The sequence below is a fragment of the Borostomias antarcticus genome, assembly GCF_949987555.1.
Source record: "Borostomias antarcticus genome assembly, chromosome: 7".
NCBI lineage: Eukaryota > Metazoa > Chordata > Actinopteri > Stomiiformes > Stomiidae > Borostomias > Borostomias antarcticus.
Window position 1 is genome coordinate 25,083,992 of NC_140240.1, and position 72,089 is coordinate 25,156,080.

At 45.3% G+C, this 72,089-nt stretch overlaps 4 protein-coding genes across 6 annotated transcripts in view; 3 read left to right on the forward strand and 1 right to left on the reverse strand.

The window, feature by feature from the left end:
- The window catches only part of LOC311311554 (SWI/SNF-related matrix-associated actin-dependent regulator of chromatin subfamily E member 1-like), an 11,478-nt gene extending 1,269 nt beyond the window's left edge, over positions 1–10,209 (forward strand). For both annotated transcript variants that reach the window (XM_084441302.1, XM_084441303.1), the window contains exons 4-11: positions 591–695; positions 1,982–2,062; positions 2,438–2,569; positions 2,886–3,057; positions 4,598–4,770; positions 7,333–7,434; positions 8,565–8,847; positions 8,993–10,209. In XM_084441302.1, coding sequence (XP_084297428.1) covers positions 591–695; positions 1,982–2,062; positions 2,438–2,569; positions 2,886–3,057; positions 4,598–4,770; positions 7,333–7,434; positions 8,565–8,847; positions 8,993–9,213 — 1,269 coding nt within the window. In that variant the 3' untranslated portion in view covers positions 9,214–10,209. The remainder of the gene's footprint in view (positions 1–590; positions 696–1,981; positions 2,063–2,437; positions 2,570–2,885; positions 3,058–4,597; positions 4,771–7,332; positions 7,435–8,564; positions 8,848–8,992) is intronic.
- A 5,776-nt stretch (positions 10,210–15,985) lies between these two features.
- Positions 15,986–17,134, forward strand: ccr7 (chemokine (C-C motif) receptor 7; the record flags this gene model as incomplete). The annotated part of the gene is made up of 1 exon (XM_084441398.1): positions 15,986–17,134. The coding sequence occupies one exon, from the start codon at positions 15,986–15,988 to the stop codon at positions 17,132–17,134; it is 1,149 nt and encodes a 382-aa protein (XP_084297524.1).
- A 4,076-nt stretch (positions 17,135–21,210) lies between these two features.
- Positions 21,211–30,143, forward strand: LOC311311649 (tensin-4-like; the record flags this gene model as incomplete). Its single annotated transcript, XM_084441399.1, has 11 exons — positions 21,211–21,466; positions 24,010–24,379; positions 24,624–24,952; positions 25,094–25,189; positions 25,309–25,440; positions 26,431–26,527; positions 27,232–27,305; positions 27,475–27,528; positions 29,341–29,509; positions 29,655–29,723; positions 30,011–30,143. 11 exons carry the CDS (start codon positions 21,211–21,213, stop codon positions 30,141–30,143), a joined length of 1,779 nt encoding a protein of 592 aa, XP_084297525.1.
- A 1,082-nt stretch (positions 30,144–31,225) lies between these two features.
- krt222 (keratin 222) lies at positions 31,226–54,421 on the reverse strand. 2 transcript variants are annotated; one of them, XM_084441298.1, is made up of 11 exons: positions 54,332–54,421; positions 53,937–54,148; positions 53,428–53,632; positions 48,750–48,832; positions 44,587–44,740; positions 42,907–43,173; positions 41,001–41,126; positions 40,409–40,629; positions 34,668–34,981; positions 34,186–34,288; positions 31,226–32,747 (listed from the first exon to the last, which is right to left on the reverse strand). In XM_084441298.1, the coding sequence occupies exons 3-11, from the start codon at positions 53,623–53,625 to the stop codon at positions 32,534–32,536; spliced, it is 1,680 nt and encodes a 559-aa protein (XP_084297424.1). In that variant the 5' UTR covers positions 53,626–53,632; positions 53,937–54,148; positions 54,332–54,421; the 3' UTR covers positions 31,226–32,533. The 2 variants fall into 2 exon arrangements, with proteins under 2 accessions (XP_084297424.1, XP_084297425.1); XM_084441299.1 differs by having other exon boundaries at positions 34,668–34,903; positions 53,937–54,357.
- Between the last annotated feature and the right edge of the window lie 17,668 nt (positions 54,422–72,089).

Here is a 72,089-nt window from a genome sequence, read left to right on the forward strand (position 1 = left end):
TGACTGGGAATATTGATGTCCCATAATATGAATATTGACCAATATAATGATGACCATTTCATGGAACTATCCACCATTATGATAAGCGTGTTATTATCTCAAGTGGATTTGTATAACACTGATAATAAGCCTTTTGCTTCAAAGGTTTTTAGAACATTTTTACATTTTAGGTCAGCCACTTCCCTGAATGGAAGTAATTGTGACTGAGCTGACCCCAGCCCTGCTGTGTGTATAACCGGGCTTTTGAAAGTGGAGTCGCTTTGGCCACATAGTCTGATTTATCTTCAACAGGTTGATGATCAATGCTGTAGATTCTACATGCTTTCCAAGGATAGAAATGTTCTCCTACAATGCATGGGCCCTTTTTCTTTTTATCTAAACAGCAACTTCTTCCTATCGCCCTTCCTGAAGGTGTCACTACAAGACACCACAGCTGCCAAAAAGACAACTGTACTTGCTTTAGCATGATGGCTAGTCTCTTTTTGTGTTGCTCTGTCAGCCTGTCTCCCCTTTTCATTAATTTTGATCTATTACCCTCCTTCTTTTGTGTAATTTCTCATTCGTCTTTCTGTCTCATTTGTCTCCATCAGCAAATGCCCACCACCCCAGGCTTTGTGGGCTACAACCCATACAGTCATCTGGCCTACAACAACTACAGACTGGGAGGGAACTCGGGCAGCAACAGTCGGGTAACGGTAGGAATGATCACATATAGAAAATGTCAAGACACTCCATTGGGTGAAGTAAAATAAATAAACAAATAAGGAAAAGAAGTGTTAATGTCTTTAGTACTTTAAACTCTACCGAAATAGGAGCCAATCCTGATCTAATTAGCTCAGCAACAGCTTGGGCCAAAAAACATAACAGCTAGCAGCACCAGAAAAAATCAGATCCTTGGGCTTTGTTCAGAGAGACAGACCGGGTCTCGCCTACTTTTTACAGTGTTTACGGAACAGGTGTCGTAGAACCGGCAAGACCGCGTGATTAGTCGAACCCATTCCATGACCCAGAGTTTCTGAGATGTGTGCCATTCCAACTAGGGCTAGGTTTAAAAAATCGATTCGTCGATTCTGAATCAAATGATTCAGAATCAATTCATGAATCCCAAAATCGATCTTTTATTTAATGAATAAATGAAGGAATGAATAGTTCATTAATTCATTCAATGATTCATTCATTTTTGGAAATCAGTATCGATACCCAGCCGTAGTATTGATGTGTTGCATAACTTGGCAGTCATGTAATTAAGGTTACAGCAAAAAAAAAAAACGGTTTTAGTAACACCAACCGAATCGATATTGAATCGAATCGTGATAATCGATTCTGAACCTTGGAATCGAATCGAATGAAATGGAATCGAATCGATTCTTGAAATTCGACTCGATACCCAGCCCTAATTCCAACCCTCCCCCCCCCCACACACACACTCTGAACAGAAAAACAAAAAAAACATTGGCAGTGCTGACAGCCAATGCTAAGTAACCCATGCCATCAGCGTTGCCATGGCATCACGTTAGCCCCACAGCTTGGCATGGCTCTGGCTCTTCCGCAGAGTTATTCAGGCGCCGCATGCGTGCCGCGGCTGGCGCCCGCGCTGTGATAATGCCATTATGTCATGCGGTGTGCAGGTCCCCGAGCTTCAGGGGAGAGTTTTGTAGTGGTATTCAAGTCATCTCTGTTTGACTCCTGTGTGCCGGTTGGCTTCAAACTGTCTTTAAATAAAGCAGTTTGATTGGGACTGGTAATGATGGCCTTTGATGCGTCTATGTAAGATTTTCTCAGTTCTCAAATCTTTGTTCTCTTTCAAAGCCCCTTAGTTGAAGGGTGGATATCTATGATGATTCATTCTTCTTCTATATTACTAATATTTTATATAGTTTGGTGTGAAATTGTATTAGTCTTTCTTAAGGACTGGTTGCAGCCAGAGACCATTCTTAGTGTCTGACATGCTTCTTCTTTTTTTTTTTTTTTTACTTCCCAGAATTCTTCTGGAATAAACATTCCAAAGCCACCCAAGCCACCAGACAAGCCTCTGATGCCATACATGCGATATAGCAGGAAGGTAAGTGTATACAGTACGCCTACTGCCATATGCCCCTGCATAGTCATCATTGTAAGGCAGATTAAAACGCTTTACTGTACCCTTGAAATATTCAGCCTGTAAGGTATGGCTTACTTTGGTAAGGTTCAAGGCATGGCACTCTTAGAGAGGTAAGTGTCAAAACTAGCTTAGCTTAGTCAGCATCGACACAAAGTGTACTGTGGGTGACTCAGCCGAGTTTGGGATTTCTTTAATACGGAGATGGAGCTTTTTTTTAACCACACGGCCTCCTCTGGTTTGTGACTTCTCTGCTAAGAGAATATTATACCCACTTATAGCCCCTCCAACCCAACCCAACCCACACCCAACGCCTCCCTGTCTGGTTTTCATCACCAGGTCTGGGATCAAGTAAAAGCCTCCAATCCCGAGCTGAAGCTATGGGAAATTGGGAAGATAATCGGTGGGATGTGGAGGGACCTCACTGATGAGGAGAAACAGGATTACTTGAATGAATACGAAGCAGAGAAGGTTGGTTATTTACTTAAGGAGGGGTGTGTCTACTGTCTACGAGGGTTGGTCACGGGTGACCAGTAGACGGTGTCTCCAACAGTTGTGGGTCCCTCCGGTCATCATTGCATTTCAAAGCTTTGTTTATACTCGTAAAGCACTGAGGTTCCCCTCATGTACGGTGTTGACGAGTTCACACAGAGACACAAATATCAACATCAATTCCTTCCTGTATATAAGAGTAATGTCTCTCCCCACTTTTGAATAGTCCAGTAGCACTGGGGAGACAGCCCGGGTCTCCCCCCCCCCCTCGTCATCGACGTCTCTCCCTCTGTAGATTGAGTACAATGAGAGCATGAAGGCCTATCACAACTCCCCAGCCTACCTGGCGTACGTCAACGCCAAGAACCGCGCCGAGGCGGCCCTGGAGGAGGAGAGCAGGCAGCGGCAGTCCCGGCTGGACAAGGGCGAGCCGTACATGAGCATCCAGCCGGCGGAGGACCCAGACGGTAGGCCCCCCCCCCCCTCCGCCAACACCGACATGCCCGGGATCTGACCTCTGACCTCACGGTCTGGGCTGCAGCCTGCGGGGCCTAGGCTAGAGGCCTGGGCTTCATACGCGGGCCATCCCGACACCGGCCACGCTGGTGTTAAAATCACTACTCACCAAGACGAGCCCTCCCGCGTTAGCAAGTGCCCTTGGTAACACTGCAATTACCGTAATTGCAGTAGCACGGCCACACATCACTTTGGTCACCCCACCCATGTTTCACACACTGCAGACAAACACCATCCCAAATTTCTCGTCTTTCACCGCATGACATCGTCATGTTTCGGTTATGTCTTAATAGCACCCCCGGGACGCCACCCCCTCATGTAGCCCAGGCAACGGTCTAAGACTACACTATGATTTGAGTCCACAATGGAGAGGAAGAAAAAGAAAAGAAGAAGAAAAAAAAACGCCCTGTATTCAAGCTTGTCTGTTGTATTCCCGACATTCAGGAATAATAACACAGAACAACCACACACACACACACGCACACATTCGATGCGTGCATCGACACGGTACTTTCAGGTTACACCCACCCTGAGGAAATGATCCTTGTCTCGTGTTTAGCCGGCTCGCAAAGATAATGATACACAGGAAATCCACAGATAAAACCCGTCGCTAATTAGAAACACCCAGGACCATAAGAAAGTCATCGTCAGCATCCCGATGGGCAGCGTTCCTATCAGGCTGCACGTATGTTGATGACTACAAAATATTTGCCACCAGATGGTTTATAGATGCAAGACCTGACAAGAGTTGTGTTGGTTTGGAGGAGAAAACAAATCAGATGTTAGGAAACTACAAGAGAAGGGTTTGGACATAGACAATAACACATTTATATCATTTCATTCTGAGGGAAAATAACCCTTTATCCTCCACACATTGTAATGTCTTTCCCTTGTTTCTATAGAAAGAAACTCCCACTCTCAACCTCTCAACTATGAATCTCAACCGGCTGGATGTCACTTATGTCATAGCAACCCAATACAAGTGCATTAAAGTCTTTTGAAATGTTCCTGTAATAATATTATGATCGTTGTAATGTGGTGGGGGTGTAATTGCTAAAAGTGAAATGTTGTTGCTTAATGGCCTGCTGTGAATTTGATCAAGCTTGACAAGAAAGGCCATGTTGTGCAAGTATTACAGTCAAGTTCCAGTATTATAGGGACACTTCAGTGAAATGAAAGACGTGAAGATTGATGGAATAAACCAATACATCAATTGTTTTCCATACGCTGACCTAATTTTTGAATATGCCATCCATAGCTAATTATTCATCAGCAATGTCATATTTTAGTTTGTATACTTACCACAGTGTTTTTTGCTGATCCTCAAAGTATATTAGCGCTGTTGGTGCACATTTGAAATATCAAGTTTGTCAGACCGAGAATAAGGTTGGGTGCTGGCTCTTCCCTTCACTGTCAATCGGCGCTCACATCCATCCGTTCGCTCAGGCCGTTTTCCGGCAGCCTCACCGAGAGTCTCTCTCTTGTCCTCAGACTACGACGACGGCTTCTCCACCAAGCACTCGGCCGCGGCTCGCTTCCAGCGCAACCACCGGCTGATCAGCGAGATCCTGAGCGAGAGCGTCGTCCCCGATGTGCGCTCCGTGGTCACCACCGCCCGCATGCAGGTCCTCAAGCGGCAGGTCCAGTCTCTGATGGTGCACCAGGTACAGTAGATAGAAGACAGTCTCAGTCTCTGATGGTGCCCCAGGTACAGTAGATAGAAGACAGTCTCAGTCTCTGATGGTGCACTAGGTACAGTAGATAGAAGACAGTCTCAGTCTCTGATGGTGCCCCAGGTACAGTAGATAGAAGACAGTCTCAGTCTCTGATGGTGCACTAGGTATGGTAGTAGTAGTAGTAGAAACTTTATTAAAGACAGCTCGGAGGTCCATATAAAAAAACAAGACAAAAAAACAACAACAACAAAAACAAACAGACAAAACAGACATAAATTAATCAATCAATATGTACATATAGGCTAAAACGCCAATGGTTCCACAGTCTGGATGCGAACCTGACCGCACTCAGTGCAGGGTTAGTCAGGGCTACAATAATAAAATTTTTAGAATCAGACAGTCTACACATACATCTGTACATTAGGTTCCGTAACACAGCAGCACAGGTGGGTACACAGACACTGACAAACATTTGGCTTGCGCTGCTACTGCGCGGTACCCTAAGCAGTAGCCTCATGAAGTCATTATAGGCCACAGTTAGTTTCCGTGTACTACACTTCCTGTAGCGGCGCCATAGGTGGGCAGTGTACATAGGAGTGCAATAAGATCTAAACAGTGTGGTCTTCACAGCTACTGAGCACATACTGAATTTATGAAGTAACATGTTTGCTTGTGCATACAGCATTCGACATTGTCTGCTAATATCCTTATCATAAGATGATTACTTGATATATAATGCCCCAGATATTTTATCTCATCACACACTTTTAGGACAGAGCCAGAGAGTAAGAAGTCAGGAAACAATTGCTTTTTATCATCCCTACTTCTGACGATCATCAATCAATCAATCAATCAATCAATCAATCAATCAATCAATCAATCAAAGCTTTATTTATATAGCGCTTTGATTGAGCGCTTTGATTTAGACTGTCTTCTATCTACTGATCATGATATTACTTTAGCTGGCATTGTATGTAATATCAAACTCAGAGCCATATTGTGAACAGACCCTCAGCAGCTGTTGGAGCCCAGCACTATAAGGACTAAAGACCACCACATCATCAGCATACATCGGGTGGTTCACTACCGAGTTCCCCACCCAGCAACCTGTTCCACAGCCATTCAATGGTAGACAGAGGACAGACTATCTTCCATCTACCAGGCACAGTAGATAGAAGATAATCTCTGATGGTGCCCCAGGTACAGTAGATAGAAGACAGTCTCAGTCTCTGATGGTGCCCCAGGTACAGTAGATAGAAGACAGTCTGTCTCTGATGGTGCACCAGGTACAGTAGATAGAAGACAGTCTCAGTCTCTGATGGTGCACCAGGTACAGTAGATAGAAGACAGTCTCAGTCTCTGATGGTGCACCAGGTACAGTAGATAGAAGACAGTCTCAGTCTCTGATGGTGCCCCAGGTACAGTAGATAGAAGACAGTCTCAGTCTCTGATGGTGCCCCAGGTACAGTAGATAGAAGACAGTCTCAGTCTCTGATGGTGCCCCAGGTACAGTAGATAGAAGACAGTCTCAGTCTCTGATGGTGCACCAGGTACAGTAGATAGAAGACAGTCTCAGTCTCTGATGGTGCCCCAGGTACGGTAGAAGAGGATGTAATGGCATATACAGGCCTTAGAGCCCATCATCAATAAGACTCCTCCATATCATAGTTGATCAATACAAAATGTACTGTCTGTGTCATCTCAGCTGAATTGAAAATCACTGTGCACAGACAAAGAGGATTGTTTTGGGCCAACTCTTTGACCTGACGACTGCATAAGCCTTGTATCCAACTGGCCCTCATCCTGCTATGAGCTTAGCTATGAATAACAAAGTGTTCATCATGATGACACACATTCTGAGACTGATGATGTGTGTGTTGTTTTGCTGCCGTAAAGTCTGTGCGTAGAGTAAGAACTGTCCTGCTATGAGCTACTGGCGAGGCCAGCTGCACGGATAACAAAGTCGTTATCTGTGTTGATGGTCCTTCTGACCTAAATTACTACGATCGCTATGCAATGGCATCTGTATAAGAATGTCTGCATGCTCTGAAATGATTTGGGACTTGTCTGCCAGTGTTTGAAAATATCTTAGCTAAAGTTCATATTGTATTCACACTTTTTTGATTAATCTCACTCTTGCGTACACGATTTAAAAAAAAAAAATCTAGACATTTGCAGTGGTAAATATCCACAACCAGGACAGCCTCTCAATCTCTGATGTTGAACCAGGTACGGTAGACGGAGGACAGTCTCTCAGTCTCAGGCGGTATAAAGGCCTTAACTCTCTCGTCAAGTCAAGACGTCTGTCCCCATCAAGTCATGGTGATAATGGTGCCGTTGCCCAGATTTCTCATCAATCCACTGTCTGCTGTAGTCCTGTCATTGAGACACACACTACTGTATGACAGAAGCCATCCTCAAGATTAATATCCATTCAGAGCTCCAATGCTGGTGTCAGGCAGTAACTGTACTTGTTTATACTGTACTTCTGCTCTTTTGGTATGATAATGACAAGTAAATCGGAGCGGTTTCTGTGCTCTTGGCCCGCAGAGGAAGCTGGAAGCTGAGCTGCTTCAGATCGAAGACCGCCACCAGGACAAGAAGAGGAAGTTCATCGAGGCCACGGAGTCTTTCACCAATGAGCTCAAAAGGGTACGGCGTCACTTACGCCGGAGCTGGGCCTCGCCGTCCCCTCGACTTTTTAAAAAATGCAACCATTGTGCTGCGCAGCACTGACCCTTGGCTTTGTGCAAAGGGGGTCTTCTTCTGCCTCGCACAGATACGCGGCGGCTAACTCCGTCCACATGTCCTGGCCAACGCGCAGCTGTCATCACTTTGTAGATGCAATACAGTTGATCCCTTTCAAGATACAACCCCGTTTAAGGGCTTACAGTGTATCCCTTGCAGCAGAGGGCGCCGTTTTGCTTTCATGTGCGGCCAGGTTTACCTCCCGGTGCCTCGCGGTTGGCAGGGCGGCGCGGGGCTTCGGTCCAGCCAGTGGGATCCGCCATGCCAAGTTGAAAGTGGTTTCTTGGGAAATCGTAAAAAAAAAAAGAACATGCCCGATTTCTCAGAACAGGCCTTTTTTGTGTGTGGCTGTAAGCCAGCGCACAAAAGATAGCAAATGTCCGGTTGTCACTTCCTCCCTCCCTCCCTCCTTCTCTCCCTCCCTCTCTCCCTCCTTCTCTCCCTTCCTCCCTCCCTTCCTCCGTCGTGTTGTTAACCTGCAGTTCTATATTGCCACCACAAGAGGCAGTGGTCCCAGAACATCAAAACAAAAACACTATTACACCGCACATTTTCCAGATCCTCAGTGGTGTAGTGGATAGGGCGTCCGCCTCCCATGCCGAACGTCGTGGATTCAAGCCTCGGTGTGGACGATATTTTGTCACTGGATGTTATAGAAGCTATGTAAAAATGTGGTTACCTGGTGGTGCTACGTCAGTTATTGAATTTATGTGCAGTAATTGAACATTTGAAATACTCCTGTTTTGAAATTATACCTACAGTATAGGTGTCTCAGTCATTTCAGTTCAATTTTATCAGGTTGCCCATCAAGTAAAAAAAAGTTTTTATCTGGTTCTGTTTGTCCTCTGCGGTAGGATCAGTACTCAATTCGTCACACGCGTGGCAAGTGACAGCACATGTGAGCCAGCGAGCTACTTAGGGGGTCTTCACTTGATTCCCAGCGCAGCGGCAGTTAGCTCCGGACAGAACGTGAGCGCATGGACGCCTCTTTGACGCCGTTTCCTACCCGTTCTCCCTTGTGTCCCTCGGTCCAGCTGTGCTGCATGAAGGTGGAGGTGGACATGGAGAAGATCTCGGCGGAGATCGCGGCGGCGGAGGAGGCGTCCCGCCGGCGGACGGCGGAGCGGGAGAAGGAGGCGGCTGAGCGCGGCGAGCCGGAGGCCAGCGCCCGCGAGGAGGAGGAGGAGGAGGAAGAGGACGAGGAGAAGCACGTCTGCCCATTGCGCGCCGCCGCCGCCAAGGCCCGGCGGGATTCGCTCAGTGATGGCAGCAACAAGGAGGGGGAGGAGACGGAAAGTCACGCCGTCGACGCCGGAGGTGAGGCCTTTTTTATTTTTTTTCTACTCCGTTTCATTTTTTTTTTTACCTGTGAATATTGTCGTGTTGACAACAATACGCCCAAATCATTATTTCCTGTACGATATCCTCTTGCATGACATCATCCGTCCCTCTGTGGATGCAGAGAAGCCGAAGGCGTCCGGGGTGCTGGAGGCCCGCCCCCCCGGCAGCGAGGAGGGGGGGGCGTCGGAGGACAAGGAGAGCGTTCCGGAGGGGGCGATGGAGGAGGGCACCAGTGACAGTAACACAGGCTCCGAGACCACCTCGGCCCTGATGGACGACGCCCCGTCCGGCGAGCCGGCCCCCCCGGAGGGCCCCAGCAGGGGGGCGCGCGCCGCCCACTGATCTGACCTACCGACCTTTTACCCTGGCTGTCCGACCGTCGCCCTCCCCCACACACAGGCCACCGACAGCCTCCTCTGACAACACGCCACACAGTACCATAAATAACAACTGAATTCAGATGGGCTTCATTTTTGATGCGATGCTTTATAATTATTGGTTCGCTTTACGTACAGTATTGACTTCAGCTGAGAGGAAAGGGTCTAAAGAGACCCTGATTCAAATCTAAACAGCACAGCAATGATGCCATTATTGAAAACCTATGACTTGGGGCGTCTGCTAACGTGCCACAGAGCCCATGTGAATGCGTTCTTACTCCGTCAGTATTACATGTACAGTATACATATCTCCGTCAGTATTACATGTACAGTATACATATCCCTCGTCTTATTCTCTGGCACTATATCTGGCAGATTCCAGATCATCATGAATTAAGACTGGCTGTAAAAAAAAACTGTCACAAAATAAATTGTTCAATGTTATAATTAACTTTGTCCTTTGTAGCGTATGATGTCTTCGTTGCTTTCTGTGTTCATTTTTGCATGGAGTTTGTGATTCTTCAAAATGGAAGAATCGCCTTCGTAGCGAGAAGGGTTGGGGTGGATTTATTTTTGTTTACTCTTGGTATCAGTATTACGTGACAGTATTGTCTCAGGAGTTTGTAGTCACCCGTAGTAGTTTGTTTATGTTATTTATTCATATTATTATTGCGCATTGTCAGTGCTGGTCCCAGTCTAGTCTCTCCATCTGTTGTATGCCAATGCTGTACACAATATGCTCTGCCAATGTACCAAGTTTGCTAGCTCTCAATCAAATCAAAAGCAGTACACTTGGAACAATATTGCAATGTTATGTGATGATCAGTATTACAAGGTTCGGCTCAGAACAAGCTTATAAATGTGTTGGTGTGAGCACTGCTTAAAAGGTTTGCTTGAACATGAGCGGACTGCCATCTCTTTACAGCTATAAACATGCAGTCTTAATTTCCTTTTACATATTTATACCAATAAAATTTTCTACCCCAAAGCAACGTTGTTAATGTGTTTGTTCTCAATAATTGAATGGCAACACATGGCATCCATCTTGGCTCCCTCGACCCACTGCAATTTGCCTACCGAAGCGACATGGTCAAGCAGTCCACTGATGGACCGCCACAGCCTACCCTCTACACACTGCCATCTCCCACCTGGACAAAAACAACACCTAGCCTATGTGAGAATGTTGTCTGTGGACTAACAGCTCAGTGTTCAACGCCATATTATCAGCCAAGCTCGTCACGAAACTCCGGTGTCTAGGCCTGAGCAGCCTCTGCAGCTGGGTACTGGACTTCCTGTCAAGCAGAAGCATTTTAAGTACTTCCTGTACACCCACAACTGCGTGGCCACACGCACCTCCAATGTCATCATCAAACTGCATTACCATGGGTGCGTTCGAAAGTTAGGAGAAGGGTTTTGAATTCAATCCTGTAGGAGACGGGGAGCCGGTGCAAAGCTGCCAGGAATGCCCACCCCTGTCGCCATCGATGGAACACCGGTGGAACAGCTTCCGAGTTCCTCGGGTTCCACATCACAGACGACCTCAATGGACAGTACACGCAGAGGCAGTAGAGAAGAAGGCACAGCTTCCCTCCCTCCAGGACACCAGGTGGTGTGTAAGGAAAGCGAGGACAATCCAGCCACCCCGACCTCTTCACACGGATAGCATCAGGAAGACGCTACCGCAGCATCAGGGCACAGTTATATATGCCATCTGCCAATAGTGCATTAATGTACCTTATGTGTCATGTACCTGAGTTGTATGTACAGTATATATGCCATATATTTATAGTGGATTAATATACTATATGTCTATTATGTCCATATTACATCAATATGTCCATAGTGTAAGTTATATATGTATTAATACATATTAATGTGTGTATATATACTGTATATATACACACACATGTATTAATATACCATGTCAATTATGTCCAGATGTATTAATGTCAATTATGTCCATACTGTTCATATTGTCTACATACTGTACTGTATCTTGTGTATTATGTAGGCTACATTGTTTGTTGTTGTTGTTGTCTTTTTTTCTTATCTTTTGAAGGTTGACACTCCTAAGAATCTCACTCACTGGTACACTTGTATACAGTGATGTAACAATAAACAAATAAACATGATAGTTTGCGTACAGTAGATTTAGTGTAAAACAAAACACTGTTTTCGTGCAAGATTTTTTTTTTAAACACTGTCCCCTGATCTGCTAAAGGAAATGACTAACAGTTTCCTGTTTTGAACCACTGTCTAGCATGTCCTGTAGCTGGAGTGGTGTTGTGTTCACTGTTTTAATGCATCATTGTAACAGCATTTCTATTCATCTGGTGGAAGATGTGATAGATTCAACAGTCGATTAAACTACCGCTGTATTGTAGCTCAGCACTGTTCTCCTCAAACATACAGTATTATCTTAGCAGCTTGACATTTTGCTAGTGATTCCACAAGCAGGAACCACGCCAGAAACCATTTGCAGGAGATGAGATTTTTCACTGCACACTTTTCACTTTGATTGTCGATGCACACCCCGTACTCTACGATGCAGCCCGGTCGTGTGATAGCGAATGTGGTTAAAGTGTTTCTGCAATGCGTGCCGTGCAGTGAAAGCTAAAAACCCGCAACCGCACACAGGCAACAGGTGTGCAGCCGTGCACAAAACGCGAGCACCTCTGGAAAGAGGAATTGTACCTGTGAACACCTGCCCCTTTGCTGACCCGGGCAACAAGACACACCTGCCCACTACCATTGAAAATACCAAACCAAAGCTACATTAGTGAGTGTATCTTGATATGATTCAAATACAGCCTTTGCGTCAGAATCCCTATGAGACGTCCCTACATTACATCAGTCATTTAGCTGACACTTCTATCCAAAATGACTTACAATAATTGCATTTAATGTAAAAGCCAATGTACTAATAGCCTACTTGCCAGAGCTCACAAGTACATCTCCTTTCTAAAACAAGTGACTAAGAGCATAATCTAGTACTGAAGGCCAAGTGCAAGAATAGCAATCTAAAAATACAATAGGTGCTTAAGAGAGAACTGCATCACATGCAAGAGGTGCAAGAGGTAGTGCATCACATATGAAAGCAGTGCTGCAGTATCACTTTTACCATATGCACTTCAATAGATATAAATGACAACAGCTAAAATTGTTGATTTGTTGTTTGTATAAAACATAGATGTGTTTTTTTCCAGTCTTGCTGTTTCAATGTGGCGAGACCGATGAGGCGTGTCATTTTTTTTGTAAGCTCAGTATCAAAGGAAACATTTCAGTCACATGGTTCTGTGTATGTACTCCTACACCATCTATATACTCTCATAGCTGGCAGCTACATACAGCTCTCTGTACTCCTAGACCATCTCTCTACTCTCATACACTCACAGCTAAGACACTGAGAGGAGTGCTACTATCCATCAACATGACTTCTGTCAATGGTGAGTGTATGGCTGTACATTAAACAAGCACTGTTTAGAATTATTTTAATGCTTAGGAAATAAAAGGCATCTCTATGCCATTTGAAATCAATCACTGGGTAAAATAAAAATCATACAAATACTAATTTGGAAAATTTGAAAATTAATTCTAATTTTCAACTTGATAATATGGTAGAATAGGAATTTCTAAAGTAAAATTTATTAAATACTTAATCAATTAATTGTACTGAAGTTGAAGTTTTAAGAATAATCATCTCTTCAAATAATTTAGAGGCAATACAACATATAACATGAACAGAGTAGTGTGGACACAAGTGTTTTTTCAAGACAAGACAAATACATAATGTTGTTTACTGTGCATCTGGACAATACTGCTGGCTGCAGTAGTAGATGTAGTCTACTGTCCTTCCCTATAGGTAAAAATTGTCTACTCTTATATGCATGCGTATGAGACAATATCGCAGACTAACATCTTTGACAGAGCATTTAGCTGACAGCATAGACAGAACATTTAGCTGTCGATTGAGCTACTACATTAACGACAACTTGATTCTCAGCGTTTCTGTGAATTGAGCTATATCGCATTTCAAACTTCAATAACTCTCAATCCGGCAGTCATCCATGAACTGTTTGCAAGTGCTTTCATGTAGCCTTTGCCCTGGGCCTAATGCCAATGGGCCATCTCTTTCTCTAAGGCGTAACTATCACTGGTATTTGTTGATTTTCAAAGCCATTATTCGTAAACTTCCACCTTACAACTCGTCTCTGTTGGACTGGAACCTTCCAGACCCCATCTAATGATCAGCTTGTTCTCAGGGTTACTCGAGTGCATTCTGAACTTGGAAGGGTTGCTATTTTCCATGATGCTTCTTATACTTGGAATATGTTACAACACACTCTAAAGCTTGAGGTCCTTCCTTCAGTCACAGAGTCTGTTTTTAATAATAATAATTATTATTATTGTTCATTGCATTTCTTTTGTTGATTTGATTTGTGTCTCTCTATAAACTGTAAATGAGGGAAACAGTGCTTCACGTGTATACAGTAGTTAAAGGTTTGAAATGAAATAATGTCTAGTGCTCAAATTGATACCAGGTTTACTAGTCTGAGATAGGTACAGGTACAGTCCCAGTGCCACTAATGTTGTGAAGTATTAGTCACACTACTGTTCTGAGGACTGTTTTTGTAATCAAGTTGCAGGGGGAATTTTGAAAGTTATTGGTTTCAAGATCATTTTCAAGATCTGAAGTATTTTTTTTCCCTTAATAATTCCCAGTCAATCGATGCACCTCTTTTCATTGCCACCAGATGTCACAATGTGTAGTCTTATTGTGTGATACAGTGCAAACCAAACCAATGTCTGCCCTAAACTCTTCATGAAGTTCTGAAAGGATCAGATCAGCTGAAGCACAAGGGACAGGATGCCTCTGATGCTTGACTGTACAGTAACTTGTGCCAGCATGTTCATACAGAACACCTACCCCAGTATCATGCTTACAATTATCCAACAATATTGATCATAGAATTGGAGGGTATATTTATTATCATCATCATGCATCATAGAGCTCTAATCTCTGGCTGTCTGATTTCCAGCCATCCACATTGAAGTGCCAGTTCTGATGATTTGGACGTTCTACATTGAGGTAAGAAGCACAAACAGTGAATATATGGTATGAGTATCATCAGCTAAACGGTACAGTAGAACATAAACTGGAGCCCACAGCACTGGTGACCACAAAGTAGGCCTGTTTCATTCAAAAGGAAAAAGAACAACTTCCTATCAGGAAGTGGTAGTCGTGCAAAAAAAAGAAAGAGAAAGTCATACTTGAGAAAATGTAGATGGCTTACTAGAAAATTACACAACTAAAAGTTCGAGTAAACTATTAGAATACTAGGCTACTTTGACTATAAGTCTTAAAGTAACTGATATTACAATGATTGTAAGCACAATCGCCTCACAGCAAGATGGTCCTGGGTTCGGTTCCTGTTCGGTTCCAGTTCCTGATCCATTGGGAAAAGTCTAGCCTGGCTCTAGTCTCACGATACCAGACTTTGGAGATCTCTGCCTCCGAAAGTCTGAAGACATCGCCATTGAAAATCTTTACTAGAACGGCGAAAACCAACGTTATCAGTCAACCAGTCATCTCCAATAGGGTAGCTAGGACCCGCCTTTCCACAAACAAACTGTGGAGTGGAGAATCAAAACATTGAAATTAAAACATGTCACCGCCCCATTAGGAAGGACCGCTCTAAAGCCTTTTTTTTCAATTTGTCAAATAGTTTCCACCCACTTTTAGCAGTGATATCTGGTTGAATGTCCTCAGTCTCTAGTGGGGCGCAGCGTTTAGAGACTGACTCGTGAGTCTAGCCTGGCTCTAGCACCTGAATCGCACACCAACTTTAATTTTCTGAGTGTCAGGCAAGAAAAAGTACTTAATTAAGTCTCTTGGCCTGATCGGCAAAGATCATTGAATAAGTGTCGCAGAAAATCTTCTAAGGTAGACTACTCACAGTTGCACAAGGATTTCACGGACATAGGTGGTGGGTTTTGAAAGCTTGGCGCTGCTAACAAACATTTTTGATGTTTCTAAAAACTACCTCAACATTTGTTTTCTAAAGCAGTTCAGCCCGCACATGCGCACCACCCATGGCACAAACGCAGAAGACTGTCCATAGAAGTGTATCTACTGTATGCCTATCTATGGGATACGGTGCCCCTGCCTAGACTGCACAACCAATCAGGGTTCACAGTCTTCGACGTTGCTTTCATGTTGCTTTCATGTAACCTCACGTCACCAGAATCTCCTCGGGGGAGTAGTGCCTGGTTTCCATTCACCATCAGATTCAGATCCTGTCTGGAGGCAGCCTACTCAAAATTGTCATCCAAGTCGCCCTAGACCCACCTTAAACTGGTAAAATGCAACGGGATTGGCCCAGACTATTGCTTTAGAAGGGTAAAATGCAAAGCGATTGGCCCCAGACTATTTAGAGCCCGCCAATTCCAAACTGTCATCTGGCAGATCCAACCTTACCTTGACCGGATCTAACATGCAAAGCGAACGGCCTCAGACTACTTTCATGATGATTTTTTTTTCGTCAAAAAGATTTGATTTCTTAGTGAGTAACGAATGTTTTAAGGGGAAATGTCTCAAAGTAAAAAGATCAGTTTTCTATGGAAAATGTAGTGCAGTAAAAGTTAAAGTCAACAGAAATATCAATCTTAAAGTAGAGATATCCACAAAAAGCATCAAAGTATTTCTACTTTGTTACTATGCACGGTTCTGTGTTCCCATGACCTTAACCTATCCTTTACTGTCTCTATCGCAGGCCTGCTCATCTCAGACAACGAACTGGACTGCCGACAGTGAGGAGGACAGTGATGCACCCAGCACTCCACCTGATTACGGTTCCGGTTTAGTTGATTACAGCTTATATGAAACTTTGTGTGAGCAGCATGGCAACCGCTCTTTCCGTCGCTGGTTCCTTCCCACCTTCTACTCCGTCATCTGCTTCCTCGGACTGGCTGGCAACATCCTGGTGATCCTCACCTTCTTCTACTTCAAGAGGCTGAAGACCATGACCGACGTTTACCTGCTCAACCTGTCCTTCGCAGACCTGCTCTTCGCCCTGTCCCTCCCCCTCTGGGGAGCCAACTCGATGACGGAGTGGCTGCTCGGTCTGCCTGTGTGCAAGATCATGTTTACCGTCTACAAGGTCAGCTTCTACAGCGGCATGTTCCTCCTCACATCCATCAGTATGGACAGGTACTTCGCCATTGCCAAGGCGGTCTCCGCCCACCGCCACCGCTCCCATGCCGTCTTCTTCAGCAAGGTGTCCTCAGTGGCCATCTGGCTACTGGCGCTGCTCTGCTCAGTGCCAGAGATGAAGTACACCAACATCAACAACAACACCTGCAACCTCTACACAGGCGACAGTGAGCTTTACGGTGGCAACTCAAACCATCTCCGCGTGGGCATCCAGGCCAGCCAGATGGTCCTGGGCTTCGGCATACCATTCCTGGTCATGAGCTTCTGCTACTGTGCCATCCTTCAGACCCTGTACCAGGCACGGAGCTTTCAGAAGAACAAGGCCATCAAGGTCATCTTTGCTGTGGTTGCCGTCTTCCTGCTGTGCCAGCTGCCTTATAACTTTGTCATGTTGCTGTCCACTGTCGACTCGGTCCAGGGGGGCAGCAAAGTCTGCCTCCACTCAACACGCATCCTCTACGCCGCTGACGTCACCCAGTGCCTAGCCTTCCTGAGGTGCTGCCTGAACCCCTTCGTCTACGCCTTCATCGGGGTGAAGTTCCGCCACGACCTGCTGAAGCTGATGAAGGACCTCGGCTGCATGAGCCAGGGGCGCTTCTTCCAGTACAAGTACGGCCGGAGAAGGAGTTCGGGAGCCACCGACACCGAGACCACCACCACCTTCTCCCCCTGAAGTTGACAAAATGCCGCCCCCCCCCCCGCCAAATCTGCCAATCCATCATTAACCTTACTAGACATGTTTGTTGTGTGACAGTGAACAGCATTTTAGAACCGCTTTTCAATATAGACAATGACAGTTCAACTGCCGTGAATGTTTCTGGTGCTGGGTGTAATAGAAGTAGGATTATTATGGCCTACATATTAGAGTGATAACTGTAACTAAAGCAGGTGGATGCCTCCAATGATCTTGTATAAAGGATTGATTACCTTCTATATTTTACTTCCTGAATATGTGCTACTGTACCTGCTGCTAAAAGATTTTACATTGTCACATTTTTCAAGTTTACACTTGTGTGTCCTATTACTATGTGAGCTACTCTATCATTACATAATGTCTTGCTTTCAGGTTTGTGAAATAAATGGAATACAATACACTTCATACAGTACTTTATTTGGCCTCTCCCAAGATGACATAAAACTGAGCTACAAAGACACCTAAAGGATGATAATGACATCAAAGTAGAAAGAATCGGCAAAAAGTTTTATTGCAAAACAAGATAAACACAGAACTTTCACATTTGCATTTTTATTATCAGAAATGATTGCTAATACTAGGTTTTGTTGTACCTTAAAATGCAGTTGTCCACAAAATGATATATATTAAACAGTAACCAACATTTCTAAAAATAAATCTCATTTTGCAACTAAGCTCTTCGCATTCACTGAAGAAGTCACCTTCAAACAGTGAGGGTCCACTCATATTTCACAGTGTCATTATGTCTATAATTAACAATAACAATGAACATTGATAAAACACAACACCGGAATTGGAAGCAAAATGAAGAGGTTACCTCACCCTGCTGCACCTCCTCATATGAACAGGACAAAACACAACACCATTGGAAGCAAAATACACTTACTTTGTATTAAGAGTAGTTATTGGAGTAATCCTTGGAGAGGATTATCAGTCCCTGATTGGTCCGGTCACAATGTAATTGAAGTAAAATGTAATAATTTCTGGACTTGAAAGACACACAGACAGAAATAATTATAGTAGTTTATAGTAGTTTTTCAATATTTAGTTATATTTAGTGGTTATGGTAGTGCTAACAAGTATATTTGTAGTTATAATAGTAATAGCAATAGTGTTCATAGTAGTTGTATTTACAGTAGTTAGTAGTTATAGTAGTACTAGCAGTAGCTGCTACACACAGCTGTGGCAGCTAGCCCACCTCACATTTTCTCCAGGAAATGTACTTTCTAGTTTCGCTATTTGTTCATGTTTGGTATGTCACACTTTATGTGGGAAGACAGGAAATTAGGACATCAAATACATTAAGCTACTGCCAACTCCCCCAAAAAACTCATGCCTCGGGCTCTAAACTTTACTCTGCGGTGATGATGACATCATCACGCTTATCCCAAATATAGTAGCTGGAGCTGTGTAAGAGCTTGTAGGCTTGGCTTCTGATTGGCTCATTGTAGGAGGGGCGGGGATCCATCAATAAAATAAAAGCATCAGCACCGTGGACTGTCAAGACCGCAGGGATATAGACAGCCCCACACACGACAAGTTCAAGACACCAAGAGAATAAGGTAAGGTATATTTTTTTAGACTATATACAATAAGCAGAAACTAGAACATGTCTATAATTATGTTGTTGCCAAACTGGAAAGGGCCCTACGAAAACTCCATTCACGTCATATATATTTACCAAACCCTAACATCTTCAGTTGGATGACGAGTTGCATTAAGCAATTGTGCTATTACAAACTACCGTACAGTGGCTTGTTCATAATTTCTTAGAAGTACTGTAATGTCTTTACTATATTTCTTCATTTAGTCACACACATGACAAAATGCTTACAGTGAAGGGGATCTTTTTAAGGAAGCTTTTTTGATGCAAGTTTCAAATATGGATACTATCCAAAATAGATGTTGGGTTATTGGGAAGACCGTAACCATACATCTGAACAAACCACAGTAACCATAGCCCTTCACAGATGACTTACTCCAACAATCTTTAATCTAGATTTAAATCATCATTGGGTCCTTGTATTTACATTTACATTGTACTCATTCACACTTTTATCCACTTACAATAAGTACATTTGTTTACAGCAAGTGTAGCCTTTTTAAATATCTACAGTAACTATCCAAATCTAGGTCTGGGATTGCTGAGATCTGCAAAAGCCTGTTGGAGAAAACAAGGTAGTGTTATCATGGTAACTAGGGTATGTGACTCAGAGTAAGACACACCTTGTCTGTGTTCAGAAGGAGGGGGCTGAGTGATCCCCTCACACAGCACACCCTCCCTCTACCCCCTCCACTATCAGCGTCAGCAAATCCTCCACTTTCACAACTCCTGCGGCTGCGATCCAAAGAGCCTTTTTAAACAGCCCTTTCAATCCAGGGATATTGCCGCTTTATTTAGCCTCATCGTTCTGTATAAGAGGTACCGACGGAATGGGGGATTATAGGCCGACAGCAGCGGAGGTAGTTACAGGGCCGTATCGGCATCTGTGTAAAAGGGACAGCCAGCATTGTGGGACAGAGGCGTGACGTTTTGATGATATGCCAATGGGAAGAGAGCTGGGACAAACAACATGCTATTTTCTCAAAACGTAAAAAAACAAAACAAGGGGAAACCATGGCGAGACTCGATTTCAAACTGGCAGGCAGCACAAAAACAACAAAGTTAATTCTTGTTCATTTTGTAGGCCTATGTTATCAATACATGTTCGTTTTTAAGAGATGTGTCCGTGTGTCTGTTCGTAACATGAGATTTAGACCAATCAGGAGTCAGGAGGCGGATATATTTTATTGTTTAGATAGAGCCATGGGTGTATACTATTATGTATGTGCTAGTTCACTTTTGACTGCTAGTTAATGGCTAGCCGTCCATCATTTCTCAACAGTTTTGAAGCACATATTTGAAGTAATAGATAACGAGTCGAGTCATTAGTAAGTATTTCACAATTACAAAATCTCATTGAAACTCAATAAATTCATGACACATGAGAAGACCGGTCTCATAGAAGCATCATGTGGCCCAGCCTCACTCATTTATACAAGCAGATCCTTTCACAAGGAGGTGACCCTTGTATGGATAATATCAACACTAATATGAAAGCCTCTAGAGAGTTCATGCAGTTCAAAGGATTGAATGAAGTTTGATGAGTGTATGTGTGTGTGTGTGTGTGTGTGTGTGTGTGTGTGTGTGTGTATATGTGTGTGTAAAGTGAATCATTAAACGTTTGGTTGAATGTGGCAGTATTTCATTTAGATTAGAATCACATTCATTAATAGTATTAATTTCTCTATGAAAGATTACATTTTGTGACCAAAAGGTCACAGGTGAAATAGCTAACATTTAAAGGTGATATAGATAAATTTTTTATGTAGACGAATCATTTAAAAACAGAATACTTCCACAGAGCAAAAACCTCCTCGGGGTCTTTACTGGGAATTCCTAGGACGTTTTGCAATACAACGGATGCACGTGATGAGGGGTGTGCCCACCTCATGCTATATAATTCAATGCTATACTATACCTGTACCATTCTGACTTCGCTTTTCGTGACCTTTTCACTGACAACCATTGTTTGTCAAGCTCGTAAAACTTTCCACTTTTGGAAATAGTTTTGATTATTACATTTTATGAATCTGAAGAAACAAGGCTCTCATCTCTTTAATCTTTTGGAGAAAACTAACTTCCCTTACAGTGAGTAATCTTCAGTCTCGTATTGCTTAGTGTGTACTGTATTTGTGATACAGTAGGCTGTAGCAGACTTCCGCTGACCTTACCTACAAAATTGTTGATTGAGCGGTATTAGCAGTAGCAGTATGGAATGTAAACATATATCTGTAGTGTACAGTAGTAGGCATACTGACAAGAAAACATGAGCGGGCAGATTCGCACAGCTGTCATACCTGGCGCTTCTACTGTACGTCAGGGAACAGAAAGAGTCATCAATTCTGTTGATTCTAAAGTAGGCCAAGTTATCTCTCACACGCTAATCTCACTATTGTATGTGTCTCTGGTTGTCCCTGCAGACTCAAGAGCCCCCCTCCACTCCCATAACGTGATGCCTATAGTTGGAGACATGTCCCACATCGTACCCAGTCACTTCATGCGGGTGGGTCAAGCCGTCCTCCTGGACCCGGCTCAGGAGTGTCCTCCGGGGAGGAGTCCAAACCCCCCCGAGGATCCCAGCAAGGACTGTGGTGACCTGGACCTGGACATCTCCCTGGAGCACCTGAACCAGCTCATCCTGGAGCTGGACCCCACCTTCGAGCCCATCCTGGTCAGCAGGCAACTCCCGTCCAGTGGCCTCCACACAGGTAGGATCTAGGATCTAAGACCCTGTTTAGACTAGGCTTTAAAATGAGTTTTGGATGATCAGCTCACAAGTGGACAGCTCTAAATACAAGTGTAAACGACCACCAAAACGCATTGTGAGACGTTTACTCAAACCACTTGCCGAGGTGGTCTGGGATGCATTTGACTACATATCTTTAGTAGTCTAAACGCTAATGTGTTCTGATGCGTCCCCGACAAAGACGTAACAGGAAAACACGTCATCAATGCAAGATCATTTTCCCCCTTTTTCACCTTAGCCTGCTCTCTTTTGTTGCAAATGACTTTGGATCGAAACAGTTGAAATAGTCCTACTATGTACATGAGTTCTTCAAACATCTTCAGTAGCTTTGTTGCACACTTAAAAAAAAAAAAATCTGCTCAAAGTCAAACCGACTGATTATTGATTTTTTTTTACATGGAAAAGCTATGCAACACACACGTAGGCAGGACGAGTGAGTAGGACGAGTGAGTGAGACACATTTGGAGACGCATGATAGACACAGGTGTAAACGATGATGTGTCTCGCTGTCCATTTGTGATCTGATCGTCCAAAACGCATTTTTAAACTAAGTCTAAACATGGTATAAGGCCCCCAAGGGATTATCCTTATTGCCATTTCAGTTACTTTTATTAATGCATTCATCTGAAAAGCAACTTCTAGTGAGAGATGCACCGTGTGTCTTTCTTGATGTGCATCATTACTGGGCTACACTAGCACCTCGCCGGCTCCGAATACAAGCACCATATTTCATATCGGATTTCTCTTGACTATGATGAGCATGTGTTAACAGTGTAAACACTCCAAAGACAGTGAATAGTTTTGTAGTTTTCCACCAATAAGGACGCCTGTGAGACATCGGCAGCTGAGATGACAAACAAGGCAAAACTTGTACAGTACCTTAAAGTAACCCTAGCCGGGAGCTATGACCTTTAAAGTGTTATTTCACATAATTTTAATGTTACATAATAACATAACACATTATTGAACTATGGGGTTGCAGCCCAGACACACCCAGCACATTCAAGGCATACAACTGGCCACGGACGACTTCCAACAAGTAAACACAACTACGATTGTATTAGATTGGGAACAGAATCCCCACCCTAGATATGCTCCCATGAACGTTTATTCCCACCGTAGGGTGAAGTTTCGGGCACAAGCCCTCCTTCGGACATCAAAAAAAGTCTAGTGTGCGGATTCTGTTTCCAATCTACTTGTACTTCTGTCCAGCACCTAGAGCTTATCACTCTAGAATTTGAGCACTTTTTAAACCTTTTTGCAGGTTTCACTATTAGACAACCAAAAGGACATGGCCGGTGAAATAGGTATAAGCCATTTAAATAAAAGGGGGGTTAGTTACGGTCACTGTAGTCTCAAACAGATCTTGCCTCCCACGTCCACGTCAGCATGAGTCATGAGTCCACGTCAACCCAAGCTACTATTTCTCAGAATACTGTCTGACTCACACACACACACACACACACACACACACTCACTCACTCACTCACTCACTCACTCACTCACTCACTCACTCACTCACTCACTCACACTCACACTCACACTCACACTCACACTCACACACACACACACACACACACACACACACACACACCACACACACACACTGACCAACAGCACAGGAGCTTGAGAGCACAGACCAACTCTATTACTTTAGCTGTCAGCTTATACGAAATGCTTTACACGCAGCTCCAGAGGACAGGACATGTTAAAACCCCTCTCTAGGAAACTACCGTCATAAAAGCAGGAGCGCAGTGTGCGGTATTTGCCTGGTATTGTTTGAAGGGGAACAGAGCGATCAAGGTTGGGGCTCTGAGCAAGCAAGTGCCTGCACGTGGAGGAATCTCACTCCTGGTTTTCTACATTCACTCATCACTCCAGCTGTCGCCATCTGGCAGGAGACCCAAGGTCCCACTAACTGGGAAAAATGGGAGAAATCATTTGTTGCTCGACAGGCTGTGAGCACTGCTAATGCTGTAAAATGTATTTTATGTACTATTTTAGTGCTTTTTACTGTTTTATGTTACCAGAGTGCCGAAGGAGTATTTCCATTTCATCAAAATGTAATGGACAATAAAGTTTTCTTATCTTAAACACTTAACACTTTCTTATCTTAAACACTGCGGTTCTTTGTTGACACAGTACTAAAGCCAAACCCCTCTTACTAATAGTAAGCCAGTGGAATACAGTAGGTGAGGTTCCTCTTCTCTGACTCCATAGCTATGAGGAAATCCATGTGATTGCTATCTGACTGTTGATGACAGAAGGATCGCCAGAGTATCAGCATATTCCATGTAAATAGTGGTCATATAATATACTGTACCAACTCTTCAACTTACAATAATCAACGTCCGTACGGCAGGGACTGGAAAAAAACAATGACAAGAATTCTGTCACATGTTTCTCGTTGCTAGGAAGGTTTCACAACCTCCTCGTTGACATGGTCCCTACCATCACCACATCCTCGTTCACTCTCTTCCATCACACCTCACCTCTCCTCTCAAGGCGAGTCCTCCCCGGACGAGGACGTCTCCGGCTGCGCGCTGGTCTCCAGAGGGTGTCCCCCGGGAAAAGCCTCCGCCTCCCCCTGCATCTCCATCTCCCCGTCGCGCGGCGCGCCAGACCCCGCGCACTCCGGCGCCAGCTGCAGCCCCCACGGCTCGCTGGTCTTCTCGGACTTCCCCTCCTCCTCCCCCTCCTCCTCCTGGTTCTCTCGCCCCCCGCTGCCTTGCGGGAGCGTCGGCCGCCGCCGCCGCTCCCCCTCCTCCCAGCAGGCGGAGCTCTCCTGCTCCCCGGGGGTCTTGCGGACGTCCAACAGCGCCGCGTCCCTGCTGTCCACCTCTCCCGGCTCAGAGACCAGCTACATCCTGGGCAGGTAGGCCGCACGCTCCGGTGTGACCCGCCGTCTGGGTGTCCACGATTTGTTTTAGCCAGATGCCGTGCGAGTAGGCTTTCCGCTTATTTGTGTTGTGTGCGCGTGTCCAAAAACAGTTTTCAAAGCTCGCTAGGCGAGGTCAATTTCCAAATTCCGAATGTTCCTAACCCACTAGAAGCGTAAACCCTTCTTATATGACTCGCTGCTTTAGCCACGTCTCCTCTCTGCCCCTCCCCCCCCGCAGCTGCCTGTCCTTGGCGAGCGAAGATGGCGACAGCCCCGAGGCCCTGCTCTTCCACGCCTCCAGCTCGCTCGGCGACGTCTCCCTGCCGGCGGGGCCCTTCGGCGCCAGGCGCAGCCCGGACAAGCCCTCACCGACCGGGCCGTCGCCGGTCGACCGCTGCCCCGGGGTCCGCGGCCAGGGCGCCCACAGCAGCCCGGCCTCGCTGGCCGGCTCCCTGACGGACATCCCCGTGGTGCTGGTCAACGGAGTACCGCAGCCGGAGCTCCGCCCCAAGTCCCCTCCAGAGATACAGGTCATACACGCCGCCCAGAGACCATCTTCTCCACAGAGTGAGTCCTGAAAGTATTCCCTTTTTATACAGCTGTCAGTCAACAGGAGATACTGCTTTGCTATTTATTTTCCACTGCTGGGTAGTGAACCCATTTTCATTTTTGTTCTTGTATACGTCATTGTGTGTTGTTATTCTTCAGGTTTCCAAATGCAGTTCCACGGCAGTCAGCAGTCCATGAAGTTCGTCATGGACACTTCGAAATTCTGGTTCCGCCCACATATCAACCGCGCAGAGGGTAAGGATCTCATTGAGAGCCGTGTCTGGGAGTTCCCCCTCATACAGTAGCAGCTACCTGTACCTGGAACTGTGTGGATCTGCAACCGATTGTGAGCTGTCTCTATGGCGTGATCCTAGCGGAGGCCATGCTGAGAGACCAGGCGCCAGGGTCTTTCGTGGTCAGGGACAGCACGTCCTTCAGAGGCTCGTTTGGACTGGCTATGAAGGTGGACCAGGCGCCGGCCCACAGCTCCCCTACTAGCCAGCCAGGTAAATACCTTCACACTGCTAAGTGCAACACACACACACACTAGCTAACTCACCTGCCTTCGTAAACACACGGTATGCCCTGGGAATGATACCGCATGCCCTTAAAAATACTGTTTACCCTGCTAACAGCACAATCATCGGCAGCATCAACAGCAGTGCCCTGAGAGAGCCTGGTACTAGGACTTACCCAGTTCACAGAGCTGGTCCTGAGCGGGCATGTCTGTGGGCATCCTCACGTCTGTGGTGGAAAAAAAAGAGATCAGCACTTCATTATTTATGTGCGCGGGACCACTTCATTATGGTGTTATAGAACTCATTGCAGCCGAGTCATCACTGCTGCATATAAAACGGTGACAATCAATCAATCAATCAAAGATTTATTTGTATAGCGCATTTCATACCCAGAGGCAACACAATGCGCTTTACAGAGAACAAGGGAGGTGGGCATACGACCCACCCCTACATATTCCAGAGGGAAGCAAAAAAACAGTAATCACCTGGGGGCCAGAAAAGTGAGCTGTAAAAATTCTTCCCTGACCCCTCTCAACAAGGCAATCGATCAAGCTCCTGACAACCGGAAACCAGACCTCCGCCCGTGAATGCATTCCGTGGCTCTGTGCGCGCGCATGTTACTCACCGCTTAGTCTGACTCAACGGATGTATGTTTTGGGGATAAGCCTTGCCATTCGTTTATTACTGCCCAATCAGTACCGACGGAATATGTTGCCGGCCCAATCAGACTGAATCCAGACTAGGTCTGGCTTTGCGAGACTACTCTCCACCCAGCTTTTTCAAGTCACTCGAGTCGTGAGGATATTCACGATTATGACGATTATCCAGATAATGGAATTTCACCATGATGAAATGATCATTATTGAGTGTTATTGAGTCACTGAACTATTGAGTGTTTTTATCGCGATTAAAGATCAAAAATCTCATATCGCCCCATCCCTAGTTGCCCGTCTTACTCTTGCCTATTCTTTTTCCCAGGTGAGAGCGACTCAGAGCTCATTAGACACTTTCTGATCGAGTCATCAGCCAAGGGCGTGCGCATCAAAGGCTCCCGCCAGGAGTCCTACTTTGGTAAGTGGAAGCTGTACAAGCCTGTGAAATAACAGGAAATAACAGTCTGTCAAAGTCAGACAATGTCTAGCAAACGCTATAGGGTGTAAGAACAAGCACACTTCCCCATTCTAGAGAGATCCGGGGCTGTGTAAAAGCAGACACTAGTCAGCCATGTCCGGCCTCTGGGGCCTCCCGGAGCAGGCCCAGCCTCCCACGCGCCCCATCCTGTCTTATCATCCTCAAAGGTGTGAGCTCATAGGGTGTGCTCTGGCCTTCTGCACTCAGACAGTCATTACTCTAGTAGTGATTGCGGCGCTGTATTGCTTTCCTCTTGTCACAAGCTATAAAAAAGGTGTTAAAGATAAGCAGACAACTCCAAATAAATGTCTTCTAACATCCGAGGGAGGAAATAAGACGTGAGCGTAGAAAGCAATAGTATCGAAACCATGTTTTTTATGAATGACGATGATCAGTGTGGCAGAGCGCAGCAACGTACAGTACTGTAGGCTGATGAAGGTGTTATAGTGTTGTGTGTTGCCATTAAGGCCTAAACATCCTTCTTGTAATGGAATGGTATTGAGGTCCCAAATGTGTATGGCTGCAGGTCTACCGTTGAAAAGAGCACTTCTCCCTTGTGATTGTAGCCTACTGCCAGCCTGGAGGACGAGTTCATTCAACTCATCTTTGTCTAACATCCGATCTGTGGTTTTATCGTGTTGTAGGTAGTCTGTCTGCTCTGGTCTATCAACACACCATCAGTGCCTGTGCCTTACCCTGCAAACTACTGCTCCAGTCACACGGTAGGCCCCTGTGCTTGTTACCCTGCAAACTACTGCTCCAGTAACCTAGTAAGCCCCTGTGCTGGCAAAAAAAAAGTGTTGACATTTTTTTATTCAACGAAAGACACAAATGTAGACACAGACGTCTGATCCATGTCTCTGTCATTTGTGGCTTATTGAATGTCTACAGATCTGGACCAAGCAGATGAGGACACAAAGAGAGCAGAGGTCATGACCAAAACTGGTGAGTAGAATTATCTCACACTTACACACTTTTGTGGGATGGCTTTGGTAATTGCTGTAATCACATACTGTCACATCCTGTTAACTATTGAGATTAACCTATGCATTTCTCTGAGGGATTTCTCCTCTGTGTGAGGCAACATTAGGAGGCACTCAAGCCAACAGCTCGTTACTAAGGCTACAGTAGCTGATGTCACTCTGTTGCTAAACGGCTAATTTAGCTAGCAATGTGAACGTGTGTGAATATGTTTGTCTTACCTTATCAAACAGTTGAGCAATGTGTGACTTCATGCGTGACCGTGGCTTTTACATTATAGCATTTTATTTCCGACAACTTTGTTGGTAGCTACCAACTAGCTATCATACTGTTACAAAGTAGCACGTTCTTAAATGATATATTCGCGTCAAATTGAGCATTTTCACAGTGCACCTGTCGTCCCCCACCCATGATGCATGTCGTCTTGTAGGCTACAGTTGAATGTGTAGAGTGAGGCCCATCAGTGTAATAATTTATCTCATGACTGTTAACCTCTCTACCAAGTTTGGTAACTGTAGGCCTTAAGGTTTCCGAGATAAAAATATTTGAACTGGAGATTTTCCCTATTCCCATTCAAGTCAATGGGGAATTTTAATTCACAAATAAATTAATATAAATTAAACTATCAAATATATTGCTTAGCAATGAGGAAGCACACGATTCCCGATGAAGCCGGTCGATTTGAAATATGACTCGTGTGTTAGAACTGTGGGAGGAGTAGCATGGCAAACTTTTGGGGTTGCTCTAGATCCAAACCAAACAAACAAACACAAACCAAACAAACAAACCAACAAATAAAGTCGACCAAGTATTAGAGTGTGTTGCCCTTTGGGGCAACCACACTAATGAATGCACTGTAAAGTGAATACCAAGGTTAGACAAAAACATAAAATTATCTCCACAGGGTTATAAGTAGCCAAGCAAGGCCTATGTATGCATTGCTCCTCTCAGTGCTTTTTTGGCATGAAGCAGGAAACTACAGATTCCATTGCGACCAAGCCTATCATTGTCCGACAAACAAAGTCGATCAGCCCCCAATAAATGTTACTGTAAAACTTTCACATTTTACAATCAAAAACACACATTTATGTTTAAATTGTATTATTTTTTCATCTTTTGTAGGCCTACCTGAAGTTGTTCACCTTGACATGAGAATTTGCCTAAATGGATTCTCTAGAGTCTTGTGGTCATTTCGAGTCCATCCCCATCGTGTTCATGTTTCAGTCAGTCCAGCGTATGCATTAACCCTAGTCAAATTCCTAGTCTGTGTGAACCATATATATGGCAATAAACATATCTTGAGTCTGGAGACTGTTTCATATTCACCATGGTTCGTTGACGAGTCTCTGCCTCCCTCTGCTGTCTGTATAGTGTTACTGCCACCATAGGGACATGGCATGCAGCTCAATGCTGCATTCTACAGTGTAAGAACAAGCCCCAAAAGAGCTGCTAAATACCTCAAGCTCTGAAGTCTAAACAAAGTACACAGTCTCCTGAGTAGTACAGACAATACTTTTACGGAGACACCAAGCATAGTTGTTTATGTACAAAGCAGAATGCACAATAGGCTACTTGGCAATGGGAAAAATGTATTGTGGCGAGCGCCCCCCGGTGATAAGCTCGGCCCATGTGCGACAGACACACAAACGCAGGCACTAACTTACAGGGGTCAAATTAATGAGCCTGAAAGGTGTGGGACTCAATATCAGTAAGCTGTCTAGTCTAATGTTTATGTGCATTCATCAAGTCCCCTGCTCCTCCTTGTTTTCTCCCTAGCTTGCAATTACCTCTACCTGAACGCAGTTCCCACTGAGATGCTGACAGGACCGTGTGCTGTCCAGAAGGCCGTGACCTCCACCATAAGGAGGCACACTGCCGTCACAACCACTGTCGTCAACCTGAAAGTGTCATCTAACGGTGTCACCCTGACAGACATACAGAGAAAGTAAGAAACGTATTAACGCATTGTGCAGTTGTGTCTAGTAAAGCTTATTCTTGTATTTAGCTGATTTTATAATGCCGTCATTGGCATAGAAAATGCGTAGATGACCCTTGTACAGGTCTGATCAGTCGACGTGTTTTCCCCATAGGCACTTCTTCAGACGTCACTACCCTGCACACTTGTTGAGCTACAGCGGTGAAGATCCAGACAAACGACTGTGAGTTGCTTCAAACTGTATACAGTAACGTCGTCAGTGTGTGCTTTGCAATTAGCTCACCAAAGCAATCACAGTTCAGTTTATCTTGAGCTGTTGTTAAATAGCACCAATATAACTTATTATCTTTTCAGGTGGCTTCACGGTTCAAAATCAGCAAGGTAACGTATTATGCAAATGTATTATATCAATGAGTGAATTTACTAAAAATGTAAAAATTGTAATGCATCTCCATTGAATCTTTTCATGAATATTAATGAATATTAAACCTTTTATTCCGCCATCTGCAGGATGTTTGGCATCGTGGCGAAGGGCCTGGAGGCGGGGGTGGAGAACGTGTGCCACGTCTTCGCAGAATACGACGCCCTTCAACCTTGTAGCCAAGCCAACGACCTGATCCAGGACATCATAGCTAGGCCGTAGCCACGCCCAGGCCCAGGTGACGTCACCGGACTTGAGAGCATGATGGCCCGAGGTCGTCTGGAAATGGAACTTGTCAATATGAACACCTGCTGGCTGGGACCGGTTGGTCCCTGATGTGATATGAAAGTGTTCAGTGCACGTGGACTGTATGGCTGTACTGGCCGTGCAAGGTCATGATGATGATATTCAAGGCCTTTGACAATCCCAACAATATGCTGCCATGGCAACCCGCCATTAACTAACACTAAAATGTCTTGCCATTGTCCTTTTATAATTAATTTATGATGACATCATGATATTTTCAGAGATAAGTGTATAATACAAGTTATTAAGTCTTTCCGTGGGGTCAATGAGTAACTTGTCGTGTGATTGCATTTAATTTGGTGTGTTGCATCTCATGCAAAAAAACAAGAGGTTAATCAGAAATATGAGGTTGAAAACCACAGTACAGTAGGTTCATAAGATATTGTCATGTTCTGTACATGTTGCGTTTATAGACCTCTGGGCTCAGACATTTGATTGTAGAGACTATGTCAATCCAAGAATGTTTTTTTTCTGTATCATATCTCTTTTCAAATATTTGGTATGTTGTTGTGTATAATGTATGTGTTAATATATGTTCCATCTTAAGCACCTATTATATTTTTATTTTGCTACTCTTGCACTTTGGCTTGAGCACTAGCTTATGCTCTAGGTCACTTGTTTAGAAAGGAGATGCACTTGTGAGTTCTGGTGAGTATTAGTACACTGACTTCCTACGTTAAATGCAATTATTGTAAGTCCCTTTGGATCAAAGTGTCTGCTAAATGACTAATGTAATGTTATATATTCTAATCGCTATCTATTAGCCTACATCATGTGGTCCACAATAAACATATTCATTAGTTTAATGACTGATCAGTGTTTTCAACATTGAGTGTTGAATGACTGATGTCTTCAACATTGAGTTGGCTTATCTCACACACCTGTGTTGGAAATCAACTTTTCAAACCAGTATTAGACCCACAGACTGTGAACCTGGAGGAACCAAGGAAACCTGACAGCATTTGTGGTCTTTTTATTGAAATGCATACATTGTTAGATAAAAGCGTTATGCTTCATTCTAAAGTTAAAGAGCGCCCATAAACAAAACCAAAAATAAGAGTAATCTAGTACTCAATGAAGCAGAGCAAATCAGGCATATGAAGAACTGCATAGATAATTGTTGTTGTTTTTTTTTTGTTTCTTTTTACATTTTCATTGGCATCCAACTGCAATGTTTCATTTTTTGTTCATATCTTTGATGCCAACTCAAAAACATAGCAATAAAAATAATATTTTTCATAAGGTGTCACCAGTCTTATAGACTGTACTTTTTACACACCACAATCTTAAAGTAAAGCATTCAAGACACTGCAGTGTAACTATTTACAAATACTGCCCCCTTCTGGCTAGAACACGTAATTGTCTCCTTCAGGACGTGAGTTCCGAAGCCTCACTGCAATTCCAGTCACAGTGAGCAGTTTGATGGGATATAAATTGCATTATGTTCTGTAGGCCTACATTTCTATTTCATTTGCTATATTTTTGACTATGGTTGTGTTGTACAGCAAATGGACTTAAGTTGGAGCAATGGCAAAGATACACCCTTAGTACACATTTTAGCCTTGGATAATCTCAGTGCTGAGCGCACTCAACGCTGTCCCTGCATAGCAAAACCATTAGTAGCCTATTCACACACAGCAACATTGACAAGAAGAATAACCACTCCCGGATATAGATAGTCCACAACAGAATGTTATATACAGCTCTGCCATATCTCAACCTCTCTCCATAAATATGTCGTTCTTCACTTCTCATTTAAAGTGTTAGTTGTTATTGAGTTGTGGTTATAATTAGAATTAAGATTGATAGGATCTTGTGTTAATTTCTTGCGAGGATGTGCTGACTGCAGTGTGAGTGTGATTAATTGGGACAATGAGAAATTGTGAGAACGCATGGCTGCTTACTGCGGTTTCTTCCAATAGGACTGGGATGGGTGAGATCATACCACCCAAAATGGCGCCATGAGATTGGCAAAAAGAGTGGAATCAGAACGGATGACGTCATAGTTGTCATTTTGGGGCAAGGAGCATTTCTTGGCACCGGCGGGGACTGGATCGTCATGGTGACACCAGCAGTCGAAGGGAAGCGATGCTGTTCTCACGGCGATGCCGTTTCTCACGATTAGCGCGACGCTGCCAGGACGGTCAGTGTCAATGTGGACGCCCCCAACCCATAGCGACGCCACTCGCGCCGACGACCGTTTCAATTTGCGACGTCGCCGTCGGCCAACGGCGATGCAGACGAGCGACACGTTACCACGGTCACTGCACTGTACGCCACCGCCGCCGGTCGCCACGGTGACGCGGTCACTGGGTGATGGCGGGGATGCTGCGAGACCTCTTCATGACCAGGCGCACCTCCACGTCGGGCAGGCTGTCCTGTCTGGTCTGGGCGCAGCCCTCGTCCGCCGCCGCCATGTGCAGGTCGAAGCGCAGAGAGACGGACTTCTTCCTCAGCCTGGGGTTGCCCTTGAAGAAGGAGCCTTCCCATTGCTTGATCACCTTGTCGATCTTCTCCGTCCTGTTTGGGGATTGGGGGAGAAGGGGGGGGGGGGGGGTTGTACAATTTAGCACACAGGCAGTAGAAACATGCGTGTGTGTGTGTGTGTGTGTGAGTACATGCGTGTGTGTATATATGATAGCCCCATTTGTTATGGTGGGACACAGGGTTTCATCTCCTAATCTGTCGATGACTGGCCTGACTTGAAAGCTGATGTATGGCTATTATGTACTGTAACTATTATGTATGTACTGTAACTATTATGTATGTACTGTAACTATCATGTATGTACTGTAACTATTATGTATGTACTGTAACTATTATGTATGTACTGTACTGTAACTATTATGTAACTGGAACGTAAAATGCATTCACATGCCTCACATGTCTGCAGTGCTAATTGTCATAATTATTTCGGAGTCAGGTACAAGTTCAGAACATGATAAAACGTCAACGCCGCGTCCTCGCTAAGGAGCACATGCGGCGGCCGGGGGCGTGGCTTATAACACCCGGTAAACAGAGAATTCCGCCGCCGTCTTGTCCCGCGAGGTATGACGGGTGGGCGCCACGCCTCTCCATGGAGACGCCTCCGTCGCCACATCAAACGGAGGCCGTTAGGGAAAAGAAAATTCCCATGCACCTGAGTCAGCCGGTTTCCCCCTGTGTGTGTGTGTGCTTGTGTGTGTGTGTGTGTGTGTGTGTGTGTGTGTGTGTGTGTGTGTCTTCAGATCTTGCCTCCGGGTCTAGACGTCGCCAGGGAGGGAGGGGTCCCTACGCCGCCCACGAGGGCAAGTCTATATTTGCGTAATCCGTGGTCCCAATGTATGCGTCACCCACGGGGGCGGCAAAATGACCGTCATCCACGGGCGCGGCGAGGCGGGCCGACACAACAGGCGACGCATCAGAGCACGAGGGAGCGTCTGGCCGGTCTCCGACGCGGAGGCAAAAGGCGTTAATCCGTTACTACAATACCTACTTCCGTGGCGCTGTCGCCTGTGTAATCCTTTCCCGTACGGATCTGTCGCATGCGATCATCGCGTCCAGGCTCGTCGCCTGCCGAGCTCTCGCTGGCCGGTCGTGAACGAATTAGAAAATGATCGTTTTCCACGTGTGGCGAGGGGTGGTGGCGGTGATGTTGGGGGACCGTGGCGAGGTGCTGTGGCGGTTACGTTGGGGGACCGTGGCGAGGGGTGGTGGCGGTGACTTTGGGGGACCGTGGCGAGGGGTGGTGGCGGTGACGCTGGGAGCCCGTGGCGAGGGGTGGTGGCGGTGACGCTGGGAGCCCGTGGCGAGGGGTGGTGGCGGTGACGTTGGCTGACCGTGGCGAGGGGTGGTGGCGGTGACATTAGGGGACCGTGGCGAGGGGCTGTGGCGGTGACGTTGGGGGACTGTGGCGAGGGGTGTTGGCGATGACGTTGGGGTCAACGAGGGGGCGGTGGTAAGGGCGGTCGGTACTCACTCCACGGTGCCGTGGCCCTCGGCGCTCTCCCTCACCACGTTGCCCTGGAGGATCTCCTGCGTCTTCACCGTCGAGATCCTCAGCTCGCTGTCTCTCTCAGGCTCTGCGGGGGGGGGGGGGGGAGTCCAAACGTCGGGTTCAGTATTAATGTGGTGTTTGTGCGTGTGTGTGTGTGTGCGTGTGTGTGTGCGTGACAGAAAGAGAAACAAACAAACACCCAACTCTCCCCCGAGGATCTGGTATGATCGTGTACCTGGCATCAACATTTGTGTGCATGCCAGCTGTTTTGTGTGCCAGGTGGTTTCAAGTGTTGAAAACACTTGTCACACACACACACACACACACACACACACACATGCACAAACGATCATTCAAGTACCTCAAGTACCTGAAAAAAAATATGAGCAAGTATGCATATAACGTAAACAGCTCAAGAACGTGTGTGTGTGTGTGTGCGTGCGCGCGTTTCCCGCGTCCCTCACCGGTGAGGATGACCAGGCTCTGCTGTCGGCGCAGCACGGCCGGGCTCTTCCTCACGCCGTCGTCGGCCAGGAGCGGAGGGATGACGGGCAGCGGCTCCGACTTGGGCTCGTCCGGGGTCACCGGCGGGTCGCCGGGACCGTCCTCCACCCCGTTCTCCCTGGGTTCCCCCGCGGTCCCGACGACGGGACCCCTCCAGGGCCGCAGGCCCATCGGCTGGCCGCTACGGCCCGGGTACCTGACGACACGGAGGGGAAGGCAGCTCGGTGTCAGTGGGGCCTGATGACACGTGAACGATTCGGCTTCAGTCAGAACCCTATTGGGGGGGGGGGGGGGAGGATGTTGTCACACTTTGATGCAGAGAGAAGTTTGTGTCTGCGGTTTGCTGTACACTATAGGGACATATTTAATATTTAAAACAATGCGGTATCTGTTCAAGATTCAAGATTCAAAATTCATTTATTTGTCCTGAGGGAAATTTTGTCTTGGACATACAGGCTGTTACATGCAGTGCAAAGGTGCCATAACAAGGACAAAACAACAATTTTAGACGATATAATACACAATTGCAAGTCTTCTGGGGAATTTTCCTTCGGAACACGGTGTTCCTTGCGCATGAAAGGTACTGTAAGAGCTAGCCGTATTTTCAACCCTGGGCATAATAGTGTCTGTAAGACTGTTAGATTCAATTAATTTCCCCCGGGATTAATGCGGCACGGTTCGATTAACGCCAAAGGACAGCTCAGTCAGTAGGATTGTATCTGTCTGTAATGGAATAGCCTATTCTGTAGAGTCTGCACAGCCTGGCCAGAGATGACAGAGCAGAGAGCTGTTTAGCTCCTGGCATTTCTAAATTGGTTGTTGGTGGGAAATGATATGGTCTCCTAACAATAAAGAATGTTCTTTCCTAAAACCGACAAGAGCACGGCCTTCTTCAACCTTGATCCCAGCCATAAAACAGTATTATAATGGCGCTCCATAGTAAACAGAAGCTACGGTAAATCAATACGTTTAGAACTGCAGGGAGCTAAAGTGTCGAGAAAATAACGCTGACACGTAAAATCTTTTAAAAAGGCCATGAACTGTCTGCACCGGGATGCCTCGGGAGGTGATAACTGATGTGTCAGACGAACGGGAATCTGCCTCTTTTAAAACCAGACTTGATGCTGGGGCGAGTTCAGCCCCGAAAAAAAACGTTGCAAAACGTCTATTGAAAGGAAACAATGGTGCGTTGAACTCCCTGTGTTTTACGCAAACGTTACACCTATGGCAGCCAAGAAGATACGGACGGGGTTTACATATCAGCCTGCTGATTGGGTAACACCTCAGACACACCTAGCCTGATGCGCCAGATGGTTTATTTCACAACCATCTGGGAACTCTCCGTTGGAAACTGTTTGGAAAACGGGCAGGCACTTTCAAAACTACTTGGCAGGTGACTGGATGAACCATCTGTCTATCACCGTCTGATTAAATTGTCCTCTGATTGGTCACTAACCACAACTTTCCACTTTTGAAGTGTTGCTAACGAGTCCTGCAGTAACTGTCGGTAACAAAACTGACGCATGCGATTTCGGCTATTTGGACTTTCTTCCACGTTAAGGAGTAGTAAAGGGAAAAATCATGTTTAGCCCTGTTTTAAGGTTACTTATGATCATATACAATGGTTCAGATCAAAAAGTTGACAAAACTAGCACTTTTGAGAAAGTTGATAATTGCTCTACCACCGTTTTGGTCATACAATGGATGTGGGTGGGCACCGTGAAAAATCATTCAAAAACATATTAAACTCTCGATTTCAAAGACAAGAAGCTCACCGAGGGGATAATTGGTGTCCGTTGATGTTCTGACATCAAATTTGCATCAAAGTATGAATCCTGTAGGGTTTTATTTATCATTTTATGAAATCCATTGACTTGTATTGAAGCGACCGTTGTAGATGTGTAGATCAATCCGCAGTGGGGATTCAGGAAGCGGAACTACTTACGGTAGCTATTGTTATTGTTTATGTTGCTAGGCTACCTAGTTTGCGGATGTTTACACACGTATGTGCTGCGACTAAATAGTTCTATGCTAAATATTTTAAAAAGCCTTTCCAGATGAACTAGAATCTTACTTTATGGCGAATTATATGTCACATCCATTTTGTGACCAAAACGGTGGTAGAGCAATTATCAGACTTTCTCAAAAGTGCTAGTTTTGTCAACTTTTTGATCTGAACCATTGTATATGATCATAAGTAACCTTAAAACAGGGCTAAACATGATTTTTCCCTTTACTACTCCTTTAACTCACTTCCCATAGTTGGCTAGCTACAGTTGTCTTCTTTACTTGGCTAGATGAGTTTTTCATTTAGTCCCGACTATAGGGGCTATAAGAGCAATTATCAGACATTCTCAAAAGTGCTAGTTTTGTCAACTTTTTGATCTGATCCATTGTATATGATCATAAGTAACCTTAAAACAGGGCTAAACATGATTTTTCCCTTTACTACTCCTTTAACTCACTTCCCATAGTTGGCTAGCTACAGTTGTCTTCTTTACTTGGATAGATGAGTTTTTCATTTAGTCCCGACTATATACTTCCGATGAAATATGCTCAAATGCAGCTGAATTTGAAAGGTAGGCGCTGGCTCCGCCCCTATGTCCATGTTTTATGGTGTTTTAATCCAGACTAATCACCCACTAACTTCAACCGCTCCGCCCAAAACCCGCCCACAATAGCTGTTTGTATTTCCTCTTAGAATGTTAATTAGCTAGATCGTTTTCAGATCTGGCCCAAACGGATCTCTATGGAAAGAATCAGACTGATTTGTGAGAGAAACAGAATGCGAGCTTGTGAGATCAGGTCTCATGAGGCTAGGACACACCCACCAAACAAGAGAAAACCTACCTCAAAGCCCGTTTCACACTGTTTCAAGGAAACATGTCATTCAACCCGGAAACTGTAGCAAAACGGTGCACGCCGTTTTCAGAATGAACTCACCCTTGGTTGTTTGAACGCACCTTTATGCTTAGGTTCTGTCATGTACAGTATATGATTATAACATATACAAACTAAGTAGTATTTATTTCTTTAATCTGTATTATTTTCTTTTTTTTAATACTAACAAAGTTAGTATTACTTTACCGATGATTTAGTTAGAGAACATATAGAACATTCAGATGGTTACAGAGACGTGCATTATGAAATAATAATAGTATAATAGTATAATAATCCTAACATTAAAATAGATAATATCCTACAAAGAAAACACCGGCTTTTTAGAAGCTTCCATGATTTGATACTATACTTCTGGCTGGAGGTTCTGTCGAGCTTAGTTTCTGTGTGTAAGTAAACCTTTAGCCCTGTGAATTTCCCATACTATTGCATATTGCTGTTTACTCATGATGGTTGCCAGATCCAGATATATCTGTCTCAACCTGCGATTATTTTCGGTTTAGAGTTTCTATGGGCGTAAGGCTTCCCTGAGCTGTCAGAGAAACCACAGCCATCTGTCATACTTCTCTGTTAAAAGAGACAACTTTTGACACTTTAAAGATGTTGTTTTGACAGTGAAACAATGTGGACAAAATGTGAGGTATCGTCTTTCGAAGCTCCTTTCATCCCCTAAACTGCTTTTGGATTCTCATTGTGTACACTTCCAATAATTGGATGGGAACGTGTCCTTTTTGGTTCTTCGTTGGTGATGCACTCAATGTAACTGCAGGGATGAGGAGAACTAATGATGGATTATTGTAGGTGTGGGACCTCCATGGAGGAGTTCTCAGAGTGCTCATATATTTTGAGAGTATCTGGCACACACACGCAGACACACACACACACACAAACACACACACACACACACACACACACACACACACACACACACACACAAACACATAGCATGGCACACACACGCAGACACACACACACACACACACACACACACACACACAAACACATAGCAATCTAAAAACACAAAGTTCCTCCCATACTCAAGTTCTCACAGGTCGCTTAGCATAGTAATTCACCCTGATTTCCCAGAAGTTGTCGTCCAGGTGCACTGGATGCTTTTCTCAACTGAGCATTGCAGGGATTGTTTAAATTCTAATGTGTCCTTTCAGAGCTCTCAGTAATGGAACTTGTGTTTGGTTAAGGGCAGGGTGGGAACCTTGTGAGGTAAGACACAAAGGTGATATGGTACGCTACACTTATGGAACAGACTGATTAAAATGCCAGAGGACAGGATCACAAAAAAAAGTGTTCAACTGGGATCTCACTTACTGTACAGTTATCCGTGAGCTAGAGAAATGTTTATTTTTTTATGTGTTCGGAAACAGACTGCCGTGTAATTCAATTCAAAAGCAACCTTTTGGGTGGCCAATATTGGGCTTAACTAACTAAAGTAAGCACACATGCTCTTATTAAAGAGAACTATTGTACAGTACAGCTCTCCATCATGTGTGTGCCTGAAAAAGGTCAGTTTGTGCACAACTACAGTAAGATCCAGCACCCTCCCTCTGACAGAAACGGGCTAATTCAATGGACTTCCGGAAGAAGACCGGTTGTGTTTTATTATGTGATCTTGGGCAGGGGTGTAGTGGATGGTAAACCCAAGCAAACTCACTTCACCTATTTTCTGATCAACTATGTTAATCAACGAAGGGAAACAAGGTGGGTAAACTCTGTACTCGACAGAGTTGAACCCCCTCTGTATTTACCGGCACTCCCCTAATCTTGGGTAAATTAAACGTGACATTTTGTTTTATAGCTCTCTGTCTGACGATATGAGTATTATCTGGAAAATAATGTGTGGTGCCCACCCTGAGGCCTTCTGGCTACAGGATGGGCTCAGGCTTGATGGTTATTTGAAGCTTCTAAAGGTTTTTTTGACATTGCCCAATTTCTCCTGGGGGAGGAGAAGAAAACGTAGTGTCTGCTGATGATGCATATAATTGTTAAATTATGGAAAATGATGGTTAATGTTACACCATTTTGGTTTGCTTGAACAGACATGTCACATAAGCTAGGGCTGCACGATTATGACAAAAGATAATAATTGCGATTATTTGCTTCAAAATGGTAATTGCGAGTAATAATTGCGATTAATATGTAATATATAATATTAATATACAATAACCAAAATGCTCCCAAATCACGGACGTTGATCCCTTTCTTGCGACTAACTCACTGACCTCGTTTTCGCTCATTTTTTCACTACTCACGGCTGCAGGTACTCTTGTGACACTTGTCTTGACCTACTGCTATCTGTCTTCTCAGTGAAATTGCTACGCGCAGCGCACTCAGCGGGAACGCATGTGATTGGTCAGACAGCATAAGCGCCTGTGATTCGTCCATGTAGTCCTAGCACACTCAATTCAAAGCAAAATTATTAATCACATTAATTGCGGCCTTTTGCAATTAGTTAATTGCGGAGGTCATAATCGTGATTACGATTAATTCACGAGTAAATGTGCAGCCCTACCATAAGCCCATATGGGCTGAGCACCGATTGGTGTGTGACATGGAAATAAAACCAATCAATCAATTAAGCAATCAATCAAACAATCAATCACTCGGTGGACATATGAAAGTCGTCATTGAAATGCTCTTATTTTAATTTAGCATTTAGCTATGTGCATAGTATGTGACAGATACTGTATCTTCTACAGCTAAAAGCACGTTTAATTTTGCGCTGTGTTTGCGTTGCGAGCTGTTTCTCGACCCCTCGGCCCGCATCCCCCCTCCCCTCCCCCCTCACCTGCCCTCCTCACGCTCCAGCAGGCGCCTGTAGGTGGCGATCTCACGCTCCAGTTTCATCTTGGTGTTGAGCAGCTGGCCGTGGCGCTGGCGCTGGGCGGCCAGGCCGCCGCGGACCCGATCCAGCTCGCCCTCCAGGCCCGCCACCACCTGGGTCAGGTCCTGCAGCTGGCTGGAGTACTGCCTCTGGGTCAGGTGCAGGGAGCTCTCCAGGCCTTTCTCCTGGAGGGGGGCAGGTTCATTTCAGCTCATTTCCAACCTTTATTTTCACACGAAAGGCGCTGAGGTTTCCCTCATTCACAGGGATGTCGAGCTCACAATAAAAACAGACGACAGCAGTAGGAAACTGGTGTAGGTTAAGGTGGGGAAAAGTTATGACGAGGAGAGGGGGGAGGAGACTGTACGTGTGTGTGTGTGTGTGTGTGTGCGTGCGTGTGTTTGTGTGTGTGAGTGTGTGTATATGTGTGTGTGTGTTTGTGTGTGTGTGTGTGTGTATGTGCTGTATATGTGTGTGTGTTGTGTGTGTGTGTGCGTGCGTGCATATGTGTGTGTGTGTGTGTGTGTGTGTGCTGGGGTGTGATTGGTCTGCTCACCAGGGCGTGTAGGGTCTGGATCTCCACCTCCAGGCTGTGCCACTGTTTCCGGGCCTCAGCCAGCTCTGCCCTCGCCTCCCTCAGGGCCGCCCCGCCCAGGTTCACCTGGGCCCACGCTACCTCCTCCTGGAGCACACACACACACACACATAAACATGAACACACACATACTATAACCACACGTACAGTACATAAGCGCGCACACACACACACACACATATAAACATGAACACACACACACACACATAAACATGAACACACACGTAAACACACATACAGTACTGTACATACTGTAAGCGCGCACACACACACATATATAAACATTAACACACACACACCAAACACATGAATGCACATAAACACACACACACACACACACACACACAAACAAATGTCTCCTGCAGCTCGGGGGCACACACACCCACTGGCAGAGCTCGGAAGTCAGGAGCAGACAGCGTAAAGAACACACACTGATGAACCCCCAGCCAGATTAACATCATAAATCCACATGGCACCCATGCAACAGTGAGTACAAGCAGGTTGAAACATGGCTGCTTCCACCTTATTTCAACATCATATTACATAATGTTATTTAAAGGGTGAAAAAACATAATATTCAAAAGGTGGAAAACATTTATGTTTTATATAATATTTAGATCTTAAAATAGGATGACAAAACAGAATCTATTGCAGGTGACAAAACGTGTTGGGTTCATTTTACAGAGAATCATTTTTCCACAGTAGGCCTATATACCTGATATCCATACAGTACCAGGTATTCAACCAAAACTGTACTATGTACTGTAGGCTGACTTCCCAGGACGTGCTACAGGGTTGAAAACCCACGTCTCTTTGGCGTGGAGACAAACACAGTGACTGGCTGCTCGAGTGCAGTAGCCGTCTGCAGCGCTGGGGCGAAGCCCTTCATCACGGCTGTCAAACCAAAGTCACGGTGTCGCCTCCGCCACCGACCAGATGGGCCCGCGGTCCTTTCTGTCCTCTGTCCCTGTCATTTCAACACTGTGAGTGTGTCAACTCCGTGTCCTCCACAGATACGTTTCCCTGTCTTATTCAGGTACCTGCATTTTTTTTAAAAGGATCACGGCATCATGCATCAACTTCCCCTAAAAGGTTGTATTATCTCGGAAAAACAACATGGCCACTGCACATTTTCCCAAAACACATTGCGCCGTATTTTTCCTTGGGCAGGATGGATCTGATCCAGGCAGACCGTACCCTAATCCTCAGAACACTAAGCTGTGGAGTAACAGGACTGATCTCCTTAAAAATGTTTTGAAACATGCTGTTTCTTCATTATCTATATATGCGAGGTATTAAAGGGGTTCGTGGAGAGTTCATTGCTCTGCACCAGCAACATGGGACCCATTGGTAGCTTGGATTGAAATCGAAATGTCCCCACCGTAAGTACCTTGTGGATATAGCCACTAGATTACGTAAAGGCAGATACTGCCGCGGTTGAGGCTAATAGCATTTAGATCTAAAAATCTAATTTCATGAGGATATGTACCGTAGAGACGCGTTCCAATAACCGAGTAAAAGTTTATTTTTCCACTCGCAGTGGACTGCTCATGGCATACCTGCTAGAGAGAGAGAGAGAGAGAGAGAGAGAGAGAGAGAACAGAACAGAAAACCGCCAGACAGATATAAACAACCTTGCAGTGCTCCATCCGTGCTCTCGGTTACCGTTGAGACACACTGGGATATTGAGCCGCTCTCATATCAATCCGTCCCCCGCCGTGAATCGACCCGCGGCGTCTGCGTCTCGCCGCCCCGAGGGCGTGTCTGGGGTGGCGCGGTGCCAGCGGGGGACGGAACGGACGGTTGAGAGAGGGAAAGGAGGAGAGGAGAGGAGGACAGGAGGAGAGAGAGATAGAGAGAAAGGTACCTGTGCGAGAGCTCCTCTGCTCGCCGACGCCACTCCTCTCCGTCCTCCTCCGGCGGTGGCGCCCGGGGGCGGGTCCGAGAGGGCGGCCGGGCCGGGGTGGGCGTCGGCCGGGCCGCGGCGGTCGCACTGCGCTCTGATTCGGTCGAGGAGCTGGGAGAGCTCCATCCCTGTGCCATTCTCCTCCGCCGCCTGTGCTCCCGCTGTGGACGGCGCTAGCGGAGTATCGCGGGGGCCGGACCGTTGCTGCTGCTGCAGAGCCTGGGCTGTCTGAGACCCAGCCAACCAGAGACAGAGAGAGAGAGAGAGAGAGAGAGAGGGAAGAGAGAGAGGGGGAGGGGGGGAGAGAGAGGGGGAGAGAGAGGAGAGAGAGAGGAGAGAGAGAGAGAGAGAGGGAGAGGAGAGAGAGAGGGAGAGAGAGAGGGGGGGAGAGGAGAGAGAGGAGAGAGAGGGAGAGACAGGGAGAGGAGAGAGAGAGGGGGAGAGAGAGAGGAGCGAGTGAGAGGGAGAGAGAGAGGGAGAGAGGGAGAGAGAGAGGGAGAGGAGAGAGAGAGGAGCGAGTGAGAGAGAGAGGGGGGGAGAGAAGAGAGAGAGGAGAGAGAGTGAGTGTGTATAAGAGGGAGAAAATGAGAGGGAGAGAGAGGAGGAGAGAGAATGAGCGTGTGTATGAGAGAGAGAGAGAGAGAGAGAGAGAGAGAGAGAGAGAGACAGAGAGAGACAGAGTGACAGAGATGTATGAGTGCGTATTTGTGAGAGTGACAGAGAGAGGGAGATAGCGTGCAGGTTTATCAGCGAGTGGTCATGCACACGAGGAAGAGACGAGAAAACAGATGGAGATCGGAGCAGAGAGAGAGAGAGAGAGAGAGAGAGAGAGAGAGAGAGAGAGAGAGAGAGAGAGGGAAAGTACAGGATATGAGGGCAGGCACACGCAATGCAGGGGAGGGGTAGAGTGTTACTGAGCCTGTGTGTGTGTGTGTGTGTGTGTGTGTGTGTGTGTGTGTGTGTGTGTGTGTGTGTGTGTGTGTGTGTGTGTGTGTGTGTGTGTGAGAAGGAGAGTGTAGGAGAGAGAAGCTGGATCACAGACTGTGAGGAGGGAGGATGAGGAGGGTATTAGTCAGCAGGAACAGAGAGAGAAAGAGGGGTGGAGGGAGGGATGGAGGGAGGGATGGAGGGATGAGGAGTGATGAAAGGATGCTGTGAAAGGTAACAAGGCTTGCCGTCGAGGTCAACAGGGGAGGCACCAGAAGAGACTGGTAAGCATTCTTCCTGAAAATGGGCCAATAAAGAGTAGGCGTTTCTAACGACTGCTCTCTTGCTCTCTCTCTCTCTCTCTCTCTCACTCTCTCACTCTCTCACTCTCTCTCACACACACACACACACACACACACACACACACACACACATACATACGCACACAGACACACGTACAGTACTGTATACACAGGCAAGCACACACCATAAACACCCATACACACAAATACTAGCAAACACAAACCATATGCACACACACATACAAACAAAACATAATTGTTATAAAAGTGAATCACACATGGGCTTCTTTAAACACCTCCCCATACGCACACGCACACACACACACACACACACACACACACACACACACACACACACACACACACACACACACACACACACACACACACACACACACACATATCAACCAACCTCAAATTCATGGTGCATCTCCTGTAGCTCGGTCATGGATCGGTGTAGCTCCGCCTCCATCTGCGTGTTGGTATGCTCCGCCCTCCTCTTGCTCTCACTCAGCAGCGCCACCTGCTGTTCCAGACGCCTGGTCTGCCTCTCCTCCATCTCACACCTACACACACACACACACACACACACACACACACACACACTGAGTAACACATAATGTCCAGTCAAGACAATGTGTCTCTACACACTTATACTTTAAAACAGGCGTTATGTTACTGTAGATGAGGAGAACGCAGACAGATGAGGGGAACGCAGACAGACGAGGGGAACGCAGACAGACGAGGGGAACGCAGACAGACGAGGGGAACGCAGACAGACGAGGGGAACGCAGACAGACGAGGAGAACGCAGACAGACGAGGGGAATGCAGACAGACGAGGGGAATGCAGACAGACGAGGGGAACGCAGACAGACGAGGCGAGACGGAATAGAAACAGAAATAGACCTAGCTGCTGCTGCTGCGTGTGTGTGTGTGTGTGTGTGTGTGTATGTGTGTGTACGTGTGTGTGAATGATATTGAGGATGCTGAGAATGTTGTGTTGCTGTTTGTTTGTGTGTGTGTGTGTGTGTGTGTATATGTGTTTGTGCGTACGTGTGTGTGTGTGTGTGTGCATGTGTTTGAGTGATGCTGAGGATGCTGAGAATGTTGGGTTGCTGCTTGTGTGGTTGTGTGTGTGTGTGTGTGTGTGTGTTTTTTCCCCCCGATGCCCTTCAGGGGTTAACAGACCTGTCTGTGTGTGGGAGGGAAGGAGGGGGACTGGGGGGGGGGGTGCTGTGTGTCACTCCGCATCAATACAGAGTGCAAAGTGCTGACGTGGCACAACGATGTTGTATGCAGGTTGCGGAGGATGAATGGGACCCAGCACGGCTACACAGTCACTTCTACCAGGGAGAGGAGAGCATTGCTGCTGGGGAATCAAACCATCAGACTGATGTTGAAATGTTTTTTGCCCTGTTTTTTTATTCACCTGCACTTCCAAATATTTTTTGTATTGTGAGGGAGGCAGGGGAAATATATTTACAATTTATAATGCGGTGGATGTCACATTTAGTATTTTGATTATACACTGTCATGGGATACAATGTATGTGTCTGTGTACTGTAAGTGCGTGTACACGTGTTAGCTCAGCGGGTTAAACCAAGAGATCGCTGGTTCAAAACTTCTTCTTTTATTTTTATCATATGTTTATTGTTTTTTCAGGGCATAGAATTGTCACAGTAAAATGGCAGCACTAAGTTAACAGCTGCAAAGCCCAATAACAACAAAGTAATAAAGAAAATACCTTTTCTTTGTTGGCCAATTGGTATCGGAGACCCTCCATGTGAATTACCTAGCTCCCTCAGCCAATGATGGAACGGAGGGCTGGACTCAGCCAATGATTTCCACTGTTTTAGAATGAGGCGTTTCGCTAGGAGAGTGCAAAGGGAGATGGCCTGAACAATGCGTTCATCTATTACAGAATTCACAGATACCCCAAAGATTGCAAGGAAAGAATCTGGTGTTATTGTTTTACTGTATGCTATCGATATTAAGTTGAATATAAGGGACCAGAAAGAGAAACGCTTTGGGCACAGCCATAGCTGATGAGCTAGTGCTTGTCACATATAGGAGAAATGTAAGGATAGAAAGAATGGAGTCCTAGCTTTGTATAATAGAGCCTATGGGCAATCTTGTATACTGTAAGTCGGTGTCTAGCATCTTAGTAAGGATGTCATTCCATGTGTCATCTGTAATTTCAGTGCCGAGTTCTTCCACCCAAGCATTTCTTAGTTTATCATCAGACACCTCAACATGGGCTTGCAGAGTTGCAAAAGAAATGTACCCTTTACTGTTGTGGTCGTGCGCGGATGTCAAGTGAAGGGTGTGTAGGTATATTTACAAAATTTGATAAATAAGTCCTAAGGAAGTCTCTTATTTGGAGATATCTAAAATGGTGGGTCGACGGCACACTACTCGACAGTTGCAATTGCTGGAAAGATGCTAGTGTACCCCCAATGTACAATTCACCGACTGTGGCTGTTTTTTATCTTTCCAGTTTGAAATAGTTGGATCGTTTAAACCGAGAAAAGATTGAACTTGCCTCCGTTTCCTTAGGGAGTTTAAAATGATGAGGCTGGTTAAGTAGGATGGGGTTTTTCCCTTGTCAGGATTGTTCAAAAGTGCAGCCAGAGACGTCTGACCGCAGACTGTTCAATCTGAAGCCAAGACTTTGTGTTTGACTGCGTCAGATCTGATGATGGACTGTTACGCCAGAGGGACAGAACTCTTACTGTAGGTTTGCTGCCCAATAATTCAAGTTCAAGAATTATAAGATAAGTTCAAACTGAGATAGGCCGAAACCACCTTCAAACTTACTTTTACATAGGTGTGCTCTTGACATTCTTCTACATCATGAAATAATATAGAAGTATATAGACTGGTAAGTATATAGACTGGTAAGTATATAGACTGGTAAGCACTTAAAACATGTAAAGGAATCTGGGGAGCGTGACCATTTTTATGGCGTTGATGCGACCGACTAGAGAGATTGGTAGAGTGTTCCAGAAATCAACATTATGGGACAGCTGATGGACTTTACTTCCCCATTTGGCCTTTAAGAGATCCCTATATCTACGAGTAGCAATAACCCCCAGACTTTTAATTTAATTGCTCACAATCTTAAAGGCCGTTGTATGTAGAAAGTCAAGGGATTTGTGGGATAGTGGGAGCAGCTCGCTTTTTCCCCAATTAATAATGTATCCTGAAAGGTTTCCATAAGTTTCAATTACTAGACACAGGAGTAAGGCGTTTTAGGGCGTGGTTCAAAACTCTTATTGCTGGCTGCTAAGTGTGCTTAATAAGTCAGTAAAAAAAAAGTAAAGTAAGGTTAAAAAAATAAAATAAATAAAATAAATTAAAGAAAAGGTTTTATTATAATATGTGACTGCCACTGGAGGTTTGGTCCTGATGTCTGGAATCCTCAAAATGCGCTAGAGGGTTGTTTTTTTCCTGCTTTCCTTTTTTCATATTATGAAAATTGAAGTTGCGAAGAACCCACTCAATATAACAAACAACAGTTTTAGGATCACTAAATAGTCATATTTTGTTGTCTATATTATTGTAGTGACATTATTGTAGCGATATTATTGTAGCGATCTTGTGTTTTGGTTGGTGGGAGCTGGGAGCTTCTGACCTTGCCAGGGGATATAAAGGACTAACACAGAGTGCTGTCTCTCTTCCGGTGTGCCGCCATGTTAGCCAGATGTTAGGAAGTACCTCACAAGTAGGGCTGGGTTCAAAAAATAGATTCAGAATCAATTCATGAATCCCAAAATCGATCTTTTATTTAATGAATGAATGAATAAATGAAGGAATGAATAGTTCATTCATTCCTTCAATGATTCATTCATTCATTCATTTTTGGAAATCAGTATCGATACCCAGCCCTAGTATTGATGTGTTGCATAACTTGGTAGTCATGTAATTAAGGTCACAGCTTTAAAAAATTAGGTTTTAGTAACACTAACCGAATCGATATTGAATCGAATCGAATTGAATCGTGATAATCCATTCTGAACCTTGTGAATCGGAATCAAATCGATTCTTGAAACCTACTCACAAGCGTGTCGATCTGCACTTTTTTTTTTCTTTAGCGACTGAAAAATGGCAGAAGTGTAGGCGTGCAGCCCAGCGCGCTAAATGTAACATGAACATACAGTACACTCCACATGTAACGCCTGTCTTTACGCACACATAAATATCTATCCAACTTTGAGGTGTACAGTAGTGCTGTAGTGTTAATGTGGCATACTAGGTGTTGTGTATCAGGTGTAGCACCTCAATACGTGTGAACAACGCATGAATGCCAGCGCGACACATATGTGACATGTGTGTAACAGCTGTGTCTCCATTGTGAGTCATGTGTGTAACAGCTATATCTCCATTGTGAGTCATGTGTGTAACAGCTGTGTCTCCATTGTGAGTCATGTGTGTAACAGCTGTGTCTCCATTGTGAGTCGGTGTAAATTGTGGAGCAAATTGTGTGTGTATATGTGTGCCTGTGTGTGTGTGTGTGCATGCGTGCGTGTGTGTGCGTGCGTGTGCGCCTGTGCCTAGATGGAAGCACCACTGACCTGGCCTGGATCTGGGCAGCTCTGGACCTCATGTTGTCAGACTGCAGGGCCAGCTGGGCATTCTCCATCAGCAGCTTACCAACCTGGCGCAGAACATCATCAACGTCAACATCGATACCGCTGTCGCTTGCACTTGACTTAACACACAGTCAGTTAGTCAGTCATTTAGACAAGACTCTCAACTTCCCCATTTATCTATTGTATTGTCTCATCACAGGATAATTTGTGTATTGTACTGAATATCCATATAAGATGAGATAAGCCTATAACACGAACGATGAAATCACAAGGCCTCGAGGCCTATGCTCCAGATCTCAGGTGATTTACAGTCGTTGGCTCAGGAGGCTTGGCACAGCAGGGGGTGGAACAGCTCTCACAAAATAACGTATCAAATATGGGTGAGGCATAATCATCACGACGGTGCAAACCGTTTTAGTCTTTAATAGCTGGAGCTATGATGGTAATGTTCTCTTTAATCAGAGTGAATAAAAGTACTCTTGAGTTGGCCTAAGAGGCTTGCTCGTGCTTGTCGGTTCGCCACCTGTTCAACACATCAGCAATCATCCCGAAAATGTTGGATCGTTTAATCCAGGCCTCTAGCACCTGCGGCATACACGAAAACCCGCAGGTCTAGTCGCAAGTTGTCGTTGTTATTGTTGTTGAGCATTTTCACCTCAAAGCCACGAACCGGTGGCACTTGATTTCACTTCCACGAACGCCGGCCAAGATCTGAGTGGGATTCGTATTCAGATAACGCCAGGTTTCTGGGCTGACTCTGTCCACCCCAAACACACACATCGCCACCCAGTTGTCTAGCCACCAATTGCTTCCAATGTTTTCACAAGAGTGCAATGCTTACTCAAGATGACAACACACCCACTCTTGGAAAAAAAAAAACAGTAGCAATATGGAATGGAATGGAATAGCTTATATTCCATAGCTTGTCAAGACGGTTGCGAAAAGTATAAGCATTATTCCCAATGTAATTATTGTTTCCAGTATCTTAGTGGCTCCTATTTCTCATCGAAACAACTCTTATTTACTGCCCTGTGAGAATGCAGTCAGATAAGGTACGTAAATCACCACCCTGACGTCGTTTTCAAGGGGATCTTTTCCAACAGAACGTTTAACTGACTGATCTCCTATCTCAGGGCAGGCCATCATTCAGAGCCTGCAAATAGAAAAAGGGCCAACATTTGCCAATGCTTGAAACTAAAGCCAATAACAACAGACAACCGAAAACTTGACAAGAGTCTGTCTCTCTCTCTCTCTCTCTCTCTCTCTCTCTATGTCTCTCTCTCTCTCTCTCTCTAGGTCGTCCTCGGACATGCCCTCCATCGGCACTTCCAGTCATCCCGATCCTCCGTGCAGCTGGCAAGCTCACCAGTGCTTTCCACTCCTGCATCTTCCTTAAGTACGTCCAAGTACGTTGGTGTGGGACACCCTTATGATCGATGCCCGTATGTTGGCTTATATAATACCTCCATGGTTGGTTCCCACAGCATTCCCTGGCTGTTATTCTCTTACTCACCCTTGGTGACCCCCCATACAGAGCCTAGCAGTACACATAGCATGTGCACACCATGTCTTCATGTCAGAACAGGACATGCAAGGACGTCGTGTATGTTGTCCTAAAGAAATGGGACAGGCCAAGACATGGGAATACTGACATGAAGCATGTGTTAAAGACATCCTAACATGGAAAAGCAGCAAGACATGTCCGACCTGCAAAGCACGTTATCTCACACAAACACACACACACACACACACACACACACACACCGCAGGCCGCACCCTACACCGACAGATACGCTCTGGCAAAGGCTTTCCAGGCGAAACACGTCGGCGTTACCAACTGGCCAAAATCAATGGTGAATGAGAATTTTTGTCTCTGTGCTTCAATCTGCTGCTCTGCCTGTTATTTTTTCAAAGACAGCCCTGTTATATATATTTCATTTTTGAGTCCAGCGCCAACCACCGGCCACAGACCGGTACTGGGCCTCAGCACAGGTGCTACCGGGCCTCGGAAAGTACTTTTTTAAAGTATTTTAAAGTATTTAAAAAGAAAAAAATTTGGGGGGGGTGGTAGGGTAATACATTTATTACATTGAACTGTGTTCAGTCTGTTGGTCATTTTTTCACCAGTAACCACTATCTGTGAACCCCACAACAATTTACCCAGAAGTTCCAAATAAAGGAGCACTTCCGAGTTGATCTTGAGCTAGCCACGTTTATATCAGTGTGTTGTTAGGCCTACTTAAACTTATTATTAGGCCTATAATAATAATAATAATAATAATAATAATAATATTAATAATAATAATAGACTAAATGTGTTGATACCAAAATAATATGCATGTAATGTGTTTAAATCAGTGTCTTGTTGTTAGGCCTACTTAAACTTATGAACTTATGAAAAAGCAACTACACTACAACGTTATAGGCTCAGAAAAAGTTTTAGGCTACCCCCCGGGCCTCGGAAAATTTGGCTATATGAAACCGGTCCTTCGGTGCGAAAAAGGTTGGGGAACCCTGCTCTACAAGAGTCATTTGCAGGTTTATTCTACTGTAACTAGTGCACGAGGACAGGTTGTCATACAGAAATGGGGTGAGGTACAAGTATAAAAACTACTTCTAATAAGCTAACCCTCTGCAATGGAGTGAGGTACCAGTGAAGTGGTCTGGAGTACAGGAAAATGCATTATTGATGCTTTATTTAGGGCCTACATAAAGTCGACACTTTCATGAACTCTAACAATATAGCCTCATCAACAATAATTACGCTTTTTCTGCAATGTAGGCCTAGCCCTCTAGAATACCAAAATATGCATAGCGCATGACAAGTTATATACGCTTTTTCAACAAGCCTCTAGCGGGTCACTGGCTCACCAGCCAGGAGCTTGGCCTGCTGAAAATTGGTCAGTTACATCAATTTTACACTTTCATGGACTCTAAATCAGAAGATGTGGACGTATATAAACGTAATTTTACTCTAAAGCTACCGATATAATAACAAAGACATCAAGTTATTTTCAACAATCGAAAAAGTGAATCCAAAATGTGCAAGTAATGAACTTGCAAAGGAAGGAATACATTTCCATATTTTTCCCACAATATGCTAATTTGCATAAATCCAGATCAATGCTGATTTATAAGAGCCAGTAACCCACCAGAGGTGGCTTGATGTAAGTAAAGCATTGTTGAAGCAAAATTACATTCAACACCTTAAAATAACCATTAAAACCATTAAAAAATATCCCGCCTGCATTAGAGTAAAGTAAACGACAGTTGTTTCAGTGTTGCAATGTACAGTATAGTGTTGCAATGTCATACAGTATATGGTAGAACACGTAAAGACTTTTACTTTCACTTGCGATTTGCTTCACGTTTGGTTTAATGTCGTATTCGGCAGAGTTTCCACTTGGTGAATGGTGCACGCGTACTGGTTGCCGTAGCGGTAGTCAACACTCACAGTATTTGCCACTCAACTTGAAATCACCTCAAATGATTTCTCAATCAACTGGGGTACAACCATCAAACACAGATAAGTAATTGAGATTTGGATCTGAAGGTGCAATCGGCAAATAAAAAGAAACACTCCTTTGGCTTCAAACCAGCTGGTCTGATGTGTGGATTGTTGCCACCTTCCAAGCTTTTACACAATCAAGACAATGACAATAAACCAAGGAGTGGCATGAAAACCACAACTCACCACAGGCAAGATCAGATTTACAGGGTTAATAGTTTACTAGGGGGCACGGCCTAAAGTGTTTGTGACAGCTTATGGCTCTTGTCCAGTTGTAATGACACACATCTACTTCCCAGAGTTGTTACACCTAGACCTACTGTAGGGTATGATGCAGTATCAGGTTTCATGAATCCTCTAATGGTTAAACTAAATGGCAATGATAATTATGTATGTTAGTGTTCAGCCAGCCTTCTGTCCTGAAGCCAAAACCTCTTGAACATTTTTTAAAGTAAAAATGCCTCAAAAATGCTTTGTAATCAAATTTTTAAGACCTTACTGCTTCTTGTAAAATTGTATAAGCTGCTGGTAATTCACTTTCACATTGAATGGTATCAGGCTGCTAGTGTATCACACACTCCACAGTCATTGTATAGAGGGGAATTAGAATCATAGTCACATCTTGATACAATGTAACATCACACCCTGAGGACCTGCAAATGTCTGAGACCGTGGTAACTATAAAGAAAGATCTTAAAACATATACTGTATATTTTATATATAATAATATATTACTGTATATTGCTTTTACCACATACTGTTGCTTTACTTGTGTTAATATCTTAAACGGTTTAAATAGTTAATTTGTATTCTCTTCTTTTTTTTTTACACTCTTTACATTTTTATTGTTTCTTTTAAATCTGTTCACATTGTGTTTACATGATTTATGTAGTTATCCATCTCTTTTTATGTAAATCACTATGTGCTACATTGATTTGTAAGAATGGTGCTATAGAAATAAAATGACATTGACATTGACATCTACCCTCAGATCTACAATAGAGTACACTAGGATGCTCACCCGTTCTATAAGATCGAATGCCAAATATCAAACAAATAGACTAAAAGCTCTACTGTTTGTCCCCTTTCCTGGTGTACCCCAAGGCTCAGTTTTTGGCCCATTTAAAGAATAACTAAGAATAATAACCTTACCTGGGCACGGAGCTCTCCCACAGTCTTCTCCTGCTGGCTCCAGTCCTTGGCGTGGGGGGCGTTCCTGTAGCCCCAGTCTACTATCTGATCCTCCAGCCGGCGGTTGGTCTCCTGTAGCCTGTTTACCTGCTCCAGGAAACCCTTCAGACGGGCATTCAGGCTCCGCATGGTCCCCTGGGAGTCCTCCAGCAAGTCCATGAAGACCCTGGGAGGTGGTGAGCATGCATACACACACACACACACACACACAAATAATTATACACACATGCAATACACACACACAATACACACACACACACACACACACACACACAGTCCTTAGGGTGGAGGTTGATCCACAAGACAAAGAAAAAAACACTACCAACTGTCAAATCTTACTCTATCCTGCTCACAGTACACGTCCACAAAACTTGCAGATACCCAGCCTAGGCAGCAGCACCCATACGGTGAGATTAGCAACCCAGAGGTGTGTACTAGGTAAATGTTTACCAAGCAGTAGACTCACTCACCTGTCAGGCAACGTGGCCTCCTCTCCAGGATGGAACACACTACGTGAGTGTGTGTGTGTGTCTGTGGATGGTGTGCTAGCTGAAGTCCCGGGTCCCAGTCACAGTTAGTCAATCCGCTCCCCGAGGACCAAGTTTAGCCACATTCTTCCACACCGCGTTGGTCAACAGCACTTTCCCTTTCCTCGCTGACTCTCTTCAGGTTACGGGTTATCCTGTGACAGAGCAGACAGTTACTCTAACAGAGTTAGCTTAGCTAGCCGATTAGCTTTACCCCTATACAGGTCAGCAGCCTCAGGGGTGGGCCATGACAAGGCTAGTTGTTGTCCCCCACCAACAACAGAATGTGGGGACAGAGAGGAGCAAGTACAGGGCCAAGCGCTGGCCACGCCGCTTACATCACCAGAGCGCTGAGGCCCTTTGTTCTCTCTGATCCAGGATTAGTGAGCTGCTTTCACACAGGGGGCAATGCCAGCTGTGAAGGATACCAGCAGCAACAGTGCCCTGCGTATGTGTGTGTGTGTGTGTGTGTGTGTGTGTGTGTGTGTGTGTGTGTGTGTGTGTGTGTGTATAAAAGTGTGTGTTTGTTTGTGTTTGTTTGTCCAAAACTGTGTCTACAGTGTGTGTGTGTGTGAGAGAGTGTGTTTGCGTGTGTGTATGTGTGTGTGTGGGTGTGTGTGTGTGTGTTTGTGTGTGTGTGTGTGTGTGTGTGTGTGTGTGTGTGTGTGTGTGTGTGTGTGTGTGTGTAAAAGAGTGTGTGTGAGTGTGTGTATCTCCAAATTGCAAATTCAATGCAATGAGTAAATTATGTTTTAATAAAACAGTGACTCAGATGAGAGGCATGCAGTAAACACTAAACTTTGTACAGAGTTACGTATTGCTTAATCCCTCTCTTGTTTGTGAGTGAGTGTGTGTGTGTGTGTGTGTGTGTGTGTGTGTGTGTGTGTGTGTATCAGGACAAGGTATACTTTTCTAGAAGGTATACTTTTCTTAACTATTGACTATGATTATGTACAGTTTTTGTCGATTTCTCATTGCAATTGCAGACCTATGTGTCAACTGTGTAGCAAGTCTGGGTTGTAAAAGTTACAATAAAATAAAAAGGGGAGACACTACAGTTGAAAAGGATTTTTTCCGTTAAAGATATCCTTATGAATTTTTACCAGTTTAATCTTCACATCAAGAGAAATATTTTTTGTATTACACTTCCTCTCAAAAAAAAAGTTTAGGTATGCAAATTAGGCAATAACTCATTAAATATGTGTAAATGTGCATATATTTCAGTACCTACTATCTAAACAATGAATAAAATCAGTTTTACTTTTGTTTTGACAATATACTAAAAATGTAAATATTTACAGTGGGGTTTGTGAATACAAGCTTATTTTCAAAAGATATTGATAAAATACTGCATACACCCATTAAAAATATATTTTTGGTGTATTTTTAGACAGGAAATGCAACCTAAAGTGAAAAGATAACAAGATATTCACAATTCCATCCAGGAGGCGCCCAGGAGGCATCCTCACTAGATGCCCGAACCACCTCAACTGGCTCCTTTCGACGCAAAGGAGCAGCGGCTCTACTCCGAGTCTCTCCCGGATGACTCAACTTCTCACCCGATCTCTCAGGGAGACCCCAGCCACCCTCCGGAGAAAACTCATTTCGGCCGCTTTATCCGTGATCTCATTCTTTCGGTCATGACCCATCCTTCATGACCATACTGTAGGTGAGGGTGGGGACGAAGATAGACCGGTAGATCAAGAGCTTTGCCTTTTGGCTCAGCTCTCTATTCGTCACAACATTGCGGTAAAGCGACTGCAGAACCGCACCAGCTGCTCTGATTCTCCGGCCAAACTCCCTCTCCATGGTTCCCTCACTCGTGAACAAGATCGCCAGATACTTGAACTCCTTCACTTGGGGTAAGGACTCATTTCCTACTCAGAGCGGACAGACCACCGGTTTCCTGCTGAGAACCATGGCCTCAGATTTAGAAGTGCTGATTCTCATCCCAGCTGCTTCACACTCAGTTGCGAACCTATCCAGAGAGTGCCGGAGGTCGCAGGCAGATGATGCAATCAGGACCACATCATCTGCAAATAGCAGCGACGCAATCCCCAGCTCACCGAACTGCAAACCCACCTCCCCACGGCTACGCCTCGATATCCTGTCCATGAAAATCACAAACAGGATTCGTGACAAAGCGCAGCCTTGGCGAAAGCCAACCCCCACCGGAAAGGAAGACGACTTACTGCTGAGGACATGGACACAGCTCTCGCTCTGGGTGTACAGGGATTGGATGGCCCTAAGTAGGGACCCCCTCACCCCATACTCCCGCATAACCCCCCACAAGACCTCTCGAGGGACCCGGTCGTAAGCCTTCTCCAAGTCCACAAAACACATGTAGACATGTTGGGAAAACTCCCAAGCCCCCTCCAAGATCCTTGCAAGAGTGAAGAGCTGGTCGGTGGTTCCACGACCAGGACGAAATCCGCATTGTTCCTCTTCGATCTGAGGTTTGACTATCGGCCGGACCCTCCTTTCCAGCACCTTGGAGTATACTTTCCCTGGGAGGCTGAGTAATGTGATGCCTCTATAATTGGCACACCCTCTGGTCCCCTTTTTTGAATATTTGGACCACCAACCCAGTCTGCCACTCCTTTGGCACTGACCCGGACTTCCACGCAATGTTAAAGAGGCATGTCAACCAAGACAGCCCCTCAACACCCAGCACCTTCAACATTTCTGGATGGATCTCATCAGTCCCTGGGGCTTTGCCACTGTGGAGTTGTTTGACTACCTCAGTGACCTCCTCCAGGGAAATTGACGATGACCCCCCATCATCTTCCGGCTCTGCCTCGATCGTAGAGGGTGGATTAGTCGGGTTCAGGAGTTCCTCAAAGTGTTCCTTCCAACGCTCAACAACCTCCTCAGTTGAGGTCAGCAGTGTCCCTTCCTTGCTGTATACAGCTTGGATGGTCCCCCGCTTCCTGAGGTGTCTGATGGTTTTCCAGAAATACTTAGGTGGCAATTGAAATCTCTTCCTCCAGATGTTCCCAGTTCACCCTCACTACACGCTTTGGTTTTTCATGTCTGTCCAGAAGCTTCCCCAGCCATCAGCTGGGGGCTAGCTAGTATAGACACACCTGCCTTACGCCTCATACCGTGAGCAACTCCGGAGAAGAACAGGGTCCAACCCCTATGCAGGAGTTTGGTTCCGGTGCCGGTGCTGTACGTGGAGGTTAGCCCCACCAGGTGTAATTGGTATCGCTCCACCTCCCTCACAAGCTCCGGCTCCCCCCCCCCCCCACCCCCCCAGCGAGGTCATGTTCCATGTCCAAAAGTAAAAAGTGAATAATCCACACTCCGGTCAATCATTTTTATGGCTTTATGCCATAGCAGCAGTCAGTGAACGGACGTGTTTCGGCCGTAAGGCCTTCTTCAGCGTTTTAAAACGCTGATTAACACTGCCCCCACCCCACCTCTCCACCTGCATCTGTGCCTGGGATTAACTAGAGACAGACTTGTCTATCTAGTCGAGTGACTCAGGTAGAATAACAAAGGCCTGGGGATTTACTGGTTGGATCAATATTGTAGTCGACTTCCTTTCTGTGCAAACAACCACACCTTGGATTCGTGCCTGGATACAGGATCTGAGGATTATCGATTTACTCAGACGTCACTGAGACAACACTTGAAACCTGTAAAAAAACAGTTAAATAATTGTGTTTGTCTAGCCCGTCTACACGTGTTCCTATAGGAACAGTGTTCAAACAATTAGATCAGGGCTGTGAATTAAAGGGAGGGTGAAACTACTTTCTCCAGGACGTTGCTAAGTGGTTTGGCACCATACAGTAACTACCATAACTACAACTGTTACTGTGGTTTGGCACCATAACAAGCGCATATAGTACTAATCATGTGGGTAGACAGAGTGCTACTGTGCTTCATGTTGAACAGGGCACCAAAAAACAGCAACACACACAAATACTGTACACAAGGGAAAAACAGCCAGGAGAGCAGAGAACAGGTGGAAATTAAGGGCCATACGTGGCGCACTTACCATCATACGCTCTAACTCCCACACACACACACACACACACACACACACACGCCCACTTCAAGCTGTAGCCTGGTATGGCCCCGGGCTGTCTCACTTATCACGGGGGCATCGACGATCCCGGCGACTGATGGTACGGTCCACTGGAGTTTGGGGAAACAACCTGTACTCCGCCCAGGTGCATCGGCGGAGCGTCGTTCTGTGGAGCCGGCACCGAGTCGGCCCAGCGCCTGCACACGGGGAATGCGGCGCAGCCTGTTCCAGGAGCCGCTGATTCGCCCCCGTGAACGTCCTCCATCGCACGCCATTCGCCGGGAGCGTCGACAAGGCAATTAAGCGAGGGCGAAGACGTGAAGGGCGGCAGACAGCGGCTTGCTGAGGAGGAGAGAGGGGAGGAGAGGGATGACCAGTGAGGAGGAGGGGGGTGCAATAGTTAGGTGTGAAAGGGGGTTACCGTTTCAAGACGGTCTATTGAGAAGACTTTGCGTAATCGTAACCCATGACCCATCTCCCGTTGTGATGAGATCATGATCTGAGTAGCTCAGCCAGGTTTCATGGGCCTCTATGAGGAGAAGTCAACAAGCCAGTCTGACACTATCGGTGCTCGGGGCCTCCAGCTCATGAGCTTTATGTACTCTCAAATTTCTCTCTCAAGTTATTTTGTTAGGGCACTAAGCCTCTAGAAAAGCAACAACGAGACACGGGTCAGTAGGTGCAGAGCGTTGAGCTCATAATGAGCTCCGCCAGCACCGAAAATCAAAAAACCTCATACAGTACTCTTTTTTTTTTAATGATTTCCCCAAAGTGGAGATAATCAGTTTGTGAAACAAGAAATGCTATCATTGATGGATGCTGTCATATACTGTAGACATTTCTGACCATGTTTGGACATTGCTCTGCGCCAGAAAAAATTGGCCCTCAACACGAATGTACTGTACACCATAGCTCACAAACTACAAGAGGATTTTGTCTGCACATGATATCATTATGCAAACAACTGAGCCCTGATTTGTGGGGTGTTGTGGTAAATCAAAGCCTGCTGAAAGGATTAACTTTCATACGTGAAGAGCTGCCTTTGCTTCTGAGTACCAGATGATCTCAGAATGCCCAGCATGCCTTAGTAACAGAAAAACATTATCATACCATTATCATACCCTACGCTTGAAGTCTGAGGCTGAGATGTGCACACACACACACACACAAACACACGCATGCACACACACACACAAACACAGTACACACTTACAGGCACACACACACACACACAGTACACAATGCAGGCACACACAACGCACACACACACGCACACACAAACACAGTACACACTTACAGGCACACACACACACACACACACAGTACACACTTACATGCAGGCACACACACACACACACACACACACTGCAGAGACTGACATTTCGCAATAGTACTGTTACTGTAACCTCTAACCTTCTGGCCAAACTCCATCCCCTCTTTGTAGCGAGAGTGGCTTGTTTTCCCTACCCTAGTTTTCTAGTGTGTAAATGGTGTTCTAAGAGAGTTTTCTGTCTCAAACTTGCAGTTCAGGTTTAATGTTGTAACGTTTCGATACTAGACTATTTGTCTGACGAAGGTCTAGTACCGAAACATTACAGCATTAAATCTGAACTGCAAGTAAGACGGTGTACAGGATATTCTTTTGCAACTTTTGATTCATTCAATCCTTTCCTACACACCTGCCTTTTGAAACAGTTGTGTGAAGTTGTTCTGAGTGTTTTCTGTCTGAAATTACTTTGATTTGAATCAACAGGATATACTTATATCAGCCTATTTCTAGGCTCCACACCACCAACATGGCTATAACAGCAAAACTGGTGACGACTTTGCAACACAACGATATGGATAAATAATACTTCAAATGAGCAAGAGAGTCGTTTTTAGTCATAATTTGAGCAAAGTGTTTAAAAAGGTGGTGGAAGGCCATATCTTTCAAGACAGGATAGGAACATATGGGGGTAAGTTATCTTTGGACCATCTGCCCCTTTGAACTATAACTTCCAATCGAAAACAAATGGTGGCACATATAGTAGCGCAGGGGCGGCATGTGGTGCAGGAGGTAGAGTGGCAGGCTGGGGATCACATGGTCCCCTTATCAATCCCAGCTCCCGAATTGTCCTTCAGCAAGACACTGAACCCCAAAATCGCTCACGTGCGGCACCGTGGCATACAACATGTACTGTTTTTATCATTTATGTTTTTATCCATCTCTTTTTATGGAAAGCACTACAGTATGTGCTACATTGATATGTATGAATGGTAAAATGGTAAAATAACATTGACATTAACATAGTACTGTTGCCTCACAGCAAGAAGGTCCTGGGCCTTTCTGTGTGGAGCTTGCATGTTCTCCCCGTGTTCACAAGGGTTTCCTCCCAAAAAGAACCCGAAACAAAAAATATGCAAAAGAACAGATCGCTAATACACACTGCCTACTGTCTGCTCCCGGCTGCCCTTGGAGGAAGAACGATGGGATGGGTTAAGAGCAGAGGAGAATTTCATCAGTGGACACTCCTGTCACTCCGTGTGTGTGTGTGTGTGTGTGTGTGTGTGTGTGTGTGTGTGTGTGTGTGTGTGTGTGTGTGTGTGTGTGTGTTTTTCGGCATTGACGCCCCATCAGTGTGCTGTGCAACCACTGTATGACAATAGAAGTTGTTTGTTTTTTGTTTTGTTTGAATGTTAAGATCATTAACGAAAACTACCCCTTCACCCTAAACCAACTCTCAGAGAACGTTGATCTTGGCTGGCTAACCCGGCTTCATCTAACCCAACACTCCACACCCTCCTCACACATTTTAACCACGTCAGGCATTCATTCAGGGCAGCAATTTAGTGTACCAGAGTGCTACCAGACATACTTCTGAACACAGATCCAGTCAGGTGAAGCTACAGTAGAGCAACAAGTCTGGGAGGTATTCATCACGCATGGGAACGACTCTAGCGACCGAATATAGGCCATTCGTCAATTCCTGTGACAGGAAGGCCTCAAGTGACAGGTGGTTCTCTTCATGGTCTGGGAAGATTAGCAGAGAAGCTGTGTGATGGAAAATCATTAGAATAAATGTATGACACTTCATGTTAGTCAAATGTTGCTTGTTGTCGTATTGGTCCATTGCCGAGACCCCAAATTTAAAGTATGGGTACCATCTGGGTGGACAAATTCTAGTAGTGATTTAAGATGAGGTTTTGTTATGATAGACCTTTCTGACTGGTAGCTCATTAGTGATTATGCCCCCTTTCACAACAACAGCAGTCCACATATACTGTAGACTGCTGTTGTTCCAAACAAGGAAAGTGCCTTCCCTGGAAATTATATTTCTGTCACTATATCCTCTCCCTGGGGTGTGTCTGCACTACAGTATGTATTTCTACAGCTTAGTATTGCATTTAGAAGCATGTTCAACAGACATGTTTAGACATACTATACTACAAAGTATATGCAGAAAATTGGCACATCTCAGTAAAAAAGAATTTTATTTGTGTTAATGTGTGCAATATTTGAACAGCTGCATGCAAAAACATTTCATCTCTACATAGGCCTATGGATCTGGTGGTCAACAATTCACTTGAGCCATTCTGGCTACCTAGGGAATTACAAACATTGTTGCAGTAGCTGTGTACAAACCACCACAAGCTGACACGGAGCGGGCACTTGGAACTGTATGGGATCACTAGCAAAATAGAAAACTCACACCCAGAAGCTGCTTTAATTACGGCTGAGGACTTCAACCAAGCGTCTTTGAGGAAAGTATTACAGAAACTTCCAACACATCAGAGTGAACACATGGGAAGAATCTTAGACCACTGCTACTCTCCTTTCCGGGATGCCTAAAAGCCTCTCCTCCGCCCTCCGTTAGACAAATCCGATCGCTTCCCCGTCCTGCTCCTGCCCGCCTATAGGCAGAAGCTGAAACAACCAGCCCCCATCACGAGGACACGTCACTGCTGGTCTGGCCAATCAGACGCTGATTTGCAGACCAGTATGAGTGAAGGGGAATGGTAGATGTCCCGTGAGTCGTCGAATGATAACGTCAACGAATACACGGAAGCCATCTCAGGACTCGTTCTGAAGTGTTTCGAGGACGTTGTCCCCACCAAAACAGTCCTCACCCAGGAAAGACAATACCTATGTGAGGATGCTGTTTGTTGACTATTAGTTCAGCACTTAACACCATAGTCCCCCTTAGACTCGGCACCAGGCTCCGGGAACCTGAGGCTCAACCCCAGCCTGTCCGACTTCCTGTCGGGCCCACGCCAGATGGTGAGGATAGGCTCCAACACCTCTGCCCCACAACACAGGGGTCCCCCAGGGTTGTGTCCGGAGTCCTCTCCTCTTCTCCCTGTACACCCGCAACTGCGTAGTCATGCACAGCTCCACCGGGGTGGTCAGGTTCGCCAACCCAACTGTAATAGGCCTGATTGCCGACAACGATGAGACGGCCAATTGGAGAGAGGTCAACAACTGGTGTCAGGGGAACTTCTCTCTCAATGTCAACAAGACCAAAGAGCTGATCATGGACACAGGAAGAGAGGAGAAAGGCTGGACCCTGTAGAAAGAGTCAGCAACTTCAAGTTCCTCGGTGTCCATACAGTATTACTAAGGACCTAACGTGGGGTATGCACACCAACCATGTGGTGAAAAAGGCACAACAACACCTCCTTCATCTCAAAAGGCTGAAGAAGTTTGTCATGGGGCCCAAAATCCTATGGGCCTTCTACAGAGAGCATCCTGACTGGGAAAAATCACATGAGACTGTGTGGTATGGGAACTGCTCTGCCCTCAAACGCAAAGCCCTGCAGAGGGTAGTGAGGTCTGCCCAACGCATCAGTGGATGTGAGCTTCCCTCCATCCAGGAGCTATACAACAGTCGGAGTGCCAGCAAAGCCCGCAGGATCATCAAAGACTCCAGCCACCCCACCAGCCACCTTCTGCCATCTCGAAAATGGTATTGCAACCTCAAGGCCCAGACCTGCAGGCTCAGAGACAGTTTTTTCCATCAGGCAGCTAGGCTCCTGAGCGATGGACCCTAAATGCCTGCCTGCATGTGTGACTCACACACAGGCTCCCTCAGACTCAGATTGCACATACACAAACACACACCCACATGCAACAATGCACCTTCATTCACTATACAGTACACTTTACGCACACCATAGCCTTCTATACATCATTACACTGTTTTTATTAGGGGGATTTAGGGGGTATCAGGTGGTTTGTGATGCAAACTCCATAATGACACATGTTCATCAATTATCGTGATCACGCCAAAGCCTATAAATGTGCCCACAACACCTACACAATGTGCCTCATCGTTTTTCTAGGGCCAGTCAGTGATGGGGGGACCTTGGGATCGGCTGGTAGAGTACAGTACTGTACATACTGTACAGTGGTGTGTTCTTTTTTTTGAGAAGCGCTCCTGACGCACGCAAAACTGTGATCAGGGCTTTGCCAATTCCATAGTGTTCATGGTATTTAACAAACCAAATCCCCACCACACCCATGTGTATTTTATTAGCGTAATCATATTAGCGTTTTACAACTGCAGCAGGGTTGCACCAGGGTCACACTATTGTCCTCAGTCACTAAATTACAGAAATGTCTTTGGCCACGCCTTAGAGCGCCATCGCCCTTTTGGGTCTGTGTTAGGGACAGCGTCGCATTCACCAAAAAAGAGCCCCATATGCTTATGGACATGACACAATTCAAACAGAATCAAGAAAATTTTTGTCTCTTGGAGTTGAATACCGTACATAGTTTTTCCAATGTAAGGTCCCATTGTGGTTTGCACTTAGACACTCTATAGGTAAAGTTTTGCCCACTCAGAGGGTACTGATATCTGGTCTGGTCCATGGACTACAGTAGTGTATGGCCTGCTATATCTGTTGCTGTCACTTATCAGTCAAAGAATAAATTCCGCTGTCATAAACATGAAAATATGATCTGGGAGGGACTCGGCAGGGGGGGTCCGGGGTCAGGAGAGAGGCAGAGGAAAAAACACGAATTGAGTAATCACAAAAACATGAAAAAAACACAAAGGGCAGAAATAACTCCAACTTGAAAAGTGCGGTAGGCTAAATGGGTTATATTTTACCACATGCCATGGAGTGTATGGTAAGATATGGCGATGAGTGGAGCATTGATCAGGTTCTTGTAGGAGGTTGAAGGGGATTGCGGGATGGGGAACAGGTGTACATACACACACCTGTGTCCAACCAGGTTCGGTGCACCACTGTATAAGTGGGCTTCGCCTGCACAACTGCTCCTAAACTCCTGAAATTTTCAGCGAGCAGACTGCGGGGTCAGCAAGTCTGTTCCCTGTGGGGCTCCGCTCCACTTATAGAACTAGGGTTACAATGCGTAACCATCGTTCTATTTCGTGGAGCTCTGCCCCACAGGGCTAGCTCTTATAGGCATAAGCGGAGCTACACGACCGCACCATACACACTTGCTGGCACCTCAATAACAAAGGACTGGCCAGCCAGGACACAAGCCAGCGCTCCAAGGTGAGCTCATACCAAAAGTTGGCCCACCCAAGCACTGGCCCCACCCGCCACACTCGTCTATCACAACCGAGGACAAGGAGAGGTACGTGAGGGGAGGCGAGATTACTTTTCACAACACACAGTTTCACAGTTTAGCAAGAACACCATAGAGTTTAGGGTTAAGGTTAGGGTTAGGGTGAGGGTCAGGTGTAGGTTTAGGGTTAGGGTTAGGGTTAAGGTTAGGGTTAGGGTTAAGGTTAGGGGTTAGAGTCTTCCTTAACCCTAAACTCAATGGTGTTATCGCTAAACTGGGTTGCGGAACGTGTAGACGCAACTCTGTCTCGCGCTGGTGGCTGTGCCTAGCACAGACGACACCATGGAGACAGAGGACATGGATAGAAGATAATAACGGACAAAAGGAGACGGAGACGACCAAGTCGCCACCGCACAAATGTCCTCCACAGACACTCCATTAAACAGGGCAACCGACTTGGCCACGCCCCTCGTAGAGTGCCCGAACAGCCCCAGGCAGAGGGCGACCTGCAGTCTCATAAGACGGAGATGCCCTCACAAATCCACTGGGAGAGACACTGTTTAGACAGCGGTGAGCCCACCTTCCCCGGTCCGTGGCAAACCAACAGCTGGGGGGTAGTAGGCTACGGACCGCAGCCGTGCACTGAACATAAGTCATTGCACACACAGGACACAATAAATGTAGGTGGGCCTCCTCCTCGCTCACATGAGGCGGAGGATAGAAGGCCCTCGGCTCCAAATCCTGTGCACTAAATGCGCCCCGGACCACATTCGGAACGAAAGATTGCGCAAAACAGCTTTGCTCCCATCATCCGTGATGAGATAAACTGCCCAGAGCTCTCAGATCACTGACCAGCTTGCCCGATGTCAGAGCAAGGAGCAGAACGGTCTTAATAGAAAGCCACTTGAGAGAGAAATTTGCTCCAGTGGTTCAAACGGCGCTTCACACAGCGCGTTCAGAAGCAAGAGCAAATCTCAAGGCGGCGCTGTAGCTCTACGTTCTAGGCGAAGACGGCGCACACCAGTCAGGAAACGCTTAACCAGGGGACGCCCAAAAACCGTAGTTATCAATATGTTCCCATTCCTGGGCTCTGATATGCTCCGGATATGAGAAATGTCCAATGTGGATATTCCCGGATACAGACCCTTTTCGCCCAGTTCAGTTTATTTGAGTTTTTCAAGACTAGATTTAGCATTAGTTTCAGTTTCACTTTAAAAATCCCATTGAGTCATTAAGCTCATAAAACCGTAAACGCTTTTTCTTTGGGCCATACAACCACTGTGTCGTTCCTCAGACTGTCTGAAATGAAATTGCAATGTATCTTCCAATTAATGAACGAAACTACAGTAATTTTAGTTCAACCAATGGTAAAATAAAGATTAATAGAGTGACTGTTCTTATTTTCATCAAGGAGGAGCCGTTTGAAACACTGTCAATGCGCTAAAACATAAGTAAGTACATAAAAAAACAAATATTAATCGTTAAGTACTGTAGGTCTAGCTGTAGGCAATGGTCATGGGAGAAAAAAAAACAGCCCCATCATCGTTTTCTCTGACATGGTGTTTGGAGAAGCGCCTCGGGGCTGTACTTGTTTTCACTCTGAAAACAATTATTCTAAGAGTGAGAGGAGTGGCACACTTTGCTGTCGTCCTCTGTTCTGTACAACGAGGAGGGGCACATACTTCAAACGCAGCCAGACACGTCGAGACGGCTGATGGGGGGGGGGGGGGGGTTACAATAGCTCTAGTCTGGTCCACTGTTGTCCCATCGCAGTTGGTTTACAGTCGTACTGGTCTGATTCTACGCTCAGTCAGAAATGAAATACACGTCAGTTTAGGTGTACAGTGTACTGCTACATACTAGCATCATGTCCAGGGGGTGCACTTGTACACCAAGCTGCCTCATGCAAAGGAATCAAGAGATGGACTCCTGCCCTATGGGCCACTAGGCTCGAGAACCGTTGGTTCTCAAGGCTACGTACTTACTTATTAGGTGTACACTAAAGAACACCATACACTTTATGTCTGTGAGTGCATTAGAATAAAATGAATAGAATAAAATAGCATAGAATTTAAAGGAAAAGACAATATTCCATGGACTCCATAACAATGTTGATCTATTGTATTGTATTGTATTGTATTGTATTGTATTGTATTGTATTGTATTGTATTGTATTGTATTGTGTTCTGTTCTGTTCTGTTCTATTCTATTCTATTCTGTTGTATTCTATTCTATTCTATTCTCTTCTATTCTATTCTGTTCTGTTCTGTTCTATTCTATTCCTAATGGATTGTAGCCAGGAGAGAAGCTGAGAGGTTTCTCTATGTTTGTCCGCAGGGCTCTTGGCTCTAATGTGTCGGGCCACCCGCACGACTCTATGGCGGCTGTGACTGAAAATGCAGACTACAGTACAACAATTACCCCACGGCAGCCTTTGAAGCCTGTGTATTCAACGTATAGCCCCAAACTCATCATCTCAGCGTAGCAGTTGAAACAGAGCCAGAAGCGAGAAGACACACCCAGTCTGTGGAGCTCCGCCGTCAACACCCAACAACATTGCCAAATATGATCTGTAAATTATTTGGATATGATCCTGTTTTATCCTTCCCATGCACAGTCATAAATGATACATGACGTGGATTCATGAGAAAACAAGTGGATCATGGGAGCCTACAGTAGGAGAAACACACTAACGAAATCTAGAATCTTGAAACCTAGGGGAAACAGGGGGGTGATGATGATTAAAACAGCATAATGTGACCACCAGCTCCAATAATAAATTCCTGGTGAACTTCTGATAACTTCCACGTGAGAATTGGCTTGCCAATATGTAGGTACAGTAACCTCAAATGCAATTTCATCTGCTTGTGAACTCATATATAAATATGGGGGTAATGTACTGTGTACAGGTTTAAAGCAGGATCAAGTCGAATGTTATCTAAAGTAGGTATACTGTATAACTACAAAAGTCCAATTCTGACAAAGTTTTATGCATAGTAAAGATGTTTTCAGTAGAGGCATAATGATTAATCAATTTTGTATTTCACAGAAACAAATAATATTAGAGATATTTTTGAAGCTTTTAACAAACTATATGATGATTCTGAAAGAGGCATGCTTCCAGAGGCTGATGAAGGACTACGTCTGCTCCCAACTGCTCAGCACACTAGACAGTTTGCCTACAGAACCAATACAGTAGGTCCAGAGAATATATGATTACACACCTCCTCTACACTGCTCTAACACACCTGGACATGAACAGACATGAGATTACTGTTCATTATAGTTCAGCTTTTAACACCATAACCCCACCCACCCATCCCACACACAAACACACACACTCGTCACCAAACTCGGGGACCTGGAATTGAACACTCCCCTGTGCAGGTGGGTCCTTGACTTCCTGCCAGGCAGACCCCAGGTGGTGAAAGCGGGACACCTCATCCTCCTACCTCACCCTAAACGGGAGCCTCCCTGGGCGGTGTCCTGTCCCCCATTGCCGTACTCCCTGTGCACATGCGGCTGCCACCTACGATTCCAACTGCATCGTCAAGTTCGCTGATGACACAGCTGTTGTAGGCCTGATCTCCAACAACGACAACGAGAAGGTCTACCTGGAGGTGGTAGAGTGCCTGACTAAGTAGTGTCAGGGTGATAACCTCCATCTGAATTCAGACAAAGGAGATGATAGTTGACTACGGGAGGAAGCAGGGGTGGATCTACCACCACCTAAACATCTATGGGACCCTTGTGGAGAGGGTGGACAACTTCAAGTATCTTGGTGTCCAGATCACCAAGGATCAGACATGCGCTACAAACACAGACACGGTGGTGAGGAAGTCAAGGCAGATGCTGTCCCACCTCAAACGTCTGAGCGTCTGAGCCTTCTGAGCGTCTCCCCAGATACTTAGGAGTTAAAAGTATCCAACGAAACGTGAATCAAAACAATCCATTCTCCAATAGAAATTCCTCGATTATATGGTTCCTTGTAGTCTAATAAACATGTTGAATCACTTGAATGTCTTTCCTACCTTGTAATTTCTTCCCAAAATGATATTTAGCTAATGTTTTGAAAACAACAAAGATGTGTGAAACGTCACTATTATGTGCTCCGCGTATTAACGCAATGACGTAGTATGCGATTTTCGGGGACCACCTTCTCAAATTTGCTCTAGAGCGCATACTAGTGGTCAAAAACTACATTGGATACCTTTAAACATGCACTACTGAGAGCATCCTGACTGGCAACATCACTTCCTGGTATGGGAGCAGCGCCACTGCAGAGAGTGGTAGTCAGCAGAACGGGGGAGACTCTCCAGGACCTCTACACAAGACGGTGCACAACCCGAGGCAGGAAAATCCTGAAGGATCCCAGTCATCCGGACAACAGACTCTTCTCTCTGCTCAGGTCAGGAAGGAGGTACCGCATACTCAAAACCAACTCAGAGAGACTCAGGAGCTTCTTTCCTCAGACCATCAGGATCCTGAATGAAGAGACTGCCTGCTGAACTCTGGACTAAAACTCAGTAGCTACACTCAGCACAACTGCACTTTAAACTTAGACTCAGTAGAATATAAACATATGCACATGAGGGGGCGTGGGCGGGGGCGTGGGTGGGGGCGTGGGCGTGGGTGTTCGCTGACCAGGCACGTTCCGGACGGGGGGAGGCACCAGGTGAGCTGGTCGGTGTCAACTTCTGTTCGCCCGTTACCGACCGAGGCGGCCTTTTTTTCCTCTCGAGCGAGACCGAGGACCTTTTTGACCGCTCGCGGAGCTCGGGGCCGAATACGGACGGCGCCCTTTTTGCCTAGATTCCATATTTGAATCTTGAAGAACCTGTGAAGAAGAACGGGACCGGCCTGAAAGAAAATGAATGCTGCTGATGATGGTCGGACAGGGGGGAGGGAATATAGATGCAGGCGCGTTGATTTAGCGTATTACTATAGAGCCTGCTTTGTGTCGAAACCAGAAAGCATGCTGCATTGGCCTACTGAAACATTCCTACAATAGTTGGCTGGCCGATGTTGGTTAGCACATGTCTATCAATGGATAATTTACCCTAATAGTAGCCGAAGCTTCTAGTTTTCCAGGCACCTCTTCGTGCCGTCTCTCCTGTGGTAACATTGTTTGTTAACCTTTTTAGGAACGACCGGGATCCGGAAAACTGCCCCACTGCATGCTGGTCTTGAGCCCCTGGCAACGATGCTGTCTTGCTGAGGAACAAACGTCACTGTGACAGAGATCTTCACTTGTGCGTGTGTGCAGGCTTGTGTACGCGCACGTGTGTGTTTGTGCGTGTGTGTGCGTGTGTGTGTGTGTGTTTGTGTGTGTGTTTGTGTGTTTGTGTGTGTGTGTGTGTGTGTGTGTGTGTGTGTGTCTACATGCACGCGTGTCAAATAGTGTGTTTGCAGGCGTGCACGGAGGCCACCAAATCAAAAGCATGTGGACAGACCTGCCAACGTGTTCCCCTTTCCATCCTGTCAGTGTCAAATACTGGCATGACATTAGATAAAAGGGGAAGAGAGAGAGAGAGGGGGAGAGAGAGGGGGGGAGCAATTAACTTAAAAATGACCCTGTGTTATGCAGTATCGCTACATAACACAGAAATTACATGTCTAAGATACTGTATGCATCTGCTTACAGTTAGTAGTGCAAAGCTGTTATTATAGAAGATGTGTCATGAGGTCACACCGTTGTTGCCTTGAATGTTCCAAATACTATACGTGAGCTTTCATTATAAAGTACATAATGTACTGAAAAGACCAGGTGTTCCCTTTGATGTTCCTTCACGAGCTGTTTTAATCTCTTGTTCAAGCTGTTAACCATTGATTTAGAGCCAGACTACTGATTTAAAGCAGTAAATCTATTCTGTCAAGTGCTAGGATTCTGCGTTCCGCGATTGCCGTGTGTTTCAGTGTTACAATGATGGCCTAGAGAGAGTCGTTTGGTGTGTGCACCAGCTATGCGGAAATAACAAACTCAATCTGTCAACAAGTCTCAGGGCCACAGTGTATACAACTGTCTAATTACCAGGTAATGACAACAGGGATTAAGCTTCATACAGGACACAGACAGCAGATCAAACATGGGAAGTGATCCGGTGCATATTTCAATTACACTGAACACAGACACCATTTCATAGATGTAAGACGATTTCAATATCATTTTTGTATTCAATTGAGCCGTGTGAAAATGTGCTGGCAAGTTCAGGCAGAATTCATTCATCTGCGTTTGTCCCTTTTATAATTACTAAGTAGTGAATTTACTACTGAAAAGAAATTGTCAGTCAAACTTCTTTTGTCACGGGTATTCCGGAGAAAACACCTGGCCTGGATCATAGGGGTTCACACGCACGACGGGGTCTGAACATGAACCAAAAAAGGTCAAGTACTGTATATTGTCTTTGATGTCTCTTAATTGTCTTGGATGTGTTAAAATGATGGAGATTTGATGTTGGAGGTGGAGAGGTGCCCAGTGGTCCATGCACCAACAGCAGACGACAGATAAAAACTGAGTGAACATGAAACTAAGTGTTCTGAGAAATGATGTCATGAGTCAGATATCCTCATGCTGTCATAAACAAATGAATATGACAGAACATTGCCCTAACAGATATTGTAAAGATAACATAACTGCTAATAATGTAGCCTACAGTGGGCCTTTATGGACTGGATAACAGACTTGGTGTACCAGCTTACTGTAGATCAGTTAGGTGTCCCCATGTATAGTTTTTAACGCTGGGTTGCTGAATCTAAGGTTTGCATTGGGTAGGCTACTGATAAACACAACTTGACCTTTGAACCTGTGTGCGTGTCTCTGTGTGTGTGTGTGTGTGTGTGTGTGTGTGTGTGTGTGTGTGTGTGTGTGTGTGTGTGTGCGCATGTGTGTGTTGTGCAACAGTGATAGGTTGAGGGGTCAAGAATGCTTTCATGTGAACCTAAACTTGTCAAAGGTGCTCGGGTTTATGATGATAACATTTAAACAAAAGTGGGTGGGAAAGGGTTCTCCTTCACACACACACACACACACACACACACACACACACACACACACACAAACACACACAAACACACACACATCATATACAGCATGTTTTTTTTAAAATTTAACTACTGTATGTAGCAACATGCAACTTACATTGTCAAAGGGACATCACTATGTGACATCTAAACCTACTTCATGTTTGAACTTTGAACAGAGTAGGCTACAAAGTCATAAATGCCATCTTTATCTTTCCAGGCCACATTTGCCTTATAGTGGCAAAGACTGACTTATAGACTTATATGTCTGACCACAGGATCACTAAAAGAATATTTAATTGGGACATGGCCAATGGTTTCCCTTGGATCAGCGAAGTAAAATCTTTATTCTTTACAAATAATTAATCATTTATTTATTTAAATAGATTACGATGTAATATTTCAGATATGCAGAATCAGATGTTTCTTAAATATAAAGAAAGCTGGTCTGTTGATATATGGTAGAAACCTAAACTAATAACTTTTTGTCTTATTAAAAATAATTACAGTCCAGTTATGTATGTAT

What these genes read in the sequence shown, in the direction of transcription:
- krt222 (XM_084441298.1), bottom strand. Translation starts at nt 53,625, where the DNA reads ATGGACTTGCTGGAGGACTCCCAGGGGACCATGCGGAGCCTGAATGCC. An exon ending in TGGGAGAGCTCCGTGCCCAG is followed by an intron (nt 48,833 to 53,427) that starts GTAAGGTTATTA and finishes GTTCTGCGCCAG; the next exon opens with GTTGGTAAGCTGCTGATGGA. An exon ending in CTGGAGCGTGAGGAGGGCAG is followed by an intron (nt 34,982 to 40,408) that starts GTGAGGGGGGAG and finishes CCCCCCCAATAG; the next exon opens with GGTTCTGACTGAAGCCGAAT.